Genomic DNA, 69369 nt, shown 5'->3' on the forward strand with positions numbered 1-69369 from the left:
ATTCTGATTGGGAGACGTGAACATCTCGGAGAAGGTAACATTTGAACTAACCTTGAATTTTTTTTTTTTTAAAAAAAGGACTTCAAATTTTGGGGGAGTAGTCCACAGCAAAATTGGAAGCAATGTACGGTACAGGGAGTTCCCAGGAAGCCCTGCCCCAGCGCATACACAGCCTCCCGCATTTCTCCCCGCCACCAGTGTAGTTACATTTGTTTCATTATCACCCAAATGCCATGGTTTACACTAAGGTTCACTCTCCATATTGAATAGTCTGTGGGTTTGGACAATTACATGACATGTGTCTTGCATGACGTATCATACAGAATATCGTCACTGTCCTAACAACCTTCTGTCTTTGCTTAATCATCCCTCCCTCACCCCCAACCCCTGGCATACAGTATGTGGCCTTCCTATAGTGGCTTCTTTAACTCAAGATTACACCCATGCTTCTTCATAGCTTGACAGCTCATTTCTTTTTAGTGCTGAGTGATATTCCATTATCAGGATTACTATAAGTTTGTCCTGCTGAAGGTCAGGGTGATTATTTCCAAGTATTGGCAATTGGTGTTTATGCTACAAACATCTGTGTGCGGCTTCTTGCCCCGGCACCTGCCAAAGATGGCGGAGGGGGCAGGTTCTACTGCTGGATGGCTGAGGTCTTGTGTTGGGGCACCTGGGGGCCACCATGGCCTAGCAGGTACTGCTGGGCTGGAAGATAGTGCTTATGCACTGCAAGAGTATCAGCAGTTCGGGCAAATTCTATGGAAATAAGCTAAAGTACCCAGTCCCTGCTCCCAAAGTGGATATGAACACCATCCATTACCATGGTACCTTCACTTCCGGGGCCTCCACCGTGCTCTTTGGCGAACCCAACAAGGCATGTGGCTGCACAAGACCACGCAGGGCCAGGCTGACCTGGACTGCTTCAAGATGTTTGGTGGGATCCCGCGCCCTATGACAGGAGCAAGTGGATGGCATCTGGAACCCACGAGGAAGTTTCCCTACCTGAAGCGCCCGGCTCATGAGGTTGGCATCAAGCACCAGGTAGTGACAGCCATCCTGGAGAAAAAGGGCACGGAGAAGGCCAAGGTCCATTACCGAAAGCTCACTGAGGCTATGGAAACAAGCTGAAAAGGACATGGAGAAGAAAATTAAGAAATCCACAGAGATCCTCAAAACTCACAGCCTCCTGGTCTGAGCCCAGTAAAAACTTTATTCCTCCAAACGAACAAAATACCTGGGAGCTGGTGTTGTGGTGCAGCGGGTTAAACAGCAGCCTGGGACTCCAACATCGCTTATGTGCATGGGTTGGAGCCCGAGCTGCTCAGCTTCTGCTCCAGCTCCCTGCTAATGCACCTGGGAAAACAGCAGAAGATGGCCCAAGTGCTTGGGCCCCTGCCATCCATGTGGGAGACCGGAATGGAATGCCAGGCTCCTGGCTTTGGCCTAGCCCATTCCCAGCCATTACAATCATCTGGGGAGTGAACCGGGGATGGAAGATCTCTCTCTGTCTCTCCTTCACTCCCTGTAACTCTGCTTTACAGATAAATAAATCAATCTTAAAAAATATGAATAAATATCCACCTACTTAAAAACCCCAGATTGAAAAAAGAAAAGACATCTGTATGCAGGTTTCTATGTGGATATAAGTTTTCAACTCCTTTGGGGAAATGCCATGACTGTTGGGATCATCTGGTATGAGTATGTTTAGTTTGGTAAGAAACTGCCAAACCGTCTTCCAAAGTGGTTATACCATTTTGCGTTCCCACCAAAAATGAATGAATTTCTGTTGCCCTGTGTTCTACCAACATCTGATGTTGTCAGTGTTCTGGATTTGGGCCATTCTAAAAAACCATGAAGGATTTTAAGCCGCAAAAAGTTAGGGAGAGGCTAATCCCAGTTATAGAGAGTAAATAAATATGATACATCCACTGTGGCTGGAATGGATTATTGGAACTTGGACTTTATCCTGAATGCCAAGAGTAGCTTTTGAAGACTGTTAAACTGGAGAATGTCCTCTTTGATGGATTAAATGTGGTCTCCAAAAAGATATATCTGCTTGGAACCTGTGAATGTCATCTTCTTTGGCAAAAGGATCCTTTTTTAAAAAAAAAAAATTACTTACTGGAAAGGTAGAGTTAGAGAGAGAGAGAGAGAGAGAGAGAGAGAGAGAGAGAGATCTTCCATTCACTGGTTCTTTCCCCAGATGCTTGCAAATGCTAGGGCTAGATCAAGCCAAAGCCAGGAGCCTGGAACTCCATCCCGGTCTCCCATTTGGATGGCAGGGGCCCAAGCTCTTGAGCCATCCTCCACTGCTTTCCCAGGTGCATTAGCAGGGAGCAGCCGGGACTCGAACGGGCGTCCATGTGGGATAGCATGTGGTGGCTTAATCAACAATGGCACATCGCTGGAGTGATCTGTCTGCAAACAAAGAAAAGCCAAGAATTGCTGGCAGCCACCAGAAGAGAGAGAGATGTGGAACGAATTGTTCCTCAGAGCATCTAGAAGGAACCAACTTTGAGGATACTTTGATTTCAGACTTTTGACCTCCAGAACTGTGAGAAAATAAATTTTCTGTTGTTTTAAGCCACCCGGTTTGGGGGTAATTAGTAATGGCAGCCCTACCAAACTAATACACCCTGGGCCATATAATTCAGCTTTCTTGAGACTCCCTGTCAATAAGTGTGTGTGTGTGTGTTTTTTTTTTTTTTTTTGACAAGCAGAGTTAGACAGTGCAAGAGAGATAGACAGAGAGAAATGTCTTCCTTTTACCATTGGTTCACACCCCCCCCCCCAAAGTGGCCACTACGGCTAGCGCATTGCGGCAGGCGTGCTGCGCCGATCCAAAGCCAGGAGCCGGGTGCTTCCTTCTGGTCTCCCATGCAGATGCAGGGCCCAAGGACCTGGGCCATCCTCCACTGCACTCCCGGGTCACAGCAGAGAGCTGGACTGGAAGAGGAGCAACCAGGACAGAATCCGGCGCCCCAACCGGGACTAGAACCCAGGGTGCTGGTGCCACAGGCGGAGGATTAGCCTAGTGAGCCATGGTGCCGGCCCAGTCAATAAGTTTTTTGTTTTTTATTATTTTTTTAAATTTATTTGACAGATAGAGTTAGACAGTGAGAGAGAGACAGAGGGAAAGGTCTTCCTTCCGTTGGTTCACCCCCCAAATGGCCACCATGGCCGGAGCTACGCCGATCCAAAGCCAGGAGCCAGGTACTTCTTCCCGGTCTCCGACGCGGGTGCAGGTGCCCAAGCACTTGGGCCATCCTCCACTGCCTTCCTGGGCCACAGCAGAGAGCTGGACTGGAAGAGCAGCAACCAGGACCAGAACCTGGCGCCCATAGGGATGCTGGCGCTGCAGGCGGAGGATTAACCAAGTGAGCCATGGCGCCGGCCCTGTCAATAATTTTTTAAAGTGTTATTTATTTATTTATTTATTTATTTATTTATTGGACAGAGTGGACAGTGAGAGAGAGAGAGAGACAGAAAGGTCTTCCTTTTTTAAAAAATTTTTTTTTATTTTTGACAGGCAGAGTGGACAGTGAGAGAGAGACAGAGAGAAAGAGAGAAAGGTCTTCCTTTTTGCCGTTGGTTCACCCTCCAATGGCCGCTGCGGCCGACGCATCGCGCTGATCCAAAGCCAGGAGCCAGGTGCTTCTCCTGGTCTCCCATGGGGTGCAGGGCCCAAGCACGTGGGCCATCCTCCACTGCCTTCCTGGGCCACAGCAGAGAGCTGGCCTGGAAGAGGGGCAACCGGGATAGAATCCGGCGCCCGGACTGGGTCTAGAACTCGCTGTGCCGGCGCCACAGGCAGAGGATTAGTCAAGTGAGCCGCGGCGCCAGCCTAAAAGTGTTAGAGAGAGAGAGAGAGAGAGAGAGAGAGAGAGAGAGAGTCAGTCTTCCATCCACATATCTTCCAGTCTCTGGTTCATTCCCCAAGAGCTCACAACCGCCAGGGCTGGGCCAGGCTGAAGCCAGAGGCCAGGAACTCACTCCATTCGGTAAGTACATCCCAAGTACTTGCAGCCTCCCAAGGTACGAGTTACCAGGAAGCTAATGGGGAAGTGGAGGTGGGACTTGAACCTCGGTACTCTGATATAGGATATGGGCGTCCCAAGTGGCAGCTTAATCACTGTGCTACAATGCTTACCCCTCAAGTACTCTGCTCTACCTGATATCCTTTTCTGTCTGGTAAAATTTGACTCAATCTTTAAGATTCCACTCAAGGGGCCAGCACTGTGGTGCAGCGGGTAAAGCCACCACCTGCAGTGCTGGCATCTCATATGGGCTCCGGTTCGAGACCCGGCTGCTCTACTTCTGATCCAGCTCTATGCTGTGGCCTGGGAAAGCAGTAGAAGATGGCCCAAGTCCTTGGGCCCTTGCACCTATGTGGGAGACCTGGAGGAAGCTCCTGGCTCTTGGCTTTGGGTCGGCCCAGCTCCGGCCATTACGGCCATCTGGGGAGTGAAGCAGCGGTTGAAAGACTCTCTCTCTCTCTCTCTCTCTCTCTCTTTGCCTCTCTATAATATAACTCTTCCTTTCAAATAAATAAATCTTAAAAAAAAAAGATTCCACTCAAACAGCGTATCTTCAGCAGAACTATACCATTCTCCATCTTGGTAAATTTAGTTACTTCCTCTTCTGCGTTCACACACTTTGTGGTATCTCCACATCTATGCTACTGAACTTATCACACTATGTCATATTGTTTATGTCTCCCCCACTTGTCTATGAGCTTCTAGAAGGATGAAGATATCATGCTTGTCTATAGATTCCTAGAACATTAGCACATTGCTTGGCACAAATGAGTGTTAAAAATCCTATAAATATGTACTACATTACAACTTTCGGGAAAGAGCTTCTCCAGTTAGCTCTGTGCTTCAGGGAAGGCAAATCTGGCAACAGGATGAAGAATGGATTAGAGGGCAGGGGGCTTTTAGAAAGGAAGACCAGCTAGTGAGTTCCAGTACTAATCATGACTAGCAGTAACGTGAGGCTGATTTAGCAAACTAGCTGCGGTAATGGAAAGGAGGAAACTGTTGGGTGAACGCACCACAGCAGCAGAGGTGATTGGATTCTCAGAGTGAGAGAGAGAGGAATTGAAGATCATTCTGAGGTTTTGAGTCTGGGTGACTGAGGGGGTGATGATACTATTAACTGAGATAGGGGAGACAGGAAGAGAAGCAGATTTCGGGGAAAGGGGGGAGCTTGAAGCTAAGCGGCTGTTTCTCCATTCCTAGAATCTTCTTCGAAGTCTGACCTCCCCACTGGTCTGTCTCAGCAGGGACTCAGCTCAGGCAGCAGCTGAGGATGGGTGTTCTGGTTTACGTTAGGTCAGAGGAAAGCCAGCCCACTGGGGCCGAGACAATGTTGTCCATCCTCCCAAGACAGTAGACCTTTGCCAGAGAGTTAGGAGTGACTGAGCCGAGGCAGGAGCACAGCAGAGCATGGGGAGGGGAGAGGAGAGCTTAGACCCCTCTGCTATATAATGTTACGGTTTAGAGGCGAAAGTGGGTGGGAATGGTGGTGGTGGTGAGCAGATCCTTCCCAGGATCTAGGTGGTCTGAGGATTCTTGAGTCTGCGACACGATGGTCTGCCTAGCCTTGATCTCTATTTATTAGAACCTTACAGCAATACCTGACCTCCCAGAGGTTTCAGCCTATGTCACAGTCTTTACCACACCCTCTGTAAAACGCTGATTTCAAGGTTCTTTCCACCGGAAGCTATGAGAGAAGGAAATGTGTTGGTGGGGAGGGGCTCAGGTTTCTGACACAGACTGCACCCAGGGGACGAAGAGAAAGCAAAGAGGAAGCGCCATGTTGAAGTCGCCATTGCCACTCAGATCCCTTTTGTTCCTGCAGCTGCCTCTGCTGGGGGTGGGGCTGAACCAGAGGACCCTCACACCCAGTGAGAATGAAGACACAACTGGTGGGAAATCTGGGACTGGAGGGGGTTGGTGAGAAGGGAAGCTGGAGGAAGGTGCCCCATAGAAATCTGGACCCTGCCAGTGGCCGTTATAACAATGTGGGCAGAACTGGAGTGGAGTGGGGTGGACGAGGGGGAGTGTTCCCTGCCTCATCCTACTTCTTCTGATCACCATTTCTCCTCTCTCTGCCCTACTTTATGTCCCCCCCACCCTAGATTCCTTCCTGACCTCTCTGTCCCCTGGGTCCCTCAGTGTTTCCACCCTGCCCCTCCCAGAGGTTCAGTGTTTTGTGTACAATGTCGAGTACATGAATTGCACTTGGAACAGCAGCTCTGAGCCCCAGCCTACCAACCTGACTCTGCACTATCGGTAGGAGAAGGGAAGGAGGGTAACCTAGGGGAGGAGGAGGTGGGCTGGATGAGAGAGACTGCTTAGGGACCAAGAAAGTGGGCAGCCAGGCACCCCACTGTCTCCATGGGCTAGGTCGTAAGTCAGTTCAGAGGAGATGGGGCTGTGCTGTGGATACCCGCATTTGTCCCATTGTCCTTCTTCCTTCCAACCCTTCCTTCTCTAGGTATGAGAACTCCGACAATTATAAATTCCAAGAGTGTGGCTACTATATATTCTCCGAAGAGATCACTTCTGGCTGTTGGTTGCCGAAAGAGGAGATCTCTCTCTACCAAACATTTGTTGTCCAGCTCCAGGACCCACGGGAACCCAGGAGGCAGACCACGAGGAAGCTTAAACTGCAGAATCTGGGTAATGTAGACAAAAGGGGTTCAAGAGCTCAGGGATGGTGTGTGTGGGGGGAACACTGGAGGCTGTGGAGTGGAGACACGGGCAGAAAGAAGGAGGTAGGGGGCCAGGATGGGGAAGGGAGAAGGGAGAAGGGGTATTGCTTTCAAGATCCTGACTTGCTTAGGCCAGGGGAATGACCACACATACCTATATCCCCAGTGATCCCCTGGGCTCCAGAGAATCTAACACTTCTCAACCTGAGTGAATCTCAGCTGGAACTGAGCTGGACAAACAAATACTTGAACCATTGTTTGGAGCACCTGGTGCAGTACCGGAGTAACTGGGATCGCAGCTGGACTGTGAGTGATGGAGGACCTCAAATAGCAGCTAAGGCGAAACACATGGGGTACCAGATTCAGTCAGCAGGATAGGCAGACCTAACCCCAAGCTGCCTCCTCTGCCTCCCAGTTTGTCTGCTCCCCACCCCCACCCTCTTCTGAGTTCTTTGGTTCTCATCTCCAGTGAGTTTTCACTTAGATTTCATTACCCTTCTCCTTCCTGATGCCAGAGACACAAGTGAACAAAACGAAGCCTTAATTAAGGAGATCTGGGGGAGGTGTGGGGGGAGGCATTAGATTCATGACAGTGACAGGGTCCCTGTGGCTTGGGAAGTCAAGAGAGGAGGGAAGATCCAGAACTGGGTTTCTTTGGAAAGGGGCAAAACCAGAGCTGGGAAGAACCAGAAGATAACACTGTTCTACTATTCCCTGCTTTTGTAGACACTCACCCTTCCCATACCCTCTTTCTTCCCAAGGAACAGCCCGTGCATCACAGACAAAGCTTCTCCCTTCCTAGCGTGGATGGGCAGAAACTCTACACATTCCGAGTCCGGAGCCGTTTTAACCCTTTGTGTGGGAGTGCTCAGCATTGGAGTGAATGGAGCCACCCGATCCACTGGGGGAGCAAAACTTCAAAGGGTAAAATGGGCCTAGTGCAGGACCCCAACCGAGTAACACACTTCGGATCTGCCTCCTTATCCCTAAGCCCCTAAACTTGGTGCCCCTTCTCCTCTCACTCTTCAACCTCCCCGCCCCCACTCCCAGGAAGCAAGATTTTTCTGTGTAGGGTTGAATCCATGTATTTTCAGAGTAGGGGAGTGGATTGAGAAGGGGGCTTAAGGGGTGCTGAAGGGCGAGGTAGGAGGGAACTTCCCATCAGCATTCCCAGAGGGCTTGGGGGAAGGTGGCTTTGGAACCAGAAAGACCATACTACCTCTTTAGCCTTGGGCACATCACTAACCTTTTTGATCCTGCTTGTTCATCTGTAACATGGGCATAATAATTGTTCCACCTTCTCAGGAGCCAGTGTGGGGATTAAATATAGGGAATGTAGGGTGGGTATTGTGGTGCCACTGGGGATGCCCGCATCCCATATTGGAGGGCCAGTTTGAGTCCTAGGTGCTCTGCATCTGATCTAGATTCCAATAATGTACCCTGGGAGGCAGCTGGTGATGTGTTAAGTAGTTGGGTCTCTGCTACCCACATGGGAGACCCACATGGAGTTCCTGTCTCCTGGCTTTAGCCTGGACCCAATTTGGCTGTCATGACCATTTGGAGAGTGAGCCAGTGGATGGAAGATCTCTCTCTCTCTCTCTTTCCTTTGCTCCCTCCCTCCTTCCCTCCCTCCCTCACTTTGTCTGTCATTCTGCCTTTCAAGTAGATGAAAAGAAACATTTTTTTAAAAGTATAGGGAATGGGACTGGTTAAACTTCCACCTGTGGTGCTGGCATCCCATGTGGGTGCCGGTTCGAATCCCAGCTGCTCCACTTCTGATCCTGCTCCTTGCTAATGTGCCTGGGAAAGCAGTGGAAGATGGCTCAAGTGCTTGGGCCCCTGCACCCACATGGGAGACCCAGAGGAAGCTCCTGGGTCCTGGCTTCAGATCAGCTCAGCTCCAGCCGTTGCAGCCATTTGGGGAGTGAACCAGAGATGGAAGACCTTTCTCTCTGTCTCTACCTCTCTATCTGTAACTCTACCTCTCAAGTAAATAAATAAATAAATAAATAACATATTTTTTTTAAAAAAAAGCATAGGACACGTGTTTAGCACAGTGCCTGTCACCAAGTTGGGGCTCTGTGATTATTGGCGCATAGTAGGGGCACCACAAACATAAGATCTGTTTCCCTTCTTTTTTTCTCTAGAGAATTCTTCACCGTTTGTTTTGGAAGCTGTGCTTATCCCCATCGGCTCCATGGGATTGATTGTTGGCCTCATCTGTGTGTATTGCTGGCTGGAACGGTGAGATTTTGGGAAGCCCTGAGCATGACGTTGGAGGTGTCTGGGACTAATGGAGGAGGGTTCTAGCAGGGTCTCTGGGAGTAGAAGGTGAGACAGTGAGGAGTGCGGGATCACCCAAGCGGGCTTGGCGGTGGAAGGAAGTCACAGGCACAGAGAACACAGAAAATCACTTCGTTGTTTCTGTGACACCTTAGAGAGAGGGGTAATAATAATAATAATAATAATAATAAAAGCTTAACCTGTGTGCCCTGCTCCCTCTTCCCCTGCCTCAGGACGATGCCCCAGATTCCTACCCTGAAGAATCTAGAGGATCTGGTTACTGAATACCACGGGAACTTTTCGGTGAGAATGCTGTCATATGTATACTGCAGCCTCCACTGCCAACAGCAAGGCAGAGTAGGTGGAGGGCGAGCGGGGGCGGCGGGGGGAGGAGAGGAGCCTGTCCCAACTGTCAGTATGTGGCCAACCAAATGGGGGATGGGCTAGACAAGACAGAGAGACGCTACACAGGACAGATTAGAGATTGGGTGGGACAGATGGCAACAGTGGTATTGGGGGCCCAGGAGTCTGTGTGTCCCTGTGTCCGCTCTGTGATCATAGTGGCTGCAGACATCTTGAGACCTCCCTTGGCATAGAGCCTGTGTCTTTTACTTCCTGCCTGTAACTCACCTCTGACCTGGAGATATCTGTGTTTAGGCTTGGAGTGGTGTATCTAAGGGACTGGCCGAGAGTCTGCAGCCAGACTACAGTGAACGGCTCTGCCACGTCAGTGAGATCCCCCCAAAAGGAGGAGCCCTAGGAGAAGGACCTGGGGGCTCCCCCTGCAGCCAGCATAGCCCCTACTGGGCCCCTCCATGTTACACCCTGAAGCCTGAAACCTAAGCCCTATTCCCTGACAGAACCCCAGAGTCCTGTAGCCCCGCGTGATACTATCCAAACAATTTGGGTCCCATGCTCACCTTGCCCAGCTGTGGCTAATTTTGAAGTTTGTGCCTCATGTTAACTGCCCCTTCATTTAGCCTGCCCTACTGGAGAATTGCCCCTTCACCCTGCCTGTGCTTATCTCCCCCAGTGCGGTGGCCCTTCCTTTTGGTGGGACTTTTTTCACCCCTCCCTCTTTCTACGTGCCCTTCAGTTGTTCCTGAACCGATGTGAAATAAAGTTTCTGTTGATAACCGTTACAAATGTCTGTTATGGGGGGACATGGGGAGCAGGGGAAACATGGGGTATCATGAGGAGGGGAGGCATGGTGCTGAGGGTAGGAAAAAAGGTGTAGACATCACACTGTGAAAGTGCTGCTTCGAAAACTTAACTTTTCGCCAGGTGTCCTGCACTCATTCCAGGACCCAACCTAGAATTACATTGACCACACTGTTCCCACTCCCAAGAAATCTTTCAGAGACCCCACCCAGTTTATTTTCTCCCTAGCCTTACTCTGCTTTCTGCCTCCTGAGCCACTTCTGACGTCATAATCCCTCAACTGTAGCCTCTGGTCCCACCCCTAGGGATGGGCTCTGCACATATCTCCTGTCTGCCCAGTTTAGGCCTCCTCAACCTAAGAGACCCATCTACTACCCCCACCCCCCAACCCGATGTGCTCCCCTGGACCCCCAGACCACTAGACCATCCTCCAAACCAGCCTGTTGCTCATGCAATTGAAGATTGAGACAATCTCAAGAACATGTTCATTTTCATCAAATATGGAGGTGAAGGGTAGCCTAAGGGCTGGAATCTCTTTATGGGGCGGGGTGGGGGAGGAGGTGGGACGGCAGTAATTAGAGGAGGGTCCACATTCCCCCACCCCCATCTCTCCTCAGATGATCAGCATTTTCTGGCCAATACCAATTGCTCTGTCCTCCTGTTGCTGCATTATGCTCGGAGAAAATTAGGCTTGTACAAAAGAGGTGAGGAGTTTGGGGGAAGCGTCGAGGGGCAAAGGTAGCCCCCCTTAATGCTTCTCCTAATGAGAAGGGAGCTTTCTCGGATCTCCATAGCTTTCCCCAACCCACTGTGGATAGGATCACCGGCCCTTTGGGCACCCACTCTTTCCTTAGCTACCCCAATTACCTGTGGCCTCTCTCCAGACACTATCGATTTGTGTGATGAGTCGGGGACAATGAAGCTGTTTTTCCTGTTGAAGACCCCTGGGGAATATGCCAGCAAGTTCCTTACAGCTCGAAACACCTACTATGTGTGCAGGGTGGAGCGTGGCACACCAGGTAGAGATTGGAATGCATTTCTCAGCAAAGTTCTCAAGATGGATGAATCTTTTTTTTTTTTAAGATTTATTTATTTATTTGAGAGGCATAATTATAGACAGAGAGAGGAACAGAATGAGGTGTCCCATCCACTGGTTGACTCCCCAAATGGCTACAATGGCCAGAGCTGAGCTGATCTGAAGCCAGGAGCCAGGAGCTTCTCCTGGGTCTCCCACGTGGGTGCAGGGGCCCAAGCACTTAGGCCATCTTCTACTGCTTTCCCAGGTCCATTAGCAGGGAGCTGGATCAGAAGTGGAACAGCCAGGACTTGAACCTGTGCAAAATGGATGAATCTTGTCCTTAAAATAGGGCCTCCTCACCAGATCCAAGTGGGTCGTCTCTGGTCAATGTAAGAAAGGGCACTGCCTCTATGATGATAAGTTAATGTTCCTACACGCCAGGGCCCCTATCTCATCCCAGGGTACATAAATCACACTTAGGTCCATACCTAAGGGGTGCAAATAAGGTTCACAAGTTCAAGGCAGTGCTTAGTGTTTGGGTTCTAAAATCTGTGGCGTCAGAAGGGTGCGACGGGGTGGCAGGGCCTGTGGATAGATAGCACACTGCTGTGTTCACAGGGACTCGACTTGAGAATTCCTACAAGGCTTTTGTACCTCTCCTCAAGAATCCGGAGCCAGAGCTACTTGGTAAGGAGCATGATGGGGAAGGGGATAGCAGAGAGCGAGTAGGCTCTTTGGAGCCCAGGAAATGGGAGCCAGGGTCCGGGTCCCACTTTGGGAGGGATATTTAGCTCCAACCAGGTAGAGTATATATGTGTCGCGCCCCTCCCCTCATTTCTAGGCCATCTTCTCGGTGTTTCTCTTTTCTTTTTCTTTGACAGGCAGAGTGGATAGTGAGAGAGAGAGAGACAGAGAGAAAGGTCTTCCTTTTTGCCGTTGGTTCACCCTCCAATGGCCGCTGCGGCCGGCTCATTGCGCTGATCTGAAGCCAGGAGCCAGGTGCTTCTCCTGGTCTCCCATGCGGGTGCAGGGCTCAAGCACTTGGGCCATCCTCCACTGCCTTCCTGGGCCATAGCAGAGAGCTGGCCTGGAAGAGGGGCAAGCGGGATAGAATCCGGTGCCCCAACCAGGACTAAAACCCGGTGTGCTGGCGCCGCAAAGCGGAGGATTAGCCTGTTAAGCCAAGGCGCCGGCCTGTTGTTTCTCTTTTCAAAAGCACGTTTATTTATTTATTTGAAAGGCAGAGTAACAGAGAGGGAGAGGTCTTTCATCTGCTGGTTCATATCCCAAATGGCTAAAACAGCTGGAGCTGGGCCAGGCTGACGCCTGGAGGCGGAACTCCATCTGGGTCTCCCATGTAGGTGGCAGGGCCCCAAGTACCTTGGGCCATCTTCTGCTGCCTCCCCAGGTACATTAGCAGGGAGCTGGGTCAGAGCAACGGAGTCGCGAAGCGGCTCTCATATGGAATGCTGGCATTGCAGGTGGTGGCTTAACCCTCTGTCACCATGCCCTCATTCCCATCTGAGGCCCGGTTACTGCAGCTGGTCAGCTGCAAGATGTGTGTCAGGACAGGTAAAGTCTGTGGTACTCGGAGGTGCAGGGGCCTTTTCCTGGTTCCCAGATGCTCTGCGCACACAATGTGATCTGCTGGAGAGGAGTCGCCTGAAGATCCTTAGGACTCAAGAGGCCAAGAAGATCGTTCCCATTGAGTCCGTTGTGAACCTACCGGGAAAAGCTACCAAGTCCAGCACCTCGGCTCTCAGCCAACAAAGGGTTGGTTCACCCCGGCCTTCTGGGATGGATGTCTCTTCCCACTCTAACTCCTGTGCCCAAGCCCTTCTGTCCTCTCGCGGGCTCGTTTGTAGAAACTTCGGCAAGGGCCTCTTAATTATCTACTTCCTTTCCCTTCCTAGTCCAAAGTGGCAGGACGATCAGATGAAGAGGGGTCCACTCGCAGGAGTCCACTCTATAAGACTCGAGCAGACTTTTACAAGAAGGACAAGCATCGTTAACTCAGTAATGAAGTGAAAGCAGCAGTACTGGGTATGAAATGGTTGCACTCCTAATGGGAGCTGGTTCCATTTGTTAAACAGGTTCCTTCTCCTAGGATCTGCACTAAGGCTTGAGTCTGGGTCCCGGGCACCGTGGAGGCGCTGAGGGTGGGAGGGAGCAGTAGGAGAGGGCTGGGGCAGCCGCATGGGTGGGGGTGAGGAGACCCAGGGAAGTCTAGTACAATGAGCCTTTGAGGGACGGGGTGGGGGTGGGGTCTTCTCAAACCAGACTAGCTCCCCTTGGGAGGCCTAGGGCACAGTGCTTGTACTCCTGCTGGGGTTGGGTGTCCCTCCCCTGCTTACTGCCCGCCCCCACCCCACCCCCTCCACAGGCCAAAATTCCCCCACCCCCTACCTCTGTGCCTTGGGCAGTCCCTCCTGCCCACCCACCTTTCCCCTCCCTCCCCCTTACCCGAGGGGAGCAGCAAGGCAGCAGAAACCAGAGCTGGTTATAGGCATTTATTGAATTTATTCATTTATTGATTTGACACACTTCCCCACTCCAATCTAGCACATGATACAATCTGGGTAGGCCAGGCGCTGACACAGGAAATGATGGGAACCCACAGCAGGAGTGGGGGAGGGGACAATGCAAAGGGCGCTGTGGGGAGGGGCTGCTTTGGGGGCTGGGGTGGAGAAGGAGCCCCAGATGGCCTCCCTGGCAGGTGCTAGTAAACCTGATCCACACTTCCCCAACCCCCCCTCCCAATCCCCCGCTCATTTCTCAGACCCTCAGCCAAACTCCCCAGCTCCCCCTTCCTGGCTCCTCCCCTCCCCCCCTGGCCGGCCACCACACACACTTCCACATAACCCCTGTAGTCAGGCAAGGGGAAGAAGGGCAGGGACAGCTGTCAGGGGCCTTGAACAGGGAGGTCTCTGTACCTCACTTCACCACCCTAAATCCTCCTCTTCTCTTCTCTCCCCCTCCTACCTCCTCCCAGGCCCCAAACAAATTCCAGTCCTTCAATGCATTCTCCCTAACCCCAGCACTAACCCACACTGGGTCATCGTCAAGAGTGTGGCTGCACCCCAATACTACACACTCCCCGGCACAAGCTGACAGAAAGAGGGGACCTGGCTTAGCCTTTTCTTTAGGGAAACCCCAGCCTATCTGTGCGTAGACCTTTTTCTAATAGGGAAGCACCCCACCCCTCCCCTCCTTCCAGGTCTCCCCCAGTATTGTCTGTAGTGTTTGTATCATGTCACTGTGAGAAAGCCCTCAGAAAGAAAAAAAAGCCTTCTCCCCATCACTAGCACCTTGCCGCTGTTAAAAATCTTCTATATTTGTGTTTATATTTCTTTAAAAGTTTATAAAAAGCCTTTCTGTTATTTGCAGCCGTCCAAGGGTGATTTGGCCTGGTGAGCCACTCCAGGGCTCAGACCTTGGCCCTTCCAGGTCCCCTATTCCCCCTACCCCCACCCCCCACCCCCCACCACACCACGGGCCTAAGGGGCCACTGCATAAAAATCCCAGGCTCAACCTAGCCTGGCCCAGCTCAGATAAGACTCTCTACAAAAAAATCCTGCTCCCAAAGGCAGGGGTAAGGCCACTGGTGACTTCACATTTCCAACAGCACAGCCCACCCCTGCTACCAAGCCTAAGGGGTGGGCATGGGGGAAGCAGAGGCTGGCTCCTGAGGAAGGGCCTTACCCCCCAAAATGGCACAGTGAGAATATACCCTCTCCCTTTTCCCCTCCCAACTCCCTCCCGCTATAGTCCCCCTAAGGGGCAGCTTTGTAACTTCCTCAGCATTGTGTATGTGTATATGTGTGTGTGTATGTGTATCCATCCCCAGACCTCACCCCTACTCTAAGGCAGGGGCCCAAATTCCTGGGGAGGGCTCCAAGGGAAAAGAGTGTATATGGACACGCCTGGCTCCACCTCTGAAGCAGGGGACAAGGCTTCTAGCCACGACTCAGGGATCTGCAGGAAGAAGAAATGGACAAGGTAAGAGGCTCCGCTGGGACATGACCACTTTTCACCATCCCCACTCACACCAACGACAGCAGAGATGCCGCCTGCCTCCCCCTCCCCCCAACCTCTTCGGCACTACACGGGAGGGGCAGGCACTGCCTAGGGGGGGTCTCGAGGACTCATCTGGAAACTCTGCCATCTAATATTATGACATCTTCCCTCTGATCCCCAGGAGCTTCAGCCACCCCTTGTGCTAAACCACCTCCTTGTTCAGGTCGTGGGGCTAACTGGGCCACCTAGGAGCAGACAGACTTAGGTCATGAAATGCGATTGCAATCAAGGGGTGCTGTACCTGGCTCGAAGTTGAAGTCCAGTCCCTCGCCTCCATCCATGAGGTCACTGATGATGTTATCCATGTCACACTCCAGATTCTCCATGTACATATCCAGATCGAGATCCTGAGGCATTCTGTCTTGGCTTGCAGCTTCCGTAGGAGGTGTGAGCACAGGAGTACCCAGGGCCGGAGCACCTCCCATGACTGGAGGGGGTGCTAGCATAGAAAGGCTGGGAACCAGACTGCTGGGGCCTGGGGCCTCCAGGGGCTTGGGACACAGGCCAACTCCTGTGGCCAGCTTACTGGAGGAAGGCACCCCCCCCAGCAACAGAAGTGTTGGCGCCTGGGACAGAATGGGATCTACCTGGGTCATGAGGACATCAGCAGGGGGTGGTGGCGTATCAGAAGTGAGCAGGGCCTCCAGAGACTGGGAGCTTGAGAAGCACCCCTCTCCTGCCGCCAGGGGCCCCTCTGCTGGGCCAAAGAGGGTGGTGTTGTAGGTGTGTAAGGGGCCCGTCACCCCAGGGTGCTGCAGGGAGAAGCCAGAGAGACTACTCCGGGCCAGCAGGGAATGGGAAGATGTGAGATTGAGCCCATCTAACAGCTCTAGATCTTCGTTCAGGGTGGGTGGGACACCTCCTCCATAGCTGCTCACCGAGGCTGGCATCTCCTCCTCTGGCACCACCTCCGACTCGGGCCTCATGGGGGACAGCCGGGTGCTCACTGTGCTCGCGTTTGAATTGCTTCGTGGACGGAAGGCGGTCCACACATCGGCTTCTTCCCGGTTTCGAGAGCAAGGACTGCCCGACCACTTGGCGAAGTGGTTGATAGGGCTGGTGGGAGTGGCGCCTTCCGGTGGAGCTGGCAGCACAGCTGGTTTCTTCTTGGGGGCCTTGCTGCGGCCTCGGAGCAGCTTGCTGCTGCTATCCATGGAGGCTGCCCTGCGGCGGGGTGCCTTGCCGCTCTTGCCTCCCTCGGGGTTCAGCATCCACCAAGAGCTCTTGCCAGTGGCCTCATTGTGAACCTTGATGAACTTGCTATGCAGGGACAGGTTGTGGCGGATCGAGTTCTGGAAGAGGCAGAGGCGGCAGGGAGGGGGCATGAGGTGGGTGTAGGGAGGTTAGTAGCCAGCGGTCTAGTCTAAAGGGATGCAGAGACACACACACACAGCAGGGGACGTGGCCCTGGAGCCTCAGAGAAAGTCAAAGTTGGGGTCGGGGGACTGGCAGAGGGAGGGGTAAGGGGGAGGAGAACATGGGAGTACCTGCTTCCCACTGGAAGACAAGCATGGCTCAGCCTCTGCTCCAGGCTGCTCTGCGCGGAGGCTGGGAAGACCTGATAACAACCTACCGCAGAGGGCACTGCACTGCCCAGGCAAAGCTCCAAGGTCTGGGGGAATGGAGTAGGGGGTGTCTGGAGCTGGTGGGTGTGCGGAGAGGTACTCCCAGCCCTGCCACAACTAGGTTCAGGCGGGAAAGCACATTCCACCTGTTTCCTTGAGTGCAGGCTCAGGTGGAGTCGACAAGACAATGGTGTTAGCACCAGCCTGGGGTCGGCTACTTCTGTGCTGTGCCAGTTCTTCAAATAGGCTGAGAGGCTGGAGCCCTGGGCCCTGTGGAGGCTCCATTCCCCATGGGGCATTTGGGTGGGTCAGCTCTCCATAGGACTTGAAAATGCCTTTTTTTTTTCCTCTGAATCCTGGCAACACACATCCTCAAACTACATTCAGCCCCGGCCTTTCACTGTACCTCATCCACGAGATGCAGTTCCCCTATCCCTCCTTTTCCTAGGAGGGCTGCCCCCTTTGGAAATTCTACTTTGTCAAGATCAAGTTTAATGTCTACTGAGCCCATAGGAACACTTATTTGATTTGATGAAGTGTTTTCCAATTCTAGAATTGAAAAAGCCAATTAAAATTTTTTTTTAAAGTAAGCTTAAGTTTTCACCTCTTATAAAGTGGTTACTTTCACTTGGGCATGCAAAATTTCTTGTCTGGTAGTTTTCATCTGTTCCACACATTTTTAAAAATTTTTGGCCCAATCTACACTGTGTGGTGTAGGGTCTCATGTCAATTCGTCTTACCAAGTATGAGCACCAAGGGCAGCGTTCTAGTCCTCCAGTCCCGCAGCCGGAGAATGCCCCCTCCAACCGCCCAGCTTACAGCACACAGTCAATACATCCTCAATCCGGAATCAATAGCGCTTACCGGAATGGTGGGTAGCCCCGGCACTAGGACTCAAAAGACTGGTGAGGCTCTCCTTGTGGCTCTGTATTGGAAGCTCTGTTTTCCCTCCCTTCCTGGTGACATTCTGCTAAGGATTCTTTTTTTTTCCCCCCCAGCCGTCTGGGGAGCCCAGATCGGTTGCCTCTTGAGTCCTCTGGTGTAGTTTACTTTTATTAGAGGCCGAAGGCTAGTTACACCACAGTTCTGAGCCCCCCCCCCCCTTCTTTCTTACCTCTCTCCTAGCTCCTTTCCCTCACTTCTCAGGAATTTGTGTATAATCTCTCTACCCTTAGGGCCATTTGGAACCTCTTTGGTTCAGAAACTCAGGAGGGGGACAAGGGCTGGGAGAAACTAGGGGGCTGAGGCTCTGGACAGTTAGAAAGCATTTTTCTGACTGCTGCTCTAAGATAAGGAGGCCCTTGGCTTGGGGAGCCATGTTTGAGCAACTTCTCCATCCAGGGCTCTTTAGCCAAAAGACCTGTCTCTGGGGACTCTGCCGTAATCGCTCCCACTACACCGGCCGCACTGATGCTTTGGAGCTTTTTCCAAGAGTCACATTTGTCCTAGTAACAGGACCACAGTGACTTCTGGCACATGATCTCCCTCCCTTTTCATTTGCTAACTCCAGAGCTACTGAGATTGCCCATTCCTTTCCCTACCACTTAGTACTCGCGCGGCCCATTTGTTCCTTCTCTCTTCCCTGGGCCTTGGAACCAGCAAGCAGTACAGCCTCTTAATTGCAGAGGTCAGTTCCCTAGAAACCTATAACTCTGACATGTTGGTGGAAGGTGGGGGTGTGACTGCTAATTGCTCCCCGAGCCACCAAACTCAAGCTTTCTTGCTCTAAATGAGTGCCGCCCCCTGGCGGGGTGGGAGCAACCTTGGACACTCACCAGGAAAGGCAGCTCAGGCTGGAGGCTTCCTCCTCCCAGGGGTGTGCAGAGCCTTGGAAGCTCCATGCTCAGCCTGCTTTGGTTCTGCCATCATTCTAATGTGTACAAGCCATGCTGTTCTGGGAGGATCCAATCTACAGTTAGACCCGAGTTCAGGTCCTCTGCTGATACTAGGCGAGCAGCCTAACCTTTCTGCACCTAGGTTTCCTACTCTATAAAACGTGGAATCTCAGAACTGCTGCAAAGACTAATAAAATAAAATAAAATAAAAAAACCCTTTAAACTACTTTGTAAGCAATAAAGCCCAATATAGTGTAAATTATGAGGGACGATACTCCCACAACATAACTAACACTCGTGGTTATTTCTTCTAGCTTGGAAAAATGAACCGAAGGGAAAAGAAAGACAGCTGTGTAGGCTGGGTCCAAGGAGGGGAGCTCTTTAGGAGCTGAGACTGTGGCATGGCAGTCTACCCAGAAATAGTGCCAAGGGTCTCAGTCAGCTGTCCCTTCTGTTCTGCCCAGCCCCGAGCAATACCGCAGATCTGATTCCTCAATCTCCTAGACCTAGGGAAAGACCCTGTGCTCACTGCAACCTTCTCCTTTTCTCCGATGCTGACCACACCACCCGCGGAGGTGTAAGACAGCCAGAGGGGGTTGAAGCCCCCCCCCCAAGTTTTGTGATTAGAACCCCCTACTTCTCAGCACGAGTTTTTCATGGCCTGGAGTTGGAGCCCTACCTCCTTCTCATGACTAATATTCTTCCAAAGTAAAGGGAGACTCCCCCATCCCCCCAAGCCTGGGTAGCCACTTACAAGGCAGAGTTGCTTGGTATTATCAGGTAGACTGAGACGGAACACGGCTCATAGCCCGCTCTCCTCTTAGTGCATACAGTCAGCTCCCCTTCCCCACGAATATCACTCTTGTGATCCTTTGCTACCTTTCTCCGTCGTCTTGGGTAGAACAACAGTACCTCTGCACTGAGGTACTGGGAATCAAGCAGAAAATCCAAGCAATCCCACAGGAACGGGAGAAAAGGTGTCAGGGTGGGAGGGGTGGGGAGGCGAAGTTCGTGTGGGGAATCCACACAGTTCCTGCTGTACATAGGATAAAGACTTCTCTGTGGGAATAAGCGTTTGGGGCAGCTCAAGCCAAAGTGCTGGGAGTGTTGAGCAGCAGGCAGAGAATTCGATTTTTCTCCAGGGCCGGGACAGTGTCTTATTCATCTGGGATCCTCCAGCATCAAGCTCTGAGTGTGGCATATACTATGCACTAAGTAAATGTTTGTCTAACTGGAGCTTGAGAAGGTGTATCTCCCAGCTTCCCAAAGGGGCGGCAGGGGGGCGGGTGGCAAAAGGGGGCCCCAGGACAGAAGTAAGGAGGCGAGGCGGGCCCAGGGTTAGATGGTGGTGGGACGGAGGTAAAGGGGTCATAGTTACCTTCCATCCAGCTGAGCTGTTGCTGTCACCCTTGTCCTTGAAGTAGGGCACAGTGCGGACCATCCACTCATAGATCTGGGCGAGTGTCAGTCGCTTCTCCGGGGCGCTTTCAATGGCCTGGCTGATGAGTTCTGCATATGACTGATTTCCCCAGGCATTCCGGCGGGAGCCTCCCTTCCGAGGACCTGTTACAGCCCCCAGGATCCCGGGCTGGGGGCCCCCTGCCGGCTCTGGGAGCCTAGAGGGCAACAGGATGGGCTCTGAATGCCCCTCCGTGTGTACCTTCTCTCCCAGACTAGGCTCCACCACGGACGGCTCGCGAGGCTCAGTAGTGAGCTCTGGTCGGGGAAGGGGCCAGGTGCAGGAGCGGGGACGGCTCTGGGGTTCGAAGTCAGGATCGAGGTCTATGATCGCGGCAGCCTCTGTGGCTGAATTCTCATTCCCTGGATCCATACGTGGAGTTGGACCTCCGCGGCTCAGCGTTCACTGGAGCCTGCCACAGTCCCTCACGATGCCTCCCCCCAGGGGGGAAGCACTGAGGGCCAGGAGGCACATTCCTACCAGTCCTCAGAAAGTCGCGAAGTTCCCCCTCGTCCCTGCACCCTCGTCCCCTAGCTGCCCCTTCCACACAGTTCTCCGATCTTCTTCCCGACTACAGCCTACAGCCTCGGAGCTCTTTCCGAGACACCACCTGTAACCTCCGCCTAGCGAAGGCACTTTTTCTCTAGCCTCTCACTCAGCTTCCTGCTCTTTTAAACCTGAGGCACGGTATCCCCTCATACATTGCGGTCCCATCACCGAACGTCTCCTTAGCCGCAGTTCCCTCCCCCTTTTAAGTTGCTGCCCCCCGGACACTCCTCCCAAATTTCCTCCACCCGGATCACTGCCCTCCCCCACGCCCCGCTCCCCCGCGTCACTTGCCCCTCCCCTGGCTCCCCCTCCCCCCGCCTCTTCCCCCCCTCGCCACTCTTAGTAGGGTCCAGGTCCTCGTGGCCCCAGCCCCTCTGATTCCCGCACCGCTCTCCCTATCAAACCCTCCCACCCCCCGCCCCCCGGGTTTCCCTTTTGTTTTGCTCCAAGCAGCAGCCCCCGCCTGACGTCTCTGTTTACCACTCGCTGGGGCAGCCATCTGCGCACGCGCCTGACGAGCCAGTTGGGAAACCGAGTTCTTCTGTCTTGCCATCCTGCCTGGTCGGCCTGAGGACTACATCTCCCGTCCTGCCCCGCGGCCAGGCGCCCGATACGGGCGGCAGGAGAGCGGCGTGGCAGGATATGGGGAGGTGGAACTTCAGTTATTAGAGGTCGTCGCGGACTCTTTCTCAATGCTTAAAAATCATTTTCCTTCTCTCCCCTGTCTTTCCACCCTCTTCCTTGTGATTCGGGGTCGCCTAGTGACCGTGTTGAGAGATGCTAGACCTTTCCTTCCTTCAGTTAGGAGACGGCAAGAGGAAAAAAAAATGCCGTCTCTAGGAGCAGAGCAGAAAACCGAGAAGCAAGAAACGGACTAGGAAATAGGCTCACGTTGCGGAGCTGGTAGGGGGCTTTTGTAACAAACGAATGTCGCTTGACGGCGGTGTCCCCCTCCAGTCCCTGCCCCCCTCCCCCCATGACGGTGAAGTCTCTCTCACGAATTTCCTCCCCGAGCTCCTCTGGCCTGCCTTTAAATAATATTCTCCAGGTTCCCATCCTCGGCGGCTTCACTTCTCATTCAACAGGTCGCAAATGAATTCATTATCTGTGCCTGCAGCCCCCACCCCTTATCCTCTGGCTCCCCTTTTATTGCCCAATTTGGTTAATGGTTGCCCTGGTCTACCCAGTCTCCAAGCTAGATTTACCCATTAGTTTTTCATGTTCTTAATTTCCTACATCCGAATCCCAGTTCAAGACCTCATTTATAACTGGATTTAAATTGTGGCATCATCTTAATGAGACCTCCTTCCATCAATCTTTCTCCCCGCTACAGTTTATGTTCCATGCTGCCAACAAGGTTGCCTTTCTAAGAAACACGCCTGGTAATTACAGCTAAAATTTATGGAGCGCTTATTAGGTACCAGTCACAGTGCTAATGGCTTTTCCAATGTTAGCTCATTTACTCCTCAAATCAACCCTGTGATGTAGGTACCACTATTATCTCCATCTCGTAGATGAAGACAGTAACGATGTTCAGAGAATAAGTGACTTGCCCAAGGAGGCAGGGGAACTGGGATCTATCACTTACAGGTGATTCATATAACTGCCCTGCTTAAAACTTACTCTGATATTTCCCAACACCTATGCAATAAAGTCCAAACTTCCTAGCCAGGCTTTCCACGTCCTTTCTACCTTTCTACGTCTTTTCACTAAGCACACAGAGTTCCAACCAGCCCGAATTTTCCCTTGTTTCCTGGAAATACCATGCCCTTCAATACATGTCCCTTTGCATCCTGAGAAGTCATCCCTCTGAAATTTCTTACTTTGGAAAACTTCTATTCAGGCTTGCCTGTCCCCCTCATGTGCAATTAGTTCCTCCTTTTCTGTACCCCCAGGTACTTTGTGGTTTCTGTTATATAGCTCAAACCATTTTATGCTGTAGTTACTTGTTTGCTTGTCTGTCCCTCCCTATAAACTGTGAGCTCCTTGAGAGCAGAGACATGTTTTATGTATCTTTGTGACTCCAGGGTCATGTAGTAGCCAGTAAATGCTGTTTGAATGAATGGTCTTTCCCTCTCTGGCAACCTCGGCAAGAGAAGCTGCCACCGTGCCCGCACACCCGCTATGGATGGTCGTGTGCAACTGCTATAGCTTCCTGATCAAGAGGAACAAGCAGATGTACAGCACGGAACCCAATAACCTGCATGCCCGCGACGCCTTCTGCTAATGACGGGCTGATCCGCTGCAAGACCGTGGGCCTGGAGTGGGTGGCCAATGACAGGGGTGTCAGGAAGCAGAGATTGGGTCAGCGAAAGTCAGCCACCTCGTCCCCTGAGGACCGCCATCAATAACTCACAGGCCACTGCCAGCAGCGTGCCACACATGATTCCCAAGTACAGCCCTGACCTGGGCATGGCTGCCATCTGCAGAGCCAGTGCCATCCTGCACAGCCAGAAGCCGGAGATGGAGGAGAGGAAATGCACCTGCCACACCAAGAGCTCCTGAGCCTCCTTGCCCCAAAGCAGTAGAGACTTGTCTCACCTGCCTCCAAATAAATAAATCAGTAAATAAGGACCAGGAATCAAATGATATTGACATTTAACAATTTTTTTAAAGATTTATTTATTTATTTGAAAAGTCAGAGTTACAGAGAGAGGAGAGGCAGAGAGAGGAGAGGCAGAGAGAGAGGTCTTCCATCCAATGGTTCATTCCCCAGTTGGCCGCAACGGCCAGAGCTGCGCCGATCTGAAGCCAGGAGCCAGGAGCTTCTTCCAAGTCTCTCACGTGGGTACAGGGGCCCAAGGACTTGGACCATCTTCTACTGCTTTCCCAGGCCATAGCAGAGAGCTGGATCAGAAGTGGAGCAGCCAGGTCTCGAACAGGTGCCCATATGGGATGCTGGCATCACAGGCGACGGCTTGACCCACTACGCCACAGCACTGGCTCCGACATTTAACAATTTTTGAATAAATGTATCCCGTGGATTTTTCTGCCTGGCCACATTCTGATTTTTCTAGCAGTCAGCAAGCTCCAGAGGGCAGGAACTCTAATGTTTCTACCATTTGGGGTGTTGCTTCTTATATTTGCTGGGCCTTCCTCCTGTGAGGAGGGCTATCTGTTGTACTCCAACATGTATCTTCCTTCCACCTGTCAGTTAGGTAGATACAGGAGGTCGTATAGTCCTACCTGAGGTCTGGCTAAGAGGGACAGGACATAATTGCTCACAATGGCCGTAGACATTTCCTGCGTATTTGCCTTCCTCCTGCAGCCCAGCCTGGAGTACCTTAGAAGTGCCGCCTGAGTGGGGAGTTCAGCAGAGGAGAGAGCTTGGTGGGCCCTATGTCACAAGGAGCTGTCTTCTAACTGAAACAGGTGTGGTGGCAGGTCATGCAGAATTGCTGAGATACTGAAATGGCAGGGTGGGGCAGACACCTGTCCTGGATTGAGTTATATCTTACATTGTCTCCCTTTGTGACTTTGTTTGGAAAGGTCCACCTCTCCACCAACTCATGTCCATCACCTCCTTACATTTCTAATTGAAAGCTCAAAACGTACATGCTCTTGTAAACTTTCCCCAACCAGCCCAACCTGACAGATCACTTATCTACTTTGCATCTCCTGAACCCCTACGAACTGTTTTGTATTTAATTTTGTGCTTGCGGTTGGTTACCTGGTTTTTCATTTCAAGAGAGTATAGTCTCCCCAATCAGATGATATGAGGGTGCTTCAAAACATTGGTAGAAAAAATGGAATTTGAAATTTATTTTGGTGCAAAAACATGTTGAAATCCATGTATAGTTATTTTTTCTCCATAATATGTGTTTTCCTTTTTTTTTTTTTTTTGACAGGCGGAGTGGATAGTGAGAGAGAGAGAGAGAGACAGAGAGAAAGGTCTTCCTTTTTGCCATTGGTTCACCCTCCAATGGCCGCTGCGGCTGGCGCATCTCGCTGATCCGAAGCCAGGAGCCAGGTGCTTCTCCTGGTCTCCCATGCGGGTGCAGGGCCCAAGCACTTGGGCCATCTTCCACTGCCTTCCCGGGCCATAGCAGAGAGCTGGCCTGGAAGAGGGGCAGCTGGGATAGAATCCAGCGCCCCAACCAGGACTAGAACCTGGTGTGCCGGCGCCGCAAGGCGGAGGATTAGCCTGTTGAGCCATGGCGCCGGCTGATAATATGTGTTTTCATGAGCTTTTTGAAGAATGCTCTAGGCATGGTTTCCCAACTTTTTTTTTTGCACTGGCATTTTTCTTCTCATTTTCCACAAGTATGCTGAAGTCACTCATAAACATCTGTTTTACAAAGAAGCAAGAGATGTTTGTTGAGCCTTTTCTGTTACCTTGAAATCCTGGTCAGATAAGAGTGATCATATGTCACAGGACCAGATAATTTAGGAAGGTGAGTTAAAGGGTTGGGGGCTGGTAAAAACCCCATAACTTGAAAGCATGCAACTGGAGAGTTCAGGGCTATTCACCTTATTGCCATGGGAGTGTTAGCATATACGTTAGTCAAGAGACAGCAGGGTGGCCTTGGAAATACAAGAGATACAGCAGAATGTGAAGGGCGTGGGCTTTGCCAGTTGAAAACCCAGATTTATGTTCTCAAATGACTCCCCACTCCCCACTTGTTTTTTTTTTTTTTTTCCTCTTGAAGGTCATAGGAGTTTGTCTCTCTTGCCTCTTCCACTGCCATCGCCCACTCTTCTACCTGGGTGCCACCCCCCTCCCCCAAGCCTGCTGCCAAACCAGCTCTATTCGTTTGAATTGAGATAGACAGTTCCCCACTTCTTTCCTACCCTGCCCAGCTCTGAAAAAAAAAAAAATCCACAACCCTCGCCGAGAGTTTCCATGGGATTCTTGGCCAGCAACACAGGGAAAGATGGAGGGATTAACAGAAATCGCAGTGAGAAAATTCAAGGACTCTCAGCAAGCACAACCTTTGCTTGTCCCTGATCTTCACAGATCGGTATGGAGCATACATTTTTTTGGTTGGCCTCTCCCCTGAGTCTTTTCTATGAAAGATTTGTAGTTCTCGTCTTAGAAGCCACCCTCCCAACCCTATCATTGTTTGAAAAAAAAAAACCTCTTCAGTTAATAAACATTTCCAGACACCAGGCTGGGTGGCTGCTTTCACATAAAGTACACGCTAGACTGAACTACTCAGATTTTAGCCCCGAATAGATTTGTTGAGTCGGCACCACAACTGAGTTTGAGGCAACTTATAGTACGTTTTGGATCCAAAAAGCAGGTTCAACGCAACTAGTTGAATGATGATACTAATGACACTAATATTAATAAGTCACATTTATTGGATTTTTATTATGTGTTAGGCAACAGGCTAAGTGCTTTACGTGAATTATCTGATTTAATCGATACAATGAGCATATAAACAAATTGACTGTTTCTATTTTCATTTCCCAGAGAAAATGAGACTTAGGGTAGAGGGAGCTGCTTAAGGCCTGCGGTTACTAACTTGGGGATCAGAGGTGCAAATTCAGGCATGCTGACTCCATAGCCTCCATGTACACCAAAGCAACTGTCGTCCTCTGACTCTGGTTTCCTCATTTGTAAAACGAGAAGAGATGAGTGCTAAAATCTCTGCTAGTTCTAAAAATCTCTTTTCCTGTGATCGCCAATCTGAGTGTAAGACCCCGCATTGCTCTCCCTTATGGCCTTGGGCTGCTCTGAGCTTGCACTGTACACCCACACAAATTTCCACCTGCCCCTGCCCAGGCAGCAGCCCACCCGTGAGTAACACCCCCCGTGCCTCATCCCTCCGGTTCTGAGGGGCCTTCAAGCTTCCACGGTCACCCTTACTGTGGACCTTTCTACTTTCAACACTTGACAGTCTACCAGCATCATAGTTACCAGAGATACAGCTGCAGGGTTTCCAATACACAAAAACACGCTCATTTTAAAGTTACAGGAAAAATGCAGGATGCAATACTTTATGTCCTACATCCTCATCATTTTGTTTAAAACATCAGCATCAAAAAGCATTCACAGTGGTGATCCTTCCCCCCACTTCACTTTCATATATATATATATATATATATATATATATTTCCAATTTACTATGACTGTGAATAACTTTTTTTCTACCAGGGATTTGAAACATCTTACAGAAAGAAGAGTACAAACGTCATCAGATTATAGAAAATCAGAGGCATGGAAAGCAAGGGGGAGCGAATGTATGAAGACCAAGCATTAAACTCACCCTTTTGGGTAAGTCAGGGGAAAGGAGGAAATGCAGTAAATTACACAATCCTTGTTATCAGAGAGAGAGAAGCATAGCAATTCCTCAGGAGAGATAGGGAGAGATCTGCCTGCTGTGAAATTCTTCTTTTCTCTCAATTGAAAGGACAGGACTATAGCAAACACAATTTTTTGAAAAACAGAAAAACAATCCTGCGGCCCTCATGCAACTTTCATCTTTGCCTATCAGCTTTCAATCCTTGTCCACAGATACATGGAATTTCATGTGATTGCAGCTGGAGTCTATCTACCATTTTGTGTTCTGTGGCTTTTTTTTTTTTTTTGGTGAATGTATCACAAACATGTTTTCATATTTGGTCTTCTATAATTATAATTTTTAACAGCTACACAATGGTCCACTGCTGGCACGAAATTCCACAAGCAATTTCTCATGTGGGATTAATATAAGGGACAATGTCCTCGCCAACAGCTTCAGAACGCACACAGAAGAGATTTGCGTATTACTTGCTTGTAACTACCCTGGCTAAAAGCCAAGGGTGTAGCATTAAAGCACTTCTGCAGGATCTGAGCTCAGATAGTTTAGGCATGCACCCTTCTGGTGCTCTAACTTGATCTGAGGACACAACTTAAAATGCCACCTAAAGGAGGGGATGGATAGAATGTCCCTTACAATATATTCCATAAATATCTCTTCCCACAGTCAGGCCAACTACATTTATTCGCTGATGAAGGCCAGAGGTATTGGTATGCTCTGTTGTTGACTGAGGCAGGATCCATATGTTTAGGAAGCCAGATGAACAGGTGGTTGGGTGACAGAGTTACCATTCTGGCTTGAAAGTTGAGAAGCCTGATCAGTGTTGTGGCCTGCACCGAGGTTTGCCTCCTATCCCCATGGAGGTCAGGTGCAGGTGAAATCAGATTTTTCTTACGAAGTAGCTTTTGGATCTGAGTTCCACACCACAGAGGAGGGGTTTTTTAAAAGAAGATTATTTATGTATTTCAAAGGCAGATTTACAGAGAGAGGGATATACACATGCATACACACACACACACACACGGGGAGAGAGAGAGAGAGAGAGAGAGAGAGAGAGAGAGAGAGAGTGAGTTAGTTCACTCCCCAAATGGTTGCATGGCCGGGGCTGGATCAGGCTGAAGCCAGGAGCCAGGAGCTTCATCCAGGTCTCCCATGTGGGTGCAGGGGCCCAAGGACTCGAGCCATCTTCTGCTACTTTCCCAGCTGCATTAGCAGGGAGCTGGATCAGAAGTACAACAGCAGGGACTTGAACCGGCATTGCAGGTGGGCTGTCCCTGGAGGGCTTTTTTGATATGAACAATTTTCAAAGCCCTTCACAAGTCAGGTGTCCTGGGTGTGAGAAACAAAGCCTCAAAATACTCCAATGGAACCTCTAGTTTCCAGGAATTGTAGGGTCTCGGGGCGACTACCAGTAATGAATCAGCTGCGGAATGGGGTTTTATATTGATCAACTGAATTTTGGAGACTGTCACCAAGGATGATTAGAATTTTATATAAATGATGTCAAGCTGATATTTCTATAACTAATTCTGTGCCGGAGCCAATTGCTTCTTAAGAACTACATCTGGGGGGTGAGCGCTTGGTACAGCTTCGGACACCTGCTTGCACATCAGAGTGCTTGTTTTGAGTCTCAGCTACTTACTCCACTTCTGATCTGGCTTTCTGCTAGTGTGCACCCTCAGAGGAAGTAGGTGATGGCTCCAGCACTTGGGTCTCTGCCCCCAGTGTGGGAGAGCCAGATGGAGTTCTGGGCTCTTGGCCTCAGCCAGGTGCAACCCTGGCTGTTGCAGGCATTTAGGGAGTGAACCAGTGGATGGAAGATTTCTTTCCATCTGTCTCTCTGTCGCTCTCTCTATGACCTTTAAATAAAAATGAAAATAAAAAAGGACTAAACATAGCATATGTAATCTGGCAGCAGCATACAACCTGAATTACTTTTTATTTTGAAATTTTTATTTTATATCCACAAAACAGGAAACATTTTAGAAATAGAAAAAAAGAAGAAAAGAATTACCAACAATCTTACATTTTAACACAATTATCACTAGGGTTTTGTGGACTTCCCTTAGTGTTTTTGCTATCATATTTTACATGTTTATGTTCATATCGCATATATAAATTTGTATCCACAGCTGGTACCTGTTGCAGGAGTGAAGATGCTGCTTGGAACACCTGCATCCATATTGGAGTGCCCAGGTTCAAGTCCAGGCTCCACTTTTGATTCCAGTTTCCTGCTGATGTGCACCTGGAAGCAGCAGATAATGGCTCAAGTGGGTGGGAGATTCTCTCTCTCTCTCTCTCTCTCTCTCTCTCTCTCTTCCACCTTCAAATAAAAGAAATAAAAAAAGTGTGCCTTATTTTAGTCATTGTAATTATACAAGTAATACGTGAATATGTTTTCCTTTAAAAATTCAGAATATTTCAGAAAAAGCCATATGTCCCTTTGGACTCTTAACCTACAGACCTTTGCCCCTTCGCTGAAGTAACCACTGTCATGAGTTTGATAAGTATTCTTCCAGACCTTTTAAAAAATGCTCTTATATAGGAGTATTATAGTCTTAGTCCATTTTCTGCTGCTATAACAGAATACCACAGTCTGCATAATTTATAAACAACAGGAGAAGTTCACTTGATTTATGGTTCTGGAGGCTGGGAAGGCCAAGACTGAGGGCCAACATCTGGCCAGGGCCTTCTTGCTGCATCAAAACGTGGCAGAGGGCCTCACATGGCCAGAGTTTGGGGGAGGTGTAGAGGGAAGGGAGCCAAACTCATCCTTTATAAGGACTTCACTCCTGTAGTAACTAAGCCACTCTCCTGGCAACAACATTAGTCTGTTCTGCTCTCTTGACTTACTCAAGTTCTTAAAGGTGCCACCTCTTAACGCTGTTGCACTGGGAGTTAAGTTTCCAATGCAAGCACGTTAGGGAATATATGCAAACCATAGCAATTGTTCCATGTTTGCTTGTCTCTGTGTGTGTGTCTGCAGAAGTGGTTACATTCAGGGGTGGGCACTGTGGTACAGTGAGTCCCACTGTTTGGCATGCTTGCCTCTCACATTGGAGTGCTAGTTTGTGTCCCAGATATTTCATGCTTCTGATCCAGCTTCCTGTTACTGTTTCTGGAAGGCAGCAGATGATAACACAAGTGCTCGGACCCCTGGCACCCACGTGGGAGACCCGATGGAGTTTCTGGCTCCTGACTTCAGCCAGGCCTGGCCTCGGCTATTGTGGGCATTTGGTGAGTGAACCAGTGGATGGAGGATCTCTTTCGCTCTGTCTTTCCCTCTCTGTCTCTGTCACTCTGTGGCTAGTGTCTAGCATGTGGACATGAAAGCCACAGTTGTTTATATTGCACGTTATGTCAATAGGAGTTGTAAGACAATTACAATCACCCTCTAAAGGTTCATGAATGATGCTAAGATCTTACATGCCCTTCTTTTAAGGTTAAGTCTTCTTGTTCCTGGCCTCTAGATGGGTTAAAAGATGCATTTCCATACAGAAAAGACAAGGTTTGCAAGAAAACTTCTTTCTGGGAGATAGCTACACTCCAATCAAACTATGGAGAAATTAATTGCTAATCCCAACACCCTCCCTTGACATTCAATAAACTAAAATCCTCCATCAGTCACCCCACTAGCCCACTAAAAGCTTCAAGGATGACAGAAGTCCTACACAAAGTCAACAGAAGAATATAAATATCGTACAAAAATGGTTTTGGCTAACAGCCAGCATTGTTCAGTTAGTCGGGTTGCATATCATAAATGGGGTTTAGGCCCAGAGAGAACTGATCTACATTCTTGTTTTTCATAAGTGCCTCTGGGGCTCCCTGAATCCCCATCCAGATCTCCTTTATCACCCAGAAGGTTCCTGACTGTCCCGTGTGGTCTGCGAAATCTATAGCTCACATAGATAGGCACGTGGTTATGCAATTTGCTCCCAGAGTGGGCTCCAGAATGTCCAGACCTGGTGTCCAGTTGAGCTTCCCTGCCAGCATCAGGCCGATATGACAGCACATGTGGGCTGAAGAAATACACAGCCTGCTTCTTGGAAGAATAGCAAGGGGATCAAAAGCACAAATATGCACACCCTTAATACAGCCAATCATAAAACAACATGAAAAATATGCTAGCTATGCCTGTTATAAAAATCCATCACTGGCTCCTTTTTCATGTGGGCCCCAATGTCGGAAAGTATACCTATCCTCTTGTCTTGCCCTCTCCCTCCCATTTCCTGTACTTTTATGTTTACTTTCTCTGATCTCTTTGCTGAGTCCCTTTTCTCCTGCCTCTGGCAGTTTCCACTGCTGAGCCCCTTTCTTTTCCTGGGGCCAGTCTTATAGCATCCTTCAAGAAAGTTATGTGCTCAGTTAATCTGTAAGTGGCATCTGGCCATTAAGATATAAGTTAAAGAGAAAGAAGGCTTAAACACAGTCTTCTTTGACTTATGATTGTGTCTTGGTGTACCAGGGGACTTCTCCCTACCCTGAGACTTTCTATTTTCAACTTTTATCAAAGAAGAGTCCCTCCTCACTACTGTAGGGGTAATACATGCTTATTAAAGAAAATTTGTAAAATACAGAAAAAATTAAAAGTCCTCATAATCCTACTACCCAATTAAAACCACAGTTAAGATTTTGCTGTATTTCTTTTCAGTGTTATTTTTCCTTCTGCATGGATTCAAAAAAATGCAGTAATTGCATTGTACACACAATTTTGTATTCTTGTTTTTTCCTAAATTAACATACAAGTATGTTGTCAAATGATTCCACGAGCTCATAAACATGATTTTTGTGTCTGCATTATAGTCTATTACTTGCACGTGTCATAGTTTAATCATTTCTCGATTGTTAACCATTTATTTTGAAGTTGCACTAAATGAGGATTGGCACCAACATTAATTACCAAGGATCTGTGTTAAGCACATACAGATTGCTCCAAAAGGGTAATTCCCCAATGCACTCATAGGAAAATGAGAGTTCAATGAAAGCCTTAGTTTTTCAGTGAATGGTAGATTTGCCCCATAAAGTTGAAGAAAGTATAATAGCAGTGAATCTGACAGTAGTGTTGGTACCTCCTTCTCCAGGCTGGCAGCCCCGTGTAGTAGAAAAGAAAATTTGGAATTGGGGTTAGTCATTCTTTCCTTTATTCAATAAATGTTAATTGAGTGCACATTATGTGCCAGGAACTGCAAAGACACTGATAAGATGAACAAATTGCTAGTCCTCATGGAGATATGGCTCAGTGGAATTCACAGGTAGTCAGCAAGCAATTACATACGGCATGATAAGTGCCAAGACAGGAGAGTGACAGGGGGTTAGAGGTGCATGAATGGAGGAGATAATTTGAACTTGGGATCAGAAAAGCTTCCAAAGAAAGTGGCATCTAAGCTTAGATGTGAAGGATGAGTTAGCAAGCTGAAGATAGGGAAGTGACGTTGGGGGGACGGGGGGGGGAGACTGTGTGTCCCAGAGAGAAAGTAGCAAGTTTTAGAAGCAGGAGCCTCTCTTTTACCTGAACATGTCTTTATTTTGCCTTCATCCTTACAGGATATTTTTACTGAACATAGAATTCTGGGTTGAAAATGGTTTTCTTCCCTGCGATTTAAAGATGATTTTGCAGGTGTCAGTGTTGTGGTGCAGTAGATTAAGCCTCTGCCAGCGATGCCAGCATCCCATATTAGAGTTCCAGCTCCTTTGCCTCTGATCCAGCTCCCTGCTAACATGCCTGGGAAGGCATCAGAAGATGGCCAAAGTCCTTGGACCCCTGCCACTCACGTGGGAGACCTGATTGAAGCTTCTGGCCCTTGGCTTCAGCCTGGCCCAGCCCTAGGCTGGGCATTTGGGGAGTGAACCAGTGGATGGAAGATTCTCTCTCTCTCTCTCTCTCTCTCTGTGTGTGTGTGTGTGTGTGTCTGCCTCTCCCTCTCTCTCTCTCTCTTTGTAACTTTGCCTTTCAAATAAATGAAACTTTAAAAATAGAGATGTTTTCCACTATCTCCATAGTTCCTTCTATTCCTCAAATGATAATAAGATTCAATGTTGCTCTTCTGTAGCTACTTTCAAGATTTTCTCATGAACTTCGGTTCTCAGCAGTTTTTAATTTTAACTCTTAATTTCAGAATAGTTTTGAATTTATAAAACAAAAATTGTGAAGTAGTACAGAGAGTTCCCATACACCCTACACCCAGCTTCCCCTAGTATTAACATCTCCTATTAGTACAATATATTTTTCACAATTAATTGATTCACACCAGTCTGACCATGATACAAGCAGGTGCAGTTTTCTTCATATTTATTGTGTTCGAGACTTATTGAACTTGAACCTGTAAATGTATGTCTTTTGTCAAATTTGGGAAATATTCAACCATTATTTCTTTAATAATGTTTCTGATCCATTGTTTCTCCTCCTTCTGGGACTACAATCATACATATTTTAGACCTTTTTTTTTTTTTAGAGAGAGAAAGAAAGATCTTCCATTTGTTGCTTCACTTCCCAAATGGTTGCAACAGTCAGGGCTGGGCCAGGTTAAAGCCAGCAGCCTGGAATTCCATCTGGGTCTCCTCCCATGTGAGTGGCAGGGGTCCAAGGACTTGGGGCATCTTCTGCTGCTTTTCTAGGTCATTAGTAGGAATCTGAATGGAAAATGGAACAGTCAGAACAGCCAGGACTTGAACAGGTGCTCTGTAATGGCTTAACCGCAATGCGGCCCCTAGACCTCTATTATTGTCTAGAGGTCTTTGAGGGTCTATTCATTATTTATCAGTCCTTTCTCCCTTTTCTTCACATTGGATACTTTTTATTGCTATACCTTCAAGTTCACTGGCTCCTTTGTTATTTCATTCTGCTATTAAGTCCATCCTGTTGATTTTTTTAAAAAAAAAGATTTTAGTTTTTGAAAGGCAGAGTTAGAGAGAGAGAGAGAGAGAGAGATCCATCACTGATTATCTCCCCAAATGGCTGCAATGGCAGGGGCTGGGCCAGGCCAAAGCCAGGAACCTCGGACTCCAACTGGTTCTGAGTACTTGGGCCAGCTTCCACTGCTCTCGCCCAGGTGTATTAGCAGGGAGCTAGAGTGGAAACAGAGCAGCTGCGACTTGAACACTCGAGCGCTCATATGGGATGCTCGTGTTGCAGCTGGAGCTTAACCTGCTGAGCCACAATGCTGGCCCCCATCCTGTTGTTTTTGCTTCAGATATTTGTCCAGAGTTTCCATTTAGCTTTTTTTTCATAGTTTCCATGTCGTGGATACTCTGGATTCTGTTTTATTCTCTGGAGAGTGAGGATGTAAGGATTGCAGCAGGCAGCTGACTTGATCAGATTCAAAGTGCACTCTGTCTTGCCTATGGTGGGTGGCAGCTCACCTCCCAGTTTCATTCTTACAGTTTTAGATGGGGACTTCTTTGAGTCTGTTCTATGCATCCACAGTTCAGGAGACGCCTTGGGAAGAATTTATACGGATCATTTAAGGTTTCTTTTCTCAGAACTTCTCCTTTCTTAGATATCCCCTCACTTGCCAGAGACTCTGGCTATCCCCGGCTCTGTTCTTTGGTTCTTCAGGCTACAAAGATGAAAGTTTCCCCATAGAGTGTTAGTGGTCTGACCAGTGATTGCAGCCTACCCTCAGGCTAAAGCCATAAATATGGGAAACTCTCCCCACCCCATGCTGGTTTCTTATTCCAAGTTCCAACTGCCCTCTGGAAATTGGCCTGCTTTTGTTCACTCTCTGGAGCCTTCTGTAGGGTGTGTGTGTGTGTGTGTGTGTGAGAGAGAGAGAGAGAGAGAGAGAGAATGAGAATGTTTTGTCCTGATTTTACAGGTGTTATATATTAAAAGCTTTCTTTATCATAGTGAAAATGGAACGTGTGAGAGATTCTCAGATGAACTCCATATTTTTCTGAGAAAATCATAGTTTTTGACTTGTCTCTTTTTCACCTTAATATTTTTCTCTATCATCACTCACATTCTCCTCTTGCTGCAGAGAAAAAAAGGCTAATGTCTACCTTTCCACCCTTTCCCATCAACTCCTATTTGTGGCAGGACCTACAATTCACTCACCCATTTATTCATTTATTCAACAAATAGATATATTTGAGACAGGCACAGTGCAGAGTGTCAGGGTAACAGGAGAAGCACAAAAAGACCCCGCTTCGCTGAGATTGCTCACGTCTAGGTCTCCAAAGGTTAATTACCAGATAAAATAACTATTTTCAGTCGTATCTTCTAAAACCTCAGTGCTTCATCGTCCATTCACCGTTGACCAGCTTGCCATTAAAACTCTCTGCTTTGCCTCCCAGTTCTTCCACCTCACTGATTTCTCCTCCCACTTTCCAAGGAGAAGAATGCTCAGAGACTTTGGCCTTGGCTCTTTGCTTCTCCTGTCCTTGGCAGTCTTACTTAATCTTCATGTTTCAACTACCACTTTCATGCCCAGGATTCCCAAGTCTTTATCTTCAGCCCTGACCTCTCTCCTGAGGTTGAGACTTGATTTTCTGTTTGTCGAACCATCATGTTAAATGGCGTGCAGCCACAATCCAACCCATTAGGTTGGCTCTGAACCTCTTCCTCCTCCTGTGTTTCCTATTTCAGTGAATTCCCACTTCTGAGAGCATAGAATTAGTTAAATAAGAGCCGCTTCAGGGAAAGGTGTTGCATTGGGTAGGAGGTTTGACTATAAGGAAAACTCTAAAGTCTCTTCCAATTCTGGGATTCTGTTATGGACCCAGCACAGTGCTGTCCATTTCTTCCCAGCAGTTTTCCATCAAACTGACAGAGATGAAACAATTGAGTGATAACTGGTCCTGACTTCAAATGCAGCAGGAATCCAGAGAAAGGAGATAGTGTGCTTTGAAGTCACAAGAGAAGACTTCACGGAGAACAGAACCGCGCTAAGCTCCTCAAAGGAGAATCTGTGTCTCCATGTCATCGCTATCTTGCACGTTGTCCAAACTCCGTTGAGGCTTGGGGAATGATTTTGTAATATCACTCATGTTTATTGAGTGTACACTGAGTGCATAGTCCCTCACCAAATAATGTGAGGGTTAACTAAGATTAGATATAGTCTCTTACCTTTTTCAGGCACTTAGTCAACTAACAAATATTTATTGTTTGCCTATTCTTGCGATACACCATGCTAGGAGTTATGAGGGGTGGCGATGCAGGCTGCAAGAGCAATCTGTTTTAGTCCTTTCCCTTAGAGAGTTTACAATATGGCTGATAAGAGGAGGCAAGTATGCACACCAGGCTAACTAAGAATGTGAATCAGAGCCAAATGAACATTACAGACAATAACTGCAAAAAAATTTTTTATAAGTACAGATTTCTGTAGACTGGATGGATATGGAGGCTTTACGTGCTAGACTTCAAAGGATGGGCAAAAATTAAATAGGCCTGAAGTTCTCATAGTTATCAGGAAGACAGAATTCAATACAGAAAATTTCAAGTTACAGACCAAACAGATGAAGAACACCATCTAGCTAGGAACAGGAAGAATTTTACTGAGCAGTTGTTGATGTCGTCTGACTCCTTCCCCCCACCACAAGCACTTCGGCTTGGTCTTTCTCTTCTTTTTCTTTGTCTAATATTTTTCCCTCTTGCTCCTTTCATGGTGACGTGTAGGGCTGAAAGATCTTTCTCTCAGAGGCATGTTAAAAGCCTGGGGCTGAGGGCAGGTGTTGTGGCACAGTGGGATAAGCTGCCGCTTGCGACATCGGCATGCCATTTCACAGTGCCGACATGAGTCCCCACTGCTGTACTTCTGATCCCTCTCCCTGCTAAAGCACCTGGGAAGGCAGCAGAGGATGGCGCAAGTCCTTGGGCCCCCCACCATCCATGTGGGCAACTTAGAGTGAGTTCCTGGCTCCTGGCTTCAGCAACAAGCAGAGATGGGAGGTGCTCTCTCTCTCTGTTTCTCTGTGTGTGTGTGTGTATCTGTGTACCTGTCATTCTGCTTTTCAAATAAATAGATAAAGAAATCTTAAAACAAACAAACAAAAAAGCCTGGGCTTGAAAACCAGGCTATCCAAGTTCAAATCCTGACTTAGCACTTAGCTGTGTGGTTAATCTGTCTGTGCCTCATTCGTACCCTGCAGATACAAAAACAGTGCCTATGTCATGGACTTGCTATGAAGATTAACTAAGTTCAAATCTACGACGTGCTTAAAACAGTGTCTGGCACACAGACTTTTTTTTTTTTTTTTTGACGGAGTTAGACAGTGAGAGAGAGACAGACAGACAGAGAGAGAAAGGTCTTCCCTCCGTTGGCTCACCCCCCAAATGGCCACCAGGGCTAGAGCTATGCCGATCCGAAGCCAGGAGCCAGGTGCTTCTTCCTGGTCTCCCATGCGGGTGCAGGGCCCAATCACTTGGGCCATCCTTCACTGCCTTCCTGGGCCACAGCAGAGAGCTGGACTGGAAGAGGAGCAACCAGGACTAGAACCCGGCGTCCATATGGGATGCCGGCGCCGCAGGTGGAGGATTAACCTAGAGAGCCACAGCGCTGGCCCCTCAGACATTTTCAATAACTGTTAAATTTTATTAAGGGAAGAAAGCTAACTAAGTGTGACAGGTCTTATTGAACACGAGGTGAAAGTTGGAGGCCAGACTCCTGTCAGTTGATGGGTTAGGCCTTTAGCAACCCCCACAAACACGCATACTCACACAGTCAGGGCACACCATCTTTCCCTAGATCGCCCTCACCCTTAGGCCATTCAGAGATACTTTAGTAAAAATAAATACAATCACTAACTTAAGCAGACACGTTGAGTGTTTCAAGGGCACTTCACCAACCTCGGGAGGGAACTGACAACTTTTAGAAGGGATTTAGTTTAAAACAGAGAGTATCCCCCAAGGAAGGCACCATGGGAAATTAGGGCTACATAAGCTTCAAGAAGGGGAGATGTCCCCAGAGGTGAGAGGTAGCCTGTTGTGTGTGTGTGTGTGTGTGTGTGTTGGGGGGCGGGGAGAGTGGGCAGCTCCACAGAAAGGCAGTCGAGCCCTGAATTCAGATCCTTCGGAGTACAGAGAGCATGCGTATGAGTGCTGCTTTTTGGTTTTCATCACAGCACTTATTGTTTTTACATCCAGACCCTCCCCTGCTCCTCCCTCCCCACAGTTCCAGTCCCCTGCTCCTAAGAACACCAACACCACATTACAGGGGCTTCTGTTTTTCCCTTTCTTTGGAGCAGCCTGCATAGAGAATAGAAAGAAGTTCTTGTCAGGACCATTTCGTAACACCAAGTCTGAGATTGGGAAATGCCCTTCGGGAAAATGTAAGGCCAGGAAGATGGATAGGTGTCTGTTTGACTCAGGCACAGTATTGCCTGTGGGCAGGACAACGAAGAAATGAGATTCTTTCCAACTTAGGGATCCCAAATCTCTCTCTCATGTTCCCTGGTTTTGACTCCTATTATCAAACAGTGAATGTGATCAAGAACACCCAAGTGAAGGGACATCAAGTGCTCATGGCACCTGTTTGCCCAGGGATTTGATTCAGCTACTCTTATATATTTACTTATTTATTTTGGTATACAGTAACTATGTTTTGCCCAGCATCACCTGGGGGCTGGGCATTTAGTGCAGGGCTTCCAAGTGTGCTCCAGACACCCACATCTCACTTCAGAAAGTGCCCGGTTCAAGTCCTGGCTCCTCTACTGCCCATTCAGCTTTTTTGCTAATGTATACCCTGGGAGCAGATGATGGTGGTCCCAGCCTCATCCCTCTCTTGGCTGTTGTGGGCATTCAGAGAGTGAACCAGGGAATGAAGATCTTTCTCTTTCAAATAAAATGAAAATAAATAAAAATCTAAAAAGAAAATAGATACATTTAAAAAATTTTAAAAAATCACTTAGTAACTATAAAACTCTGCCTCCCACGGGGGGGAAAAGATGTGTGTGCATGTGTGTGTGTGTGTGTGTGTGGTGCTCCCACACCCATGCGCACATGCCAGCTGTTAACAGCTGTTAGTGGCTCCTTGTGACAGCAAAGGATTTAATTAGCCCAGTATCTTCTACTTTCCTTCTCTTTCTACTCTATCAAAGCTTTCTCTTAAAAAAGAGAGAGACCATGTATTTTACATCTCATTGTGAACTTAATGTGCACAAATAGCCTAGGGCTATTGATTTTAGGCCTTACCTCTTTACTCACCCATATACCCAGCTTTTTACTTTCTATGAAATCCTCCCCTCCAGGTGCTAAAGTATTTAAATGCCTCTATGTCAAAGCAAGCAAGCAACCAAACCAAACAAACAAACCAACCCTTCTTTGATGATCCATTGCCACCTAAATACCACATTCCTTTCTTAGGCAAGCTTTTCTAAAGAACCTATTACGTGATGCCACTCCCCCCTTGCCCCCTGAGTCAATTGTCAATCCACTGTGATCTGATGTCTACTCCCAGAGTGCTCTACAAAACTGTTCTCAGGTGATTGTCAAATCCAGTGGACATTTCCACAGGGCTTCTTCTCTTGATTTCTAAAGACTTGTTTACGCGAAAGGCAGAGTGACAGAGAGAAAGAAAGGGAGAGAGGGATAGCGATCTTCCATCTGTTGGTTCACTCCCCAAATGCCTGTAAGAGCCAGGAGCCTGGAACTTCATCCACGTCTCCCGCTTGGGTGTAGGGGCTCAAATACTTGGGCCATCTTCCACTGCTTTCCCAGGCTGATTGGCAGGGAGCTGGACTCAAACCGGCACTGAGATATAGGATACCAGCATTGCAAGTGGGGTCTTAACCCATTGCGCCACAACATCGGCCTCAGGGCTTATCTTCCTTGACCTTTCCACTGCATTAAACAGTCAGCTGCCTACCTGCTTCTTTTGGAAACTTTTTCATTCTCTGCCTTCAGATCACTATCGCCCTCTGGTTCCCTTCCCAACTATCTAGCCATGCCTTCTGGATCTCCTTCTCAAGCTTTTTAGACTGTGGGTGCCCTTTAATATTTTTTCTTTTTTAAAAAACAGATTGATTTATTTATTTGAAAGGTGAAGTTACAGAAGAGGGAGACACACACACACACACACAGAGCACTTCCATCCACTGGTTCACTCCCTAAATGTCCACAACTGTCAGGATTGAGCCAGGCCAAAGCCAGGAGCTATGAGATCCATCTAGGTCTTCCACACGGGTGCAGGGACCCATGTACTCGGATCATCTTCCTCTGCCTTCCCAGGCAAATTAGCAGGGAGCTGGATTGGAAGTGGTGCAGCTGGGTCTCGAACCAGCACTCATATGGGATGCCAGCACTGCAGATGGAGGCTTAACCTGCTGTGTCACAGTGCAGGGTCCCTAAATATTTTCTTTAATGAAAGTTTAAATTTTTTCAGACTAAAGAAAGGAATATAAGTTCATTGTTTCAAAAAGTCAGATACATTAGAATTATAATTAACATTATAAATACATTTAATTTAATTATAATATAATTTACCAAACCCTTCTACTCGAACATTTTACTTCCAATAATTTATCCTGAAAAAATAAATAGCCACATTAAAGAAACAGTCTAAGGAACTTGGTAAATAATATAATTAATTATAATTAAAATTATACACAAGAAATCCCAGCATATATAAGTAAATACTGCTAACACTTTGATGTATTTCCTTCTGGACTTTAAAAATCCTCATACTACAGTATTTTTTCAGTTCTCTCTCACTTTTTCCTAGACACCATTCCATAGCAAGAAACAGAACATTTTTAAAATTTATTCTTTTTTTTCCAATCTACTTATTTGAGAGGCAGAGAAAGAGAGAGAGAGAGAGAGAGAGAGAGAGGACTCATATGCTGGTTCACTCCCCAAAAGTCTCCCATGGCTTAGGGGCTCAAGCTAGGATCCAGGAACTCAGTTCAGGTCTCTCACATGGGTGTCAGGGACCCAACTATTTGAGCCGCCACTGTTTTCTGCCAGGGTCTGCATTAGCATCAAGCTGGAATCAGGAACCAGAGCCAGGTAGTAAACTCAGGTATTCTGATTGGAGACACAGGCATCCTAATCAGTGTCTTAATTAGTGGGCCAAATGACTGCCCCTAGAACATCATTTTAAATGAATACATAGGAGGACCCGGAATTTGGTTATTTACACAAGAGACTGGGTTTTATGATCGAAGTAACTGAGATACAAAGTCATGTGAAGTAGAAAATCCACTACCCCTTGTTTTACATGAACAAATTAGGAGCAAATGCCTACAAAATATTGCATACAATGAATAATTATTCACAGTTACAAAGAAGATCCTTATATTGTTTTTTAATGTGGTTATATATTTTCTCAGAATAAATTATTGGAAGTAAAATTTTCAAGTAGAAGGCTTTGGTAAATAACATTTAAAACTTAAAAATATACAAAAGTCCTTACATATAATAAATGAAAAACAACTCTCCCTGCCGTCTATGACTGTTTGCCAGTTCCCCTCACCAGTGACAACTAATATTGTAAGTTTCTTGGAGTGAAAGTGTTTTTTATACATGCTGCCAAGTTGTTTCTCAGAAAGATGGTATGGATTTGCACTCCACTGGAAATTGTGCGCCCTTACCAACTTTTCGATTTTCTTTCCTTGCTGCTTCTGTTTTTCTTTCTGTGCTGTATGCTGATGGCTCCGGGTTCTCTCTCTCTAACCCTGACCACACCCTTGAGCTCCAGGCCAGAATTTCCAACTTCCTGCCGACCTTCTCCACCTGATGTCTTACAGGACACTCCAGATTTTTCTAAATTGAACTCGTTGCCTCCCCTCCCAAACTTATTCTTCTTGTAATTCTAATTTTGACTAGTGGTATCAGCATCCATCTAGTTACCTAAATCAGACACTCGGGACTCATTTTCCATTTTTTCCTTCCCTCTTCAAACAGTAATACTAGCTACCAGTTACTGAACACTTCACTATTTTGCACACATTTTATTTCATTAAATTCCTACAGAAAAGCTCCCCAGAGGTAGCTTCTAGTTCTTTCATTTCCATTTTACAAATGAGGAAAACTGTATAACTTGTTCAAAGTCACACAGCTAGGAAACAGGGATTTAAACTTTAAGTAGCCTAAGTCCAATATATCCAAATATGAGTCCTATCTTATTTCCTCAATTTTTGTCCTGTGCTGTCTCTTTCCTTCATTTTCCTTCTTTCTTTCTTTCTTTCTTTCTTTCTTTCTTTCTTTCTTTCTTTCTTTCTTTCTTTCTTAAGATTTTAAAGACAGAGTTACAGAGAGAGGCTGAGGCAGAGAAAGAGGTCTTCCATCTGCTGGTTCACTCCCCAGATGGCTACAACAGCTGGAGCTAAGCCAATCCAAAGTCAGGAGCCAGGAACTTCTTCCAGGTCTCCCACGTGGGTGCAGAGGCCCAAGGACTTGGGTCATCTTCTGTTTCTTTCCCAGGCCATAGCAGAGAGCTGAATCGAAGAGGAGCAGCCGGGACTTGAACTGGCACCCATATGGGATGGCAGTGCCTCAGGCCAGGACTTTAACCCACTGCGCCACAGCGCCAGCCCCTCTTTTCTTCATTTTCATCATCACCACCTGATTCCAAGTCTTCAAAAAAAATTGTTGATTTTATTTTATTTGAAAGAGAGAGAGAGTGAAAGGGATTTTTTCATCCATCCATTGGTTCATACCCCAAATGCCTGCAACAACCAGGGCTGGGCCAGGCCACAGTCAGGAGCTGGGAACTCAGTTTCAATCTCTCAAGTGGTGGCAGGGACCCAAGCCTTTGAGCCATCATTTGCTGCCTCTGAGGGTATGCATCAGGAAGAATGCTGGAATGGAGGGTGGAGCTGGGACTCCAACCCAGGTACTCTGATATGGAATGCTGATATGCCGCATCTTAATTTGTGTCAAATGCCTACCCCTGCTTCCAAGTCTTATTGTGAATACCTGCTCTTCATAGACACATTCAACTCAAACATATCTTCTCTGCTGCCTGCAAAACAATTCTTTGAAAACATAAATCTGATCATGTCTTTTTCCTGCTTAAGATCGCTCACTGGCTCCCTATTACCTATCATAAAGTCAAGAGGTTCTTTGCGTAATATAGAAAGGTCATCCGCGTCTGCCCATCCCAGCCAGCCTGCCTCCCTAAACACTTCCATTAGGAACTGATGATAATTACCTATCAGTACCATGCTGCTCCTTATCAGAAGGCCTTCGCAGGGGCTGGTGTTGTGGCGCACCGGTTCCAGTCCCTGTTACTTCCGATCTAGCTTCCTGCTAAGGTACTTGAGAAGGCAGTGGAAGAGGCTCGAGGGCTTGGACTCCAGCCACCAAGGTGGAGTTCCTGGCTCCTGGCTTCTGGTTTAGGCCTGGCCCAGCCTGGGCTGTGGCCACCATTTGAAGAGTGAACCAATGGATGGAAGATCTCTCTTTCTCTCTTTCCCTCCCTCCCTTCCTCCCGTCACTGGCCATTTCAAATAAATAGCATTTTTTTCAACGAAAGGACTTTGCATGTTATTGCCTCAGAAATGACGTGTTCCCATTTCCACTCCTATTTGTTGTTTATGTCTTTTCAAATCTGTTCAGCTCAGCTGTTTCTCCTGCAGGAAGCCTTCCTAATTCCTCCACTGATACAGGATTTGTGTCTCTCACATTCTGTTAGTTTGCTCTCCTTGTCTCCCTTGCTAGAATGTTCCCTGCTTGAGGGCAGGGACTCTTTATTTCACCCGAGGTCTTTAGTGTTTACCATGGTGCTTGGCATGTAAGTAGTTGCTCAGCAGGTACTGGTTAAATTGAATTAAATAATGTAAGTGTGAGATTGCGGGGAGTCGGATTGTTTAAAGAATTTAGTCATCAGTAAGAGAGGAACTGTTTTTTGAGCACAGGCAGGAAGGTGAAGGGAGGAGGTTGCCTTGCAAATCACCCTTAATGTTGGGCATGCGTAAATTAATGATATAAACGCGAATACTGCTATGGGTGTTCTCATGTAGACATCTATTGGGACATATCTCCATCATGGATCACAAGCAATCTCAGAGCAGTGCCAAGTATGGAGTTCTGCAGCGCAGACAAAGGTATTAAAGAAATGCTCACAATTGGGTGAGAAATACAATATTGAGTACACCCTAGGTTAGCTTTTTAACGTAGCAACAAGTGCAGGATGAAGATACGTCAGGTGTTCGGAAAGAGAATGAGAAATCATCGTTGTTTACCCCTTTCTCGTCGCTCGCCACTTCCCTGCCACCGTAAATAGAGATGAGCGCTCAGTTGTGTGTGGCGTGAACCCAAAATGATCAGCGGCACAAACGGCAGGGTTGTGGTCTAGGCTCTCGGTACTATTGTTGGAACCCCACCCTCCAGAGACCACCCTTCTATTTTCGCGGAAAAGCCGGACTTATTCAGGTCTCGGGGCTTCGGCCTATCACTGTAGGATCCCGGCTTGCGGGGCAGTGCCCACCGCTGATTGATACACAGTATGAGACAATTTCTGGAGTTGAAGAGAAGCGATTGGCGGAGCCTGCCTTGTGGGGCTCCACGGGGTACTGGGAGGCGCGTATCGCAGATGCCTGTTCCGGGGCGGCACAGCCACCACCCGGAAGCCTGAATGAGGTCTCCTCCGTACAGGACGCGCAGTCGTCAGCGTAGCCGCTATTCAGGGCGCAGGGCCCGAGGCGGGGTGGGGAGACCGGGAGTGGGGGTGGGGGGAAACGGGCGGCGTGCGCGTGCGTGCGTGCGTGGGCGCGCGTGCGCGGCGCCGCCGTCTGCGCGTTGGCTGGTTATTTTGCAAGCGGGAGGGGCCGTGCGCGCTCCTGCCTCGGGCCTCTGTCCCCCACCCCCCTTCCCCGGTCCCAGTGTCTCCTTCGGAAAGATGTCGGACACGGCCGTAGCTGACACTCGGCGACTGAACTCGAAGCCGCAGGACCTGACTGATGCTTACGGGCCGCCAAGTAACTTCCTGGAGATCGACATCTTTAATCCACAGACGGTGGGCGTGGGCCGCGCGCGCTTCACCACCTATGAGGTTCGCATGCGGGTGAGTCACGGGGTGAGGGAGACAGCTGAGGGAGGACAGGGCGGGGGGGTGGGGTAGGGGAGGCTGCTGTGGGGACAGATAACCGAGGAGAAGACACTTGCAAGGGTCATTTGGGGGTTAGGGGTTTAATAGGATTGGAGCGAGGTCTGCGGACTCGGTTATGGCCCGAGGACACAGAAAACTCTTGAGGGGTACATCGGACGTGGGGGGGGGGGAGCGAAGGAGAGAACGAGTACATGAGGAAGAAGTGAAGCGTGGCTGGATAGGGTGGGGAGCATGGAAAAAGACTAGAGTGAGGAATTAAGTAAATAGCAGTCATGACTGGAGCGATGGAAGGCAGGCAGGGAAGAGGGCTGGGGGATGGAAAGCCAAGGCATTATATCGGCCACCGGGTCCCATAACTAAACTAGGTTGGGAAGTCAGTGCGAAGAGGGACGGCTTCTTCCTGATGAGATCTCCCTTGGGATGATGGAGGTCAGCAAAGCCTTGGATGAAACGGAAGCTAGACTCCGGGAAAGGGAGACAGTGGGCTTGTGGGAGCAGAAATGAGCAAGGGAGTCTCCTTGAGACGGAACGCTTCCGTTGGAGTACCATTTGAAGGAGACCAGTGTTTTTATGCTCAAGTTTTCTCAGGTTCTCCGTGCCGTGTCTCACCGTGGAAGCTGGCCTTGCGCTGGGATTGGTGGATTGTCACATGCTGCTCCCATCCTGTGCTGAGCCTTTAGATTTGAAGTCTCCAGAATGTTTATTTCGACATTTATTGGCTCTTACTTGGGCTCCTTGTAGATGGATGACTCTTTGCCCTTTCTGTCCTAGATGGACCTTTTGGATTGCCACCCTGATCTGCAGTTCCTTTAATACAGGACATTTCAGGACTGCCGCAGCATTGGCTTCTTCCAGTGTGTACCACAGAGGACTTTATCCTCTAGTGCCTAGTCCACAGATGCAAGGATGGAATGTGTGGGTAGCGTACGTGGTTCGCAGGCTCTTTGGTCCACCTGAAGCAGTGATAGGTGAAAAAGTTCGAGAACCTTTTTCTAGTTTTCCTTGTGTTTTTTTTCTCAGACTAGAGGACCAGAATATTCTCCATGGACAGCATCCTGCTCAGACAGCGTTGGAGACCTAAACGAGTAGATGTGCTTTCATTTTTGAATGAATGAATTGGCTAAGAAAGTCTGGTTTCCTACCTGGGCTTTGAAACCTGAGAAATGATGATCTCCAGATTCCAAGTTTGGCGAAGTCCAAACTGTAGGGACAGGAGTGAATAACAAAAACGTGAAAAACACTTGTGTGGATGAGAGCTATTGGAAGTCATCTCTTCGAGGGAGGGTGGAATTTAGGTCCTTCAGAATGCAAGTGTCATAAAAGCGGGGCTAGAGCTGGAGCACCTAATTGTCCAAAGGAGCCTGGACCGTAACTTGTTCAGTATAAGGGCTCTCTGCTGTGGGGTTTTGGAGACATTCTCTTGATACATTAGCCAGGAGCCTTAGGGATTATGGATGAAATAGCTCTCCGCTTCAGGTATTCTAATAACAACAGGGACTATTTACTAGTACCTACTAATTCCCAGTCACTGAACTAGATTTTAGTTTTTCTTTCTTTATTCCTTATAAGAATCCCATTTTGCAAATAGGAAACAGGGGGAAATGCAGTTTGAGAAACTTGCCCAAATACACATAACTGTAACTGACAGAGATGGGATTTGAACCCAGATCTGTCTATTTCCAAAGTCCATGCTCCATATACGACACTTTATCTGATAGTTTATTTTGAAAGTTTATTTATTTATTTGCAAGGCAGAGTGACAGAGACAGAGAGATAGAGAGATCTGGTTTGCTCCCCAAATGCCCACATTAGCAGGGTCTGGCCAAGGTGCAAGCCAGGGGCAAGGAGCTCTTATCTGTCACGTGTGTGACAGGAACCTAAGGTACTTGGGCCATCATCCGCTGCCTCCCAGTTTCATTAGCAGAAAGCTAGATCAAAAGTGTGGAGTAGGGGCCGGCGCTGTGGCATAGTGGGTAAAGCCGCCGCCTGCAGTGCCAGCATCCCATATGGGTGCTGGTTCAAGTCTCAGCTGTTCCACTTCCAATCCAGCTTTCTGCTGTGGCCTGGGAAAGCAGTAGAAGATGGCCCAAGTGCTTGGGCCCCTGCACCCACGTCGGATACCTGGAGGAAGCTCCTGGCTCCTGACTTCGGATCGGCGCAGCTCTGGCCGTTGCGGTCAACTAGGGAGTGAACTAGCTGATGGAAGACCTCTCTCTCTCCACCTTTCCTCTCTCTCTGTGTAACTCTGACTTTCAAATAAATAAATAAATCTTTATTTTTTTATTTATTTTTATTTATTTTTTTGACAGGCAGAGTGGACAGTGAGAGAGAGAGACAGAGAGAAAGGTCTTCCTTTTGCCGTTGGTTCTCCCTCCAATGGCTGCCGCAGCTGGCGCACCGTGCTGATCCGAAGGCAGGAGCCAGGTGCTTCTCCTGGTCTCCCATGGGGTGCAGGGCCCAAGCACTTGGGCCATCCTCCTCTACACTCCCGGGCCATAGCAGAGAGCTGGCCTAGGAAGAGGGGCAACTGGGACAGAATCCGGCACCCCGACCGGGACTAGAACCTGGTGTGCCGACCCCGCTAGGCAGAGGATTAGCCTGTTGAGCCACTGCACCGGCCCCTAAATAAATCTTTTTTTAAGAAAAGCATATAGTAGCTGGACCTCTAGCTGCGCAGTGGGATATGGGATGCATATGTGGTAACTGATGGCTTAACCCACTGTACCACAACGCCTGCCTCTTTACTACGCTTTAGTCTCTTTATTAGCAAGGCTTAGTTGTAAAACTTTATTGTGTAAGATTTTTCTCCCCACTAAGCTTTTCATCAGTCCCTACCACAAATTCTAATTGTACAGTGGTAATAGAATTGATAGTGTTTCCTAGTTCTGTAGATTTGAGTTAATTTGAATTCTTTATGTTAGTTTGTATGGCATGGCTAGGCTTTTGGTATTTTTATTAATCTCCATTTTGGGGAAAATTGGTAAAATCATTAGGTTTTTTTTTTCAAGATTGATTGATTTATTTGAAAGGCAGAGTGACAGAGAGAGAGAAGGAGAGAGAGAGATTTTCCACCCACTGGTTCACTCCCAGAATGACTGCAATGGCTGGGGCTAGGCCAGGCTGAAGTCAGGAGCCAGGAACTCCATTGTGGTCTTCCATGTGGGAGGAAGCACTTGGACCATCACCTGCTGCCTACCCAGGCACGTTAGCAGGGAGCTGAATCAGAAGCAAAGCAACCAGGATTCAAACTGGCACTCAGACATAGGATGCTAGTTTAACCTATTGTGCTACAACTCTGGCCCCATATCGTTTGGTTTTAAATTGCTATTTTCAATGATTGATGATGGTATGCATTCTAGGGAGCATGCGACTCAGAATCAGCTTTGGTAGTTAGCCACTGTGTATGGTAGAGACAGATGGCACTGACTCTTTTCTTTATATAATAGCTAAGTGTTTTTGAAGCTGTCCTCTTTTCCTTTTACTCAGGAAGGAAGCCCTGCCCCTAATTCCCTCCAAAATGGGGAATCTAGAGAGGGGTAGTGGTGATTTCATGTGATCCATATGGAGTTTCTCAAGTGTTTGTTGCCCTGTGGACTTGACCTTTGCTCTTTTCTCTCCCTTCCTTTGACTCTCCATATCCTATACTACACAATGCTAGCTTCCTTGTATGGTTTGTAGGTTGGAGCTGGGGGACTATCTGAGTATATAGTAGCTTCTTCCTTAGATGGCTAGGTGCTGAGATAAAAGGCCATTATTGTCACCATCCTGTGGGGGTAGGGAAAGAATAGCATTTTTGTTTGTGAAAGGAGGAAGTCTACAAAATGGCAGTGGTTGGTTTGGCTGTGTCTTGGAAGAATCTACTTAATGTTTTTTTTTTTTTCTTTTATTTGGTCCCTTGTTGGCTTCTGTGAAGGCCTGTTAGTTTAAGGTTCTACTGGGGAATCATAGTATCTATAATGAACTCTGGTAGAAGTCTAGAATCACATGATCCCAGAAAGCTTTTTTTATTACGAGATTCTGAGAATTTTCTCTGTAACGGTTTATTTTGAATAGTTAGTATAGACACATAGTACAAAATTCAAAGGGCATAAACATTTATAACTATAAAAGCTACATTTCTGTCTCTCCTCTATCCTCCAAAGATTCCTTTTACTTTTCATTTCTATTTATTTTTTTAAAAAAAGATTTGTTTGAAAGGCAGAGTTACAGAGAGGCAGAGGCAGAGAAAGAGAGAGGTCTTCCATCCACTGGTTCACTCCCCAAATGGCCACAACGGCCGGAGCTGGGCCTATCTCTCTGAAGCCAGGAGCCTGGAGCTTCTTCTGGGTCTCCCACATAGGTGCAGGGGCCCAAGGACTTGGGTCATCTTCCACTGCTTTCCCAGGTCATAACAGAGAGCTGGATTGGAAAAGGAGCAGCTGGGACTCAAACTGGCGCCCACATGGGATGCCGGCACTGCATGCGGTGGCTTAGCCTAGCATGCCATAGCACTGTCCCTTTTTAAAAAAAATTATTTACTTATATATTTGAGGGGGGTGGGCAGTTCGCCCATCTGCTGGTTCACTGTCAGGGCTGACCCTGGCTTAAGCCAGGAGGCTGGAACTCCATATGGGTCTCCCAAGTGGGTGACAGGGACCCAGAGACTTGAGTCATATTCCTCTGCTTTCCCAGGTATATTGGCAGTGAGCTAGATTGGAAGTGGAATAGTCAGGACTCGAACCAGCACTCTGGTATTGAATGCTCGTATTGCAGGCAGCAGCTTAGCCTACTATGCTGCAACGCCAGCCCCACTATGTGATATTTTGATGCATGTATATATTATATAGTGTTGAAATCAGGGTAAACATATCTGTCTCCTCATACATTTATCATTCCTTGTTGTGAAAACATTTAAAATCCTTCTAGATTTTTAAGCCTTTAAAAAATCAATAATGTGGGGCCAGCGCTGTGGCGCAGTGGGTTAACACCCTGGCCTGAAGTGCCGGCATCCCATATGGACGCCAGTTCTAGTCCCGGCTGCTCCTCTCTGCTGTGGCCTGGGAAAGCAGTAGAAGATGGCCCAAGTCCTTGGGCCCCTGCACCCACGTGGGAAACCCAGAAGAAGCTCCTGGCTTCGGATTGGCACAGCTCCTGCCGTTGCAGCCAATTGGGGAGTGAACCATCGGATGGAAGATCTCTCTCTCTCTCTCTCTCTCTCTCTCTACTTCTCCTCTCTCTGTGTAACTCTTTCAAATAAATAAATAAACCTTTTTAAAAAACAATAATGTGTCAGAAAATACTAAAGTATAAATGGCAGGATTCAGAGGAGAGGGAGACCAAAATATGCAGCTGAGGTTGTCAGGAAAGATTTCCTGGATGAATTGAGACTTGAGCTGGGACATGTAGAATGCAGAGGATTTGGACAAGAAAAGTAGAGGAAGGCAGGCACACCTGGGAGATATGTATCTCTTTTTTCTTTACAAGGAACTTGAATTCTTTTTTTAATGGAAAATTAATAGGTGCACACAATAAACTATACAGTGGAAATATGACTTTGCCACCCATTCCAATTGTCTAGTCTTACTCTCTTCCGACTGCAAGTGTAAGTAGCAAGGGGCGCCTCCTCACCTACTGTGCTATGGTTGGATGTGGTAAAGGATGTTCAGAAAGGGCTATGGGAATATGGTCCAACGGAGCTGTTTTTTCCTTGGGTCCTGTCCAGGTGGTTCTGATAGGTGGCCACCACAAGTTGAACATTACTCACCGCCTCTCTGCTTTCATCTTCCTTCCCTGTAGACCAATCTACCTATCTTCAAACTGAAGGAGTCTTGTGTACGGCGGCGCTACAGTGACTTTGAATGGCTGAAAAATGAGCTGGAGCGAGACAGTAAGGTATGGCCTCGTTCCCCGTGTGGCACCCTTGGAGGAGGAAGTCTGCATGGACTGCGTAAGATCACAGTCTATCAAATCTAGAAGGGAGTGGACAAGGTACACACTCTCCTATCTACCCAAACCCCATATATTGGGTCTGGGGGATACCCTTTGAAACTCAGACGTAGTTGAGTTTAAGACCGTTAAACGAGTACTTTAAAAATGTTTTGCTCCACTGAGTGGTTAGTAAAGCCATACAACTTTAACTCCTATAGAAATGGAAAGTACAGTGTCAGGAAAGGCCTCCCTACATTTTTAGCTGCTGGTGGATTGGTAAGGAAGGTGAGGATGATTTGGAATTTATTTCCTTCCGAGTTGGTAAACTTATCTTCCCACAGAAACAGAGTTGGATTAATCTGAGCCATCCTGACCGTGCTCCCATTCCAAGTTGCTGGCTGTGGGACCGGGTGGACCCTATGCTTAATAAGAAACAAGGCATGGAGTGCTTTACCATGTGATGTCCTGTCTGGCCCTCTCCCACGCGGCTGATATCTTCCATCTGCCTACAGATTGTAGTGCCACCGCTGCCTGGGAAAGCCTTGAAGCGGCAGCTCCCTTTCCGGGGAGATGAAGGGATCTTTGAAGAGTCTTTCATTGAAGAAAGGAGGCAGGGCCTCGAACAGTTTATTAATAAGTAAGCCGAGTTCTGGGGGCCCCGCTTGCTACTTTTGCCATCATGGTCTTTGTATGTGTTTTGTCTACCTCTTCTTTCACCGTGGGTACCCTGATGTGACACGCTTTATGTGGTGGGCTGACTTGACAGTAAAACTCCATTCGTTTGCACAGAATTCTGGTCCCATATGTCAGGGCCTGCGAAAGCACTGCTTTTTGGTTGTGTCTAGGAATTTCTCTTCCTTGCCTCTCTATGCCCCTTCCCCTCTAGAGTATTGGGGTTGGGTTGGTGCCCTACTACTGCCCTCCATTGGCTCTTGAAGCCCTTCCCTGTCCTCACTCCCTTTCAGCTGCTGATTCTCTGTGATCCTCAGTACCACTGATAACCATCTTGATCTCGTTGTAGAATTGCTGGGCACCCACTGGCTCAGAATGAACGTTGCCTACACATGTTCCTGCAGGAAGAGGCAATCGACAGGAACTACGTCCCAGGGAAGGTGCGCCAGTAGGAGCCCCTCTGCCACTTGCCCTCTACTTTCCTGCTGAAATGACATTGGTTTTTACACTAAGCCTCTCTCTGTCTCTCTCTGATCTGAAGTTGGCTGCCCATCCCCTGGCCTGATAGACTGTCTGCCATTGTGCTCCTTGGTACCTGACTACAGCGTGTGGGCACTCTGCTGGGCTCCTCTTCTCTGAGGAGAGGTGGGAAACCACAGGCAGATGCCCTTTGCTTGGGGGTGGGGGCGGGGGGATTGGACTGGAAGGCAATTCCTTGGGCATTTATACATGCCAGAAGGGGGGGGGTGGGGAGGGGGGCGGGGCTTGTGTCGGCAAAGCACTTGGATACATACTGATGCTGCAAGTCCAGGGGATTTTTCTTACTCTTAGGTTTAACCAGGAACGCTGAGCAGGGAAAACCCTGCCTTTCCCACCTGCATGAACTTTTTCCTTTCTGGGAAGGTGGTAGAGGCCCACAGGCTCTCCTTGTTTTCTCTAGGCTTGCTCCCAGTTTTCTCAACAGTTTCCTTTGTTGCTTTCTCTTTTCCTTCCTCCCTCCCTCTCTCCCTCTCCTCCCCCTCCCCCTCCCTCCTTCTCCCCTCCCCTCCCCCCTCCATCCCTCACTCCCTTATTGCTTTTCATGGCAGTAATCCTCCTTGTGTCCCAGTAGTCTGCTGTGTGAAGCAAGGAGTTTGGGTTTCCCGGACCCACTACCATGGCTGCTTCAGAGTCAGAAGAAAGCCATAGGGCAGTAGGGGAGTTCCTATTGCCTAGCCCCTCTCCCTTTGTGGCTCCTCCCTCTCTGCCTATTTTTGCTCACCACTGGGTGAGTCAGTATGGGCCAGCAGTTCTCCCTCCCCAAGCCCTTGCTCCTGGAGGGGTTAGCTTTGTAGGCTTGGTGGCTTGAGGGTGGGGGTAACTCACCACTGCCAGATAACTCCCAGAGGGTAGGAGTGGATCGTGTTCTAGGTTCTCCCGGTGGTAGGGAAGAGCATCACCACTCTTCTTCCTTCCGTTCTGCCTTCCTCCCCATTCCGCTTAGTGCTGCCCCAGGGCAGAAGCACACAGGCCACACAGTCTCTGACTTCTAAGCACTTTGTAGCTGTTGAATGGGGCTCAGGGACAAGAGTTGTCGCTGCCCTCCCCAGCTTGGTCACAGGGTTATTGAACTGCCTGCACTTGTTTCCCATGGAACTCCAGCATTCTCCCCAGAAGTTGAACTAGGGATAGCAGCTGGGTGTGGATTTCCTGAATCTTAGAGTCTGGAACAGCTTCTTGAGGCTGGCAGCTATCCTGGGTTTCTGTCTGGGAGGTAGTGGTTTGTTTGCTGGGGCCTAAGATCTGTCCCAACTGCTGGGATAAGAGCAAGTTCACTCTGGTGCCAGGTGAAAGGTGGGGGCTCTTTGCTTAGACTCCCTATCATAGAAGGATTGGAGTTTTCTCTACAGGGCTTTGGGGAAAAGGATTGCTGAGTCTGACATGACCCTGATCAGAGAGATTAGGACTGGGTTTTGACATGAGGTTTGGAGCCCATCTAAATGCTGAAGTTCCCCAAGACAGGTCCGCTCTGCAGCTGCCGAGCCTGTGCCAGGCTGAGCAGCCCCTAGAGAGAGGCTCTGGTCCCTTTCCCACCTCGCCAATGTTGATGTCGTTGCTGCCTTTTTGATTTGTATCCTCTGTTACTTTTTTTTTAAGGCTCCTTCTTTCATTGTGCACAAGTGCTGAGAGTCTGAGGCCCCATTTCTGCTGTGTATATATCCTGACTCGGGGCTTTTATTCAGCAAACTGTTCATTCTTCTGTCAATGTCATATTCAACTCTGTTCATATTAAACCACTGTGAAGCAAGCCTCTGTTTTCTTGCGTGAGTTGTAAACTTACTATTTTTTGGAGTCTTGGATATGCTGGGTATTACGCAGAAGTCATATAATACGTCCAGTGTCCTGAAGTGATAAGTAAGCTTTACACTTAGCTTTGTAAAAAAGCAGACTCTTAAGTGCCGGTAGGAATATTTAACTGTTCTTTTCACAGTTCACAACTGACCTTGTCACAGAGCTAATGTATCTGGCTTGCAGGAAGTATCCATATTCTGGGTACCTGTGGTTTCGGTCAGATTTGATAGATTTGGTTTTAAGCTTGTGGGTTTACGTTGATTTGGACAGAATATATGTATAGACGTGTGTGTGTGTGTGTGTGTGTGTAGGTAATACATGTACATACACACATACGCATGCACTCATCCTCTAGACACAATCACACAACCCCCACCAAAGCCTTTCTTTCATGGCCTTTTCCTTCACTTCAGACATTCTAATAGGAAGATAGATTTGATACCGACATTAAAGGTGGGTGAACTGTGAGTGCTTTTGATGGCTGGATATTTTCATCTCCCTCGTATGTACTGACTTGGATTTCCCACACGGGTTGGGCTTGGGGAAGGGTTGGAATGAGGGGAGGTCACGTGGAAAGTCAAAGCTAGTTTCACTGTGGTTCCGCACAGAGAGGGTGTAGAAAGTGATGCGTTCAAAACATGAGGCAATTAAAGTGACTTAACAGTGGTATTTGGTTCTAAGAAAGAAAGCAGGGGTTAAACTGATGAGGCAAAGAGTGGTGGTTGACGAATGAGCTGACAACCTATCTGAGGGGAGAGGGAAGAATAGGTTTTTCTTTGAGATGCGGGAAAGGAAGAGTAGAGATGCAGCCTCCATCAGCAGCAGTGTCAGAGAATAAATTGGAGAATGACTCAAAAAGCAGCTATAAAATAGAGATTAGTGAAATTCAGGGCAGATGACTCTCATTTAACAAATAGTAATCAATAGTCTTTCATGTACCCAGCTCTATGCTAGAAGCCGGGGTGAAGCGGTATGGTCGTGGTACAAGTAAAATATGATTGCCTTCTTTTTTTTTTTTCATAGACCTTAGACTTTGGTTCAAGAGATGTCTTTGTAAGACAGCAAAATCCTAGAGGCAAAGTAAGATCAGTGGCTCCAGCACATCTGTTTAGCTCTCTAGTCTTTTCTTCTTCTTTTTTTTATACCTATCCGGCTAGGTAAACTTCTTTCTGGTGTCGCATTGGCCATTTTAGCATAGTAACGAGATCCCTGAAGAATCTTAAATCAAAGTCCTCTTACCCATCCACACTGATTAGAAGCATACTTTGATAAGGAATTCAATTTTACATGTGTATGAGTATCTGAACGTTTACTACTAAGTCCCCTTTATCTATAGCACAAAAAGGGCTCAACCTTCAACTGGGACCTGGGAGACAGAGACTAACAAAAAATTTTAACATAGACCCAAAAGAAGCCTCAACTGACATCCCAAGGATTTCTTACCTACTCTTTGGCCCAGTCGGAGACAAAGCCTTGACTTAACAGAAGTAGGAGAAATGGACAGTATTCAGGCTTCTTGGGAGTTTCTATTTGATGGTATCCTGGGGGAGACACTTCAATGTTGAAACATATGCTGTAGTAACTTAAGTAAAATTACATTCTGCACTGGAACTACGGACCAGATGCTCACTGAAATGGATAATTCTTCATATTTTTAAGGACTTTTGAGTCGCCCCTGGTATTCTCTGACACTATAACAGTTCTTATTTTTCCACTTGGATCATATTTTTACAAATATTTATTCACTTATTTGAAAGGCAGAATTAGAGAGAGATCATCCACCTGCTGGTTCACTCCCCAAATAACTATAACAGTCAAGACTGTGCCAGGCCAAGAGCCAGGAGCTTCCTCTGGGTCTCCTACGTGGGTGCAGGGTCCCAAGCACTTGGGCCATCTTCTACTACCTTCCCAGGTGCATTAGCAGGGATCTGGATCAGAAGTGGAGCAGCTTGGTTTTGAAGTGGTGCCCACGAGGGATGCCAGTGCTGCAGGTCGGGGCTTTAACCCACTAAGCTACAGTGTCAGCCTCTCTAATTGGCTCATTTTTAACCCTTTTATCTTTATTCTGAAATCTCTCCAAGGTCCTCACATATCCCCAAGTCATAGAGCCCAAAACTGGACATGACTTTATTTTTTTAAAGATCATTTATTTGAAAGGCAGAGTGACAGAGAGGAGAGACAGAGATAACTTCCATCCGCTGGTTTATTCCTCAAATGCCTACAACAGCGAGGATTGGGCCAAGCAAAAGCCAGGAGCCAGAAACTTCATTTGGGTCTCCCACGTAGGGTGGCAGGGACTCAGGGACTTGAGGCATCATCTGTTACCTCCCAGGCACATTAGTAGAGAACTGGATCAGAAGGTGAAGCTGTTACTTGATCTCAGGCCCTTCCATAGATCATCCATCTGCTGGTTCACTCCCTAAATGGCTTCAAAGACCAGAGCTGGGCCAGACTGAAGCCAGGAGCTGTATGTTAAGGTACATTCATGCAATAGAAGGCTGGCCAATGTAAGAAGTTATAGACTTTTGGGGCTGGTATTGTGGTGTAGTGAATTAAGGTGCAATGCTGGCATCCTGTATGGGCGCCAGTTTGAGTCCTGCCTGCTCCACTTCCTTTTTTTTTTTTTTTTTTTGACAGGCAGAGTTAGACAGTGAAAGAGAGAGAGAGAAAGGTCTTCCTTTTCTGTTGTTTCACCCCCCCCCCCCGCCAATGGCCGCTGTGGCCGGCACGCTGCACTGATCTGAAGCCAGGAGCCAGGTGCTCATCCTGGTCTCCCATGTAGGTGCAGGGCCCAAGCACTTGGGACCATCCTCCACTGCACTCCCGGGCCACAGCAGAGAGCTGGCCTGGAAGAGGGGCAACCGGGACAGAATCCGGCACCCCAACCGGGTCCAGAACCTGGTGTGCCAGCGCCGCAGGTGGAGGATTAGCCTATTGAGTGGTGCCGGCAATAAAATAAATCTTTAAAAAAATACTGAATGGAGAAATTTGTAGGATATGTAAAGTATGGTATAGCTTTTATAGAAATAAAAACATGACACAAGGTATTTTATACAGTAAATAGAAAAAGAAATAAGGAAGTCTAGGAAGCTACACAGCAAATTGTTCAAAGTGCTTTGGAGAAGGGGAAATAAGACTGTGGTTGTGGGTAGACTTTAAACCCATCTGTGTCATGTTTGGATCTGTTTTTTTTACAAGAGGAATATATCGGTGTGATTTAAAATCATTAGGAAAGAGAAAAGCAGCGAGGTCAAGCCCACCGGCATTTCCGGTCCAGAAAGTGAGGGCCAATGGTTCCTGAACGTATGAGTCTAGCAAGGAGCGGTAAAATCAGATGACTGACCTACATGGTAGCTGGCTGAGATGCTGCTGCCCACATAGACCACAGAACTTTCCTCCTCGGTTCTCAGCACTTCATGCAAAGGACAGCAGCCATTCGTGTTCTGCGGTGAATCGGTGAATCGGGTTGTGATGTTCGAGTCCCACTGTGACGCTCACTGAGATGAACTTGGTCTTGATGCCCGCAATTCCCACTTTGGGACAGACCCACAACCTCGGTGACCATGGAAAGAGGAAGAGCTCCGGACTAGCATTGGTGGAGAGACCTGCAGCCCCAAACGGGAGCTTTCTAAGGGGCAGACAGGCATACTGGCTTCGCTGTGGCACACTCTGAGATACCGAAGCATACAAGGGGACAGAGCAAACGCGCCTTTACTTAATCTGCAACAGGATTCCGGAAGAAACCCACGACCAATCCCAATGCACGTCTCACTTTACAAAGCAGCACGACGTCCTAACGTCTTCCACCAGCCAACCAGCAGAATTCTTAATAGCCCACCCCTGGTTAAGAGGCCAATCAGGAGAGGGTCTGTGTTTCCCATTGTGTATGGCCAATCAATGCTTGCTCATTTATGACTAACAAGCATACAGCCAACCAGGAGATCTGAAGCTGGGTAATTCAGTTTCCTGTTCAATGAACATCTTGATAAGTGCCCAGCCTACTTTAGTCCGTGCATAGAAAATAAGGTTGGATCTAGAAGAAATACCAAAGAGGAGGTCCAAAGCTGGAAAATGGTGGCTCAAGAAGCAAAGTAACACTTCCCGAAGTATCCAAAAAGGTTTGCCCTAAGGTCAGTTGAAAAAGCACTGGTTGTATGGGGTCGGTGCTGTGGCGCAGCGGGTTAACGCCCTGGGTGAAGCGCCGGCATACCATCTGGGCACCAGTTCAAGACCCGGCTGCTCCACTTCCAATCCAGCAATCTGTTATGGCCTGGGAGTGCAGTGGAAGATGGCCCAAGTCCTTGGGCCCCTGCACCCGCGTGGGAGACCCGGAAGAAGCTCCTGGCTTCGGAATGGGCCCCTGCACCTGCGTTGGAGACCTGGCTCCTGGCTTTATTATTTTTTTTAAAAAGATTTATTTTATTTATTTGAAAGATGGAGTTACAGAGAGAGGTAGAGACAAAGAGAGAGGTCTTCCATCCGATGGTTCACTCCCCAGATGGCCACAACAGCCGGAGCTGCACAGATCCGAAGCCAGGAGCCAGGAGCTTCTTCCGGATCTCTCACATGAGTGCAGGCGCTCAAGGACCTGGGCCATCTTCCACTGCACTCCCAGGCCATAGCAGAGAGCTGGATCGGAAGTGGAGCAGCCGGGACTCGAACCGGTGCCCAAATGGGATGCTGGCGCTTCAGGCCAGGGCGTTAACCCGCTGTACCATAGCACTGACCCCATACAACCAGTGCTTTTTCAACTGACCTTAGGGCAAACCTTTTTGGATACTTCGGGAAATGTTACTTTGCTTCTTGAGCCACCATTTTCCAGCTTTGGACCTCCTCTTTGGTACGCTGCGCCACAGCACCGGCCCCATGGCTCCTGGCTTTAAAAGGCTCATTAGGCTAATCCTCCGCCTGCGGCGCCGGCACACTGGGTTCTAGTCCTGGTCGGGGCACCGGATTCTGTCCCGGTTGCTCCTCTTCCTGTCCAGCTCTCTACTGTAGTCCGGAAGTGCAGTGGAGGGTGGCCCAAGTCCTTGGGTCCTGCACCTGCATGGGAGACCAGGAAAGGCACCTGGCTCCCGGCTTCGGATCAGCGTGGTGCGCTGGCCACAGCGCGCTGGTCACAGCGGCCATTGGGGGGTGAGCCAACGGAAAAGGAAGACCTCTCTCTCTCTCTCTCTCTCTCTCTCTCTCTCACTGTCCACTCTGCCTGTCAAAAAATTAAAAAAATTAAAAATTAAAAAATAAATAAAATGGCCCAGCTCCAGTCGCTGCAGCCATTTGGGGAGTGAATCAGCGGATGGAGACTTCCCTCTCTGTAGCTTCCCTTTCTCTGTAACTCTACCTCTCAAATAAATAAAATCTTTTTAAAAAGATCTTCCACGCGGGTGCAGTGGCCCAAGCAATTGGGCCATCTTCTCTGGCTTTCCAAGGCCATAGCAGAGAGCTGGATTGGAAGAGGAGCAGCCGGGACTCGAACTGGCGACCATATGGGATGCCAGCACAGCAGCCGGAGGATTAACCTACTGCACCACGATGCCAGCCCCAAAATCTTTTTTTTTATGATGCCTTGGGGCCTGTGCTGTGGGGTAGTAGGTTAAGCCGCTAAGGGTTGGCATCCCATATGGGAGCCTGTTTGAGTCCCAGATGTTGCATTTCATCCAGATCCCTGTTGATGCGCCTGAGAAAGCAGCAGAAGATGGCCCAAGTGCTTGGACCTCTGCATCCAGGTGGGAGACCCACAAAAGGTTTCTGGCTCTTGGCTTCAGCCTGGTCCAGCCTTGGCTGTTTTGGCCATTTGGGGAGTGAACCATCGGATGGAGAATTCTCTCTCAGTGATACCATTACAGCTACATGTGCCAGAAAAGGCTAATTAAACCTAGGAAATACCAGATATAAGCAATTGGATGATTATATTTAAACCATTATTTGCAAAGAAACTTTTCATGGGGAAGCAATAATTTCCCCATTTATGGTGAGAAAACAAAAAAAATTTAAAGATTTTATTATTTTTTTATTTATTTGAAAGGCAGAGTTAAAGAGAGGAGAGAGAGAGAAATCTTACATCTGCTGGTTCACTCCCCAAATGGGCACAATGGCCAAGGCTCAGCCAGGCTGAAGCCAGGAGCCAGGAGCTTCTTCCAGGTCTCCCACAGAGGTACAGGAGCCCAAGGACTTGGGCCGTCCTCTGCTGCTTTCCCCGGAGCATTAGCAGGGAGCTGGATCAGAAGTGGAACAGCCAGATCTCAAACTGGTGCCCATACAGGATATCAGTGTCACATGTGAAGGTCGAATGTGCTAGGTCACAGCACTAGCCCCAGGGGAAACAAATTCTTATTTGCTGTTAGTGGGAGGCTAAACTGTACTCTTTAAGATGACAGTTTATCTATACCCATCAAAATGTAAAATGTGTACACCCTTGGGTCCAGCAATTCCTTCTCCCAAAAAATCAGTTCTGCAGAAATACTGGAAGGTTATATGTAGTGTCATATCTAATGGTGAATGACTGGAGATACATTTCCATTAGCAGATGAAGCATTGCACTGTGAACTGTTACACAGCTATTTTTAATGGGGTCAATTTCCATGTATTAATGGGAAAAGTTCACAATACACTGCAAAATGAAAATTTTAAGTTGCAAAATAGATAATAGACCATTTCATTTTTAAAAACTATATACTGATGTGTGGGTATTCCTACATAAATGTGTGTTAAATATATACACACACACATACACACAGAAAAAGGCTTGGGGAGACACACATCAAATTGAAAGTTATTTTTGGAGAATGGGAGTAGGGACAGGAATTTAGGAGAAATATTTCCACTAATTCCTTTTGGATTTTTTTAATCACAATATTTTAACAAAACATTTTTATCATCAAAACCATCAACAAAGTTATAATTTATGTATTTCAAATAAGAGTAACTTCATATAGGTATGGTGTGACTATTTCATTTAAAATTTTCATCTAGGGGGCCAATGCTGTGGTACAATGGGTTGGGTGCCAATTCGAGTCCCAGCTGCTCTACTTCCAATCCAGCCAGTCCCCTGCTAATGTGCCTGGGAAAGCAGCAGAGGATGGAGAGGATGGCCCAAGTGCTCGGGCCCCTGCCACCCATGTGGGAGACCCAAAATGAGTCTGAGGCTCCTGGTTACAGGCTGGCTCAGCTCCAGCCATTGAGGTCATTTGGGGAGTAAACCAGCAGATGGAAGCGCTCGCTCTCGCTCTCGCTCGCTCGCTCGCTCTCTCTAACTCTGCCTTTCAAATAAATAAATAAATAAATAAATAGATCTTAAAAATAAATAAATAAAAGTTTTATCTAGGAGACCTAGACCTGGGACAACCGTAAACCAAATCCACAGTAAGTATCAGTGGAAGTCTTCTTACTTGATACAAAAGGATGTGGGTAAACATACAGTAATCAGGATATGTGAAGAATCGCTCATTTCTGGAAAACTCAGTACATTACAGTAAACTCCATTGTATTCAGGAAAACTTGGCCTTTCTCCTTTTTGTTGGCATCACCTCCGAGGTTTATTCAGCTTCCTGGCAAAAGTGAGAAACCTTAAAATTTAGATCGTTAAGATACCTGTAGGTCATGGCCGGCGCCGTAGCTTAACAGGCTAATCCTCCGCCTTGCGGCGCCGGCACACCAGGTTCTACTCCCGGTTGGGGTGCTGGATCCTATCCCAGTTGCCCCTCTTCCAGGCCAGCTCTCTGCTGTGGCCCAGGAAGGCAGTGGAAGATGGGCCCTGCACCCTATGGGAGACCAGGAGAAGCACCTGGCTCCTGGCTTCGGATCAGCGCAATGCGCCGGCCGCAGCGGCCATTGGAGGGTGAACCAGCGGCAAAAAGGAAGACCTTTCTCTCTGTCTCTCTCTCTCACTATCCACTCTGCCTGTCAAAAAAAAAAAAAATACCTGTAGATCATCTAGTCAAGTCCCCTTACTTTATAGCTGAGAAAATAGCCCCAAAATGGTGAAGCAATTGGTCTTCGGTCTTATAGGCAGCTATAGCCAGCTCCAGAAGTTAGGTTTCTATTCCAGGCCTAGTACTCTCTCTACTTCATTTCAGATTTCCCGGAGTCTTCAGTCTGATGGCATATCATGATATATTTTTCTGTCTTATGAAAAATAGACACATCTGTATTTAAATTTCAGGAAAAACTGCGTAACAAAATGAACATGTATATATGCCTCCATTAGCACAAAAAATCATTATTAGCATAATAATACATTTTCTTGGGTAGTAATATATGAATAAAATTTCTGTGACTCTAACTGGATTTTATTGTTAAGAACTATTGGGTTTTTTAAAAAAGATTTATTTGAGAGACAAAGAGGTCTTCCATCAGCTGGTTCATTCCCCAAATGGCTGCAATGGCCAGAGCTGAGCCTATCCAAAGCCAGGAGCCAGGAACTTCATCCAGATCTTCCACGTCATGCAGGGACCCAAGCACTTGGTCCATCCTCCGCTGCTTTCCCAGGCACATTAGCAGGGAGCTGGATCAGATGTGGAGCAGCCAAGACCAGAACCGGAGCCTATATGGGATGCTGGCACTGGAGGCTAGAGCTTTAACCCACTGTGCCACAGCATAGGCCCCACGAACTGTTGTTTTATCCTAATTGGCAAATGCCTTTTTTTAAATTTTTTTTAATTTAACTTTTATTTAATGAATATAAATTTCCAAAGTACAGCTTATGGGTTACAATGGCTTCCCCCTCCCAAAACTTCCCTCCCACCCACAACCCTCCCCCCCCCCCCGCTCCCTCTCCCCTTCCAATCACATCATGATTCATTTTCAATTCTCTTTATATACAGAAGATCAGTTTAGTATATATTAGGTAACGATTTCAACAGTTTGCCCCCAAAATAGCAACACAAAGTGAAAAAAAATACTGTTGGAGTACTAGTTATAGCATTAAATAAGAGTGTACAGCACATTAAAGACAGAGATCCTACATAATATTTTTTTTAAAAAAATAATTAATTTTCTATGCCATTTCCAATTTAACACCAGGTTTTTTTTTTTTCATTTCCAATTATCTTTATATACAGAAGATCGATTCAGTATATAATTAGTAAAGATCTCATCAGTTTGTACCCACGCAGAACCACAAAGTGTAAAAATACTGTTTCAGTACTAGTTATAGCATCACTTCACATTAGACAACACATTAAGGACAGATCCCACATGGGATGTAAGTACACAGTGACTTCTGTTGCTGACTTAACAACCTTCAGCTTCCCTATATCAAGTAACTGGTGTCCTATAACTTTTTAAAAAATTTATGTTTTTATTTATTTGAAAGGCAGAGAGAGTAGCTTTCATCCTCTAGTTCACTCCCCAAATAGCTGCAACTGCCAGGACTGGGCCAGGCCGAAGCCAGGAGCCCAGAATTCCATCCAGGTCTCCCACGTGGGTGGCAGTGCTTGAGCCATCCTCTGCTGCTTTCCTTAGCAGGGTGCTAGATCAGAAGCAGAGCAGCCAGAACTCGAACTGGCCCTCAGATATGAGATACCAGTGTCTAGAGCAACAGCTTAACCCACTGCACCACAACACTGGCCCCTACAAACACTTAAAACCACCATCAATTAAAGGGAACCTGCAGTGACTTAAAATCCTTTTGTGATATGATATAAAAAAAAATCCCCTGGTTTGCCTGTCTTGTAAGGAATGAGGTTTTTTTTGAGGGGGTGTTGGGTTTTGTTTTGTTTTTAGAGTTTTATTTATTGATTTTTTTTACTTATTTGAAAGGCCGAGAAAGCAAGAGAGCAAGATAGTGAAAGAGTGAGATTTTCCATCTTCCGGTTCACTCCCCAAATGCCTGCAACAGCTGGGATTGGGCCAGGCAAAGCCAGGAGCCAAGTTCTCTGTCCATAAAAGCCCAGATAGAGGGGCCATGACATAGCGAGTTAAGCCACCACCTGCTGCACCAGCATCCCATACAGGTGCCAGTTCAAGTCCTGGCCACTCCACTTCCCATCCAGCTCTCTGCTAATGCATCTGGGAAAGTAGCAAAGGATGGCCGAAGTCCTTGGGCTCTTGTGCTCATGTGGGAGACCCAGAAGAAGCTCCTGGCTCCTGGCTTCAGCCTGGCCCAGCTCTGGTCTTTGAAGCGATTTAGGGAGTGAACCAGCAGATGGATGATCTCTCTCTCTAAATCTGCCTCTCAAATAAATAAAATTTTCCACAAAAGAAGCATGGCTGAGTAGACTAATACACAGGGCAAAAAAGGAGAAAAAAAGAAGAAATAAAATAAGTAACAATTGTTCTGTATAAGCAAGGCAGAAAACAAAGATAAAAGAAATGAGGGGTGATAGACAGGGAGTAGCAGAGAAACACAAGCTAAATTAGTCACAAAGAGTTTATATTTTAAAAGCCAACTTGAATAGTACAATGTATAAATGGACTAACCACCGCCAAACCTTCAGGTTATAATTGAAGTGGTGTCCAGGGGCGGCTGCTGTAGCACAGCAGGCTAAGTTGTGGCTTGGAATGGCTGCATCCCCTATGGAAGGGCCTGAGATCAAGTAACAGCTTCACCTTCTGATCCAGTTCTCTACTAATGTGCCTGGGAGGTAACAGACGCCGGACCCACATTTAGTGTTTTGTAAACATTTTAATATGTAGAAAAAAAGTGGCAACCTGCTAGAGTATCGCTATAAAATAATTTATTTCATCATGTCCTTATTGATAGATTACTGGACTTTTCCAGTTTTTTTTTTTTTTTTTTGCTTTTGCCAGCAATAATACTGTAAACATTCCTGAACATAATTTCTTGTCAGTTTCTCTAGTGCAGTGATTCACAAGTGTGATCACAGGACCCCTTGACATTCTTCAGAGAAGTTTGTGTTGGTTAATGTTTATTACTTTCAACATATTAGAAGTTAAAACTGAGACATTTTTTAAAAATCTATTCATTAAAAAATACACCAGTAATAAGGCCTTTGCACTTAAATATTTTAAATGAAAAATAACTTTTCTAAAGCAAAAAATACGAATAAAATTGTAGTCCTTTTTTTGCAACTCACATCAATAGCTTAGTAGAAAACACCTGAATTCTTATATCTATTTCTGCATTTGATCTGTTAACTTTTGGTTGAAATATAGCATGCACATTATGGTGAGTGCATGTCATAATTTGCCATTTTAACCATTTTGAGTGTAAGTTTAGTGACATTAAGTATGTTTATAGTTATGCAGCTGTCACCACCATCCATATCCTGAATTTTATTTTTTGTGAGGCAGAAGGAGAAAGAGAGCTCCTATCCATTGGTTTACTCCCCAGATGTCTGCAATGGCTGGGACTGAGCTGGGCCAAGCTGGGAGCTCAGAACTCAATACAAGTCACCCATGAAGGTGACAGGGACCCAAGTACCTAGCCATCACTCCTATCTCCCAGGATCTGCATTAGCAAGAAACTGGAATCTGGAATCAGGAGCCCAAGCTGGCTATCTGGCTATTGAATGCAGATTCTCTCTCTCTCTCTCTCTCTCTCTCTCTCTCTCTCTCTCTGTGTGTGTGTGTATGTGTGTGTATGTGTGTATGTGTGTGTCTGTTCTCAGAAAAAGAAGTTGGTTTTATTCCTCTTTGTACGGAGCAGGACATGAAAGTGGCTATCTTCTGACTCCATACACCTCTTCCACAAAGATGCCCGGTTATCTGCTCTACTTCACTTTTGGAGAACTGACAGTTAGTGGGTGGGGCACAATGCTTAAGTCTCAGGAAGGTTTTTTTTTTTTAAAGACATTTGTGTGGGGAGGAAGTTTTGGGTCATGGGGAAGGATTGGACGCAAGAGTAGGGGCCAGTGCTGTGGCATAGCAGGTAAAACCGCCAACTGCAGTGCTGCCATCCCATATGGGCGCCAGTTCAAGACCTGGCTGCTCCACTTCCAATCCAGCTCTCTGCTAAGGCCTGGGAAAGCACTGGAAGATGGCCCAAGTGCTTGGGCCCCTGCGCCAGTGCGGGAGACCCAGAAGAAACTCCTGGCTCCTGGCTCCAGATCGGCGCAGCTCCAGCCATTGTGGCCATTTGGGGAGTGAACCAGCGGATGGAAGATCGCTTCCCTTCCCTGCCCTGCCCTCCCTTCCCCTCCCCTCCTTTGTCTTCTCTTTTCTTCTCTCTCTCTCTCTCTCTTTCTGCCTTTACCTCTCTGTTACTCTGCTTCAAATAAATAAATAAATCTTTAATAAATCTGCTTTTCAAATAAATCTTTTTAAAAAAGAGTGGAATTTCCATCCTTGTCTCACTGGGGAAAGCCAATCCCAAAGGAAAGGCCCCTCCCTCAGAGGAGGAGGGAGGGGAAGAGCCCAGAGCTACTGCTCAGAGCCAAAGTGGAGGCAGAGAGGGGAAGGCCAGGCAGCAGATGCAGACTCCAGGCCAAGGGGTAAAGGCTTGTGGGAAATTGGACTGAGAGCCTGGAGGCCCAAGTCCTATGTTTCACTCCTTTCTGTTTTGCACATTTCTTCTTCCCAAGGCTAGAATGGAGTTTGAGTTCCAGTGACTGGCTTTGCTCTAGCGCACAGAGGGACAAATCTGGCAAAGATGCCATGGTCAATAATGGTGGAGTATTAAAGGTGGCTGCCTGAGGGGCCAGCGCTGTGGCGTAGCGGGCAAAGTCACTGCCTGTGGTGCCAGCATCCCAGCTGTGGCCATTGTGGCTACCTAGGGAGTGAAACCGCAGATGAAAGACCTCTGTCTCTCTCTTTCTCTTCTCTCTCTCTCTCTCTCTCTCTGCTTCTGCACTCTATAACTCTGCCTTTCAAGTAAATAATTAAATTTTAAAAAATTTAAAAAAAGGTGGCAGGCTGACAGGAGCGGACACAGGGGACACTCCTATGAACAACACTATAGGCCACAGCAGCTGTGGGGCTGTATGCCAGGATCAGGGTAAAGAATGAATTTTATAAGCCCTCGCCAATAGCATTTCTTTTTTTTAAATATTTATTTTTATTTATTTCAAAGGCAGAGTTACAGAGAGATGGAGATGTCTCCCATCTGCTGGCTCACTCACCAAATGGCTGCAATGGGCTAGTGCTAATCTGATCTTAAGCCAGGAGCCAGGAGCTTCCTCCGGGTCTCCCATGCAGGTGCAGGGGCCCAAGGACTTGGGCCATCTTCTACTGCTTTCCCAGGCCACAGCAGAGAGAGTGCAGAGGCCTAAGCACTTGGGCCATCTTCTGCTGCCTTCTCAGGCACATTATCAGGGAGCTGGATTGGAAGTGGAGCAGCCAGGTCTTGAACTGGCGCCCATATGGGATGCTGGCATTGTAGGCAGCAGCTTTACCTGCTACACCACAGTGCTGGCCCCACCAATAGCATTTCAATCACTATTTCTTCCACTGTGTCCCCTCCAAATGTCTAAGGCAGAGGGTAGTGCAGTAAGCAGAAGAGGAGAAAGCACTGGGACCGACCAGTGCGGTTCCGTGGAGTTTAGACCCCTTCCCCCCACCCGCACGTACTGTATAGGAAGGAATGCTCTCTCTCCACCCCTGCTGGACATAGAGGCTGTGGGGATGAGGGCTGGGTAAAGGCAAAAGGAGGAAAACACATTCCTTTGGCTTTGATCTGAAGAGTATGTACCGCCAAGAGCGTCAAAGTTGAGAAGAACACGTTGGGACAGGAGAGCACGGGAGCATCCCCTGTCCTGCTTCCAGATCTGAATGCAGGTCTCCTGATAATGGGATGCCGGCGTCTTAACCAGCGACCTCAGTGCTAGGCCCAATGCCTGCCCCCAGAACTTTTTTCGTCTTCCCCATCTGAGACTCAGAATAACTCCCCATTACCCCTTCCCCAGCCCACAACAGCCACCATTCTACTTTCTGCCTCTGTGAATTTGACTATTCTTAGGTGTGTCTTTTAGGTAGAATTGGACAATTTGTTGTATGTACAGTATTTGTTGGTTTGTTACTGGCTTATTTCCCTTAGCATAATAACCTTCAAGCTCATCTGTCTTACAGCATGTGTCACAATGTCCTTGTTTTTTAAGGCTGAGTAATATTCCACTGTGTGTGTACATACCTTTTGTTTGTCCATTTCTTTGTCCAGGACACATGGGTTGTTTCTACCTTTTAGCTATTGTGTACAGCGTTGCTAGGAGTATAGAATACAAATATTTCTTCAAGTTCCTGCTTTCAATTCTTTCGGATATGTACCCGGATGTTAAATTGCTGGGTCATATATGGTAATTTTCATTTTTCTTTTGGTGAATATTTAGCACTGTGTTACTCAAACTGCATTTCATAGAATGATGCCAGTCATGAACTATTATCCATTCACATGGAGATAAGTACAGAAATTGAGGATACACAGTTAAAACGTTTTACAGAAAGGGGTGAGCATTTGGCACAGCTGATTTTTTAAAAAGATTTATTTATTTATTTTGAAAGTCAGAATTACACACAGAGAGAAGGAGAAGCAGAGAGAGAGAGAGAGAGGTCTTCTGTCCGCTAGTTTACTCCGCAGTTGGCCGCAATGGCCAGAGCTGCGCCAATCCGAAGCCAGGAGCCAGGAGCCAGGAGCTTCTTCTGGGTCTCCCACATGGGTGCAGGAATCCAAGGACTTGGGCCATCTTCTACTGCTTTCCCAGGCCACAGCAGAGAGCTGGAACAGAAGTGGAACAGCCGGGTCTCAAACCAGCACCCATATGGGATGCCAGTACTGCAGGCGGAGGCTTTACCTGCTATGCTATAGCGCCGGCCCCAGCACAGCTGTTAAGCTGTGGTTTGGATCACCCACAATCCCATATTGAAATATGTGGCAAGTGCTATGACACTCCACAAACTGGATCTGCTCCACCAGACATATAGCAAGCCAATGACTGATACAAGCTAGTGAAAGAAAGTAGGTGTTTATCGCAAAGCACAGAGCAAGGACCTGGGCAGCTATTATTTCATTCTTGACCTCCCAGAGGGGTTAAGTATAAATGTTCGTATGCATTGAAGTCGGGGTTGAGAGGTACATGTTCAGCCTGTGACTCAGCTCCTGCTTGGTCTCCAGGCACTACTCTTGATACCAGGTTCATGCTAATGCAGACCCTGGAGGCAACAGATGATGGTTCAAGTAGTTGGGTCCCTGCCACCCAAGTAGGAGGCTCAGATTGCGTCCAGGTTCCTGGCTTTTTTCTCCACAAAAGTATCAGTCCATGACAGATTGGAAATGTACAAGGGAAAAAAAACCCTGGTCCTTTACCATACCATATTTTGAGAAGTACTAATTCAGATAGTCTCTATGTTTTAAAAATTCTTTTGTGCCATTAACTTTTTTTTGTGCCTACATATTTCTGAGTGACAGCTCAGTAAGCATTAAATGTGGTTTTTGTCTTTTTTTTTTTTTGACAGGCAGAGTGGACAGAGAGAGAGAGAGAGAAAGAAAGGTCTTCCTTTGCCGTTGATTCACCCTCCGATGGCCGCCGTGGCTGGTGTGCTGCGGCCAGCGCACCGCACTGATCCGAAGGCAAGAGCTGGGTGCTTCTCCTGGTCTCCCATGGGGTGCAGGGCCCAAGGATTTGGGCCATCCTCCACTGCACTCCCTGGCCACAGCAGAGAGCTAGCCTGG

The 69369-nt window shown here is 47.7% G+C and overlaps 4 protein-coding genes and 1 pseudogene across 5 annotated transcripts; 4 read left to right on the forward strand and 1 right to left on the reverse strand.

The window, feature by feature from the left end:
- Positions 1-5807: 5807 nt before the first annotated feature.
- On the forward strand, positions 5808-10117 carry IL2RG (interleukin 2 receptor subunit gamma). The gene is made up of 8 exons (XM_062183801.1): positions 5808-5932; positions 6146-6299; positions 6505-6689; positions 6888-7027; positions 7483-7645; positions 8869-8965; positions 9238-9307; positions 9662-10117. The coding sequence occupies exons 1-8, from the start codon at positions 5821-5823 to the stop codon at positions 9845-9847; spliced, it is 1107 nt and encodes a 368-aa protein (XP_062039785.1). The 5' UTR covers positions 5808-5820; the 3' UTR covers positions 9848-10117.
- A 529-nt stretch (positions 10118-10646) lies between these two features.
- Positions 10647-13195, forward strand: CXHXorf65 (chromosome X CXorf65 homolog). Its single transcript, XM_062182897.1, has 6 exons — positions 10647-10671; positions 10783-10869; positions 11050-11184; positions 11802-11870; positions 12805-12956; positions 13097-13195. Exons 1-6 carry the CDS (start codon positions 10647-10649, stop codon positions 13193-13195), a joined length of 567 nt encoding a protein of 188 aa, XP_062038881.1.
- Positions 13196-14671: 1476 nt separating this feature from the next.
- Positions 14672-20924, reverse strand: FOXO4 (forkhead box O4). The gene is made up of 3 exons (XM_062184075.1): positions 20039-20924; positions 15502-16552; positions 14672-15158 (listed from the first exon to the last, which is right to left on the reverse strand). Exons 1-3 carry the CDS (start codon positions 20489-20491, stop codon positions 15151-15153), a joined length of 1512 nt encoding a protein of 503 aa, XP_062040059.1. The 5' UTR covers positions 20492-20924; the 3' UTR covers positions 14672-15150.
- Positions 20925-22730: 1806 nt separating this feature from the next.
- On the forward strand, positions 22731-23173 carry LOC133752727 (large ribosomal subunit protein eL28-like; annotated as a pseudogene).
- A 21397-nt stretch (positions 23174-44570) lies between these two features.
- SNX12 (sorting nexin 12) lies at positions 44571-53764 on the forward strand. Of its 2 annotated transcripts, none has more exons than XM_062183491.1 (5): positions 44571-44840; positions 50673-50768; positions 51317-51441; positions 51826-51916; positions 53613-53764. In XM_062183491.1, exons 1-5 carry the CDS (start codon positions 44688-44690, stop codon positions 53640-53642), a joined length of 495 nt encoding a protein of 164 aa, XP_062039475.1. In that variant the 5' UTR covers positions 44571-44687; the 3' UTR covers positions 53643-53764. The 2 variants fall into 2 exon arrangements, with proteins under 2 accessions (XP_062039475.1, XP_062039474.1); XM_062183490.1 differs by having other exon boundaries at positions 44573-44852.
- Positions 53765-69369: the final 15605 nt, after the last annotated feature.

The sequence above is a fragment of the Lepus europaeus genome, chromosome X (assembly GCF_033115175.1).
Source record: "Lepus europaeus isolate LE1 chromosome X, mLepTim1.pri, whole genome shotgun sequence".
Classification (NCBI taxonomy): domain Eukaryota; kingdom Metazoa; phylum Chordata; class Mammalia; order Lagomorpha; family Leporidae; genus Lepus; species Lepus europaeus.

Bases quoted from the DNA above. Each gene is read 5' to 3' on its own strand.
- IL2RG (XM_062183801.1), top strand. From the start codon at position 5,821: ATGTTGAAGTCGCCATTGCCACTCAGATCCCTTTTGTTCCTGCAGCTG. The intron at 7,028-7,482 runs GTGAGTGATGGA...TTTCTTCCCAAG, and splicing joins ACTGGGATCGCAGCTGGACT to GAACAGCCCGTGCATCACAG. The intron at 7,646-8,868 runs GTAAAATGGGCC...TTTTTTCTCTAG, and splicing joins GGGGAGCAAAACTTCAAAGG to AGAATTCTTCACCGTTTGTT.
- CXHXorf65 (XM_062182897.1), top strand. From the start codon at position 10,647: ATGTTCATTTTCATCAAATATGGAG. The intron at 10,672-10,782 runs GTGAAGGGTAGC...ATCTCTCCTCAG, and splicing joins CATTTTCATCAAATATGGAG to ATGATCAGCATTTTCTGGCC. The intron at 11,871-12,804 runs GTAAGGAGCATG...CCTGGTTCCCAG, and splicing joins TCCGGAGCCAGAGCTACTTG to ATGCTCTGCGCACACAATGT.
- FOXO4 (XM_062184075.1), bottom strand. From the start codon at position 20,491: ATGGATCCAGGGAATGAGAATTCAGCCACAGAGGCTGCCGCGATCATA. The intron at 16,553-20,038 runs GTAACTATGACC...TGCCTCTTCCAG, and splicing joins ACAGCTCAGCTGGATGGAAG to AACTCGATCCGCCACAACCT.
- SNX12 (XM_062183490.1), top strand. From the start codon at position 44,688: ATGTCGGACACGGCCGTAGCTGACACTCGGCGACTGAACTCGAAGCCG. The intron at 44,853-50,672 runs GTGAGTCACGGG...CCTTCCCTGTAG, and splicing joins CCTATGAGGTTCGCATGCGG to ACCAATCTACCTATCTTCAA. The intron at 51,917-53,612 runs GTGCGCCAGTAG...TTTTTTTTTAAG, and splicing joins GGAACTACGTCCCAGGGAAG to GCTCCTTCTTTCATTGTGCA.